This window comes from Solanum dulcamara, chromosome 6 (genome assembly GCF_947179165.1).
Source record: "Solanum dulcamara chromosome 6, daSolDulc1.2, whole genome shotgun sequence".
Lineage (NCBI taxonomy): Eukaryota > Viridiplantae > Streptophyta > Magnoliopsida > Solanales > Solanaceae > Solanum > Solanum dulcamara.
The window spans coordinates 21,026,143-21,098,231 of NC_077242.1; the positions used below are offsets into that span (position 1 = coordinate 21,026,143).

Sequence of the window (72,089 nt, forward strand, 5' to 3'; positions counted from 1 at the left end):
AATTCAATTCTTACTCGTGGGATTTAGATGTCTACAAAAAATTGCTTGATGATGTGAGGCACACGCTTAATTCAATCAATCAGTATAGATTAAATAGATTGCCTCTTACCCTTCAAATTTGGATTTTTGAGTGTTTTTCTAGAGTCGATGAAGATTTAGCTCTTCGAATTGCTGATTCTATTCCAAGAATTTTGAGGTGTAAAACAGTTGCTGAAAGTCTTTTTCACATTCAACCATGAGAGGGCAACTTGAGCAATCAAAGCTACGACCTTGGCAAAAGCATATTGAAAATGGCATCTTCATGCCTACGAAACACAAGGTATCTATACAAATTAATACAATATATGATACACACACACACACACACATATATATATATATATATATATATATATATATATATATATATATATTAGTTCAACTTAAGTTAATACATCTATTTGTTTCTGTATTTTAATTTCAGTTTGAGAATATAGTGGCAAGTGAAGTTGAGGTATCTAAATTTAGGCTTCCTGAACCTCGTGATTACCATTCTGAAATCTTGAAATTGGAGCCGAAGGGATCAAATCATAGTCTAGATATGTTGACCAAGGAGGTTATCGAGTTGAGAAAAGAACTTGTAAAGGTATAAGCTAACTTGGCTTTAAGCTTTATCTTTTTCAAAATTGTTATTCTAATATTTGTGTTATATTTGATTATATACTAGGCTAATGAAAATCACAAAGCTCTTGAAGAGAAAATAGACTTACAATCTATTCAAAGGAAAGAATTTATGATGAATTCCTGTCACGACCCAACCCCGTAGGCCGTTACTGGGGTCCGACCTAGACCCCCCGTATACCTAGCTATCAACTGTGGTCAAATTGAACTGTAAATAAAATAATATCAGGTAACAGAGACCCACTGGGCGATAACATTTTCATAAACCTGTAGCCCTTTTCGTTTGTATCACAACATGACAAGGCACGCAAGCCGACAAGACTGCCATAACATAATAACATATATCATATATCATGTAGACCCAGCTGAATCAAACTGATATACACAACCCACATATACATGTCTACAGACCTCTAAAAATATTAACGACAACATATGGCGGGACAGGGTCCCCGCCGTACCCCTGAATAGACACAATAATTTTACACATTAATGGTCCGTATAAATAACTAGGCTTCGATACAATGGAGCCTCTTCTAACTGAGCTGAATAGAATCCTAAGCTGACGGACTCCCAAAACCTGTACCTGTACCTGCGGGCATGAAATGCAGCCCCCCCGAAGAAAGGGGGGTCAATACGACATATGTACTGAGTATGTAAAACATAACATAATGCCACTGGAAGCATATCTGAAGTAGAGAAGCAGGGGCTAAAATATCAAAATTAGAAACCTATACCTGTACTCTGTGAACCATGAAAGCATGCAAGCTCAATTTATACAATATAGCCGGCCCTTTCAGGAATCCGGGGAATCATATCTGTAGGGCCATCATAGGCCCAGCGCCATCACCACCTTATTACAACACATCATCATATATATATATATATACATACGTATCTGGCCCTCTAGTGAGGGGCTCGGTGGACAATGTAGTGAGTTGTGCATGATAACGTATCCGGCCTGGGACTCAGTGAAAAAAGGGTTACAGTATACACGAGTAGAGTAGGGAGTAACTATATGCAATTTAAATCATTATAAGAGACTCGACAAAATAAGAAGTTAAGCTTTTGTTTGAGGACCCGAGCAACAGTGTAGTCATCTCGAGTATCCTCTAAATGCCATTATGGGATGCCTCAAAAGTAATTCTTGAGGACCCTAGACATGTATTAACATAGGTCCAAATCATTTATGGAATCAAAACACTTAGTATCGTATAGTCTTCAAGACTTGGAGCATGTACATTTGGTACTTCTTTAATATATACAAGTTTCCAGGGAATAGTTCAACTACTACCAGAGTTCGATATTCAAAAGTAAATAAGAGATATTTAAGAATGGAGTTACTCCGGAGCTCATGTCATATTCAACTTATAGCCAAGACAAAGACATGCCCAAAAGAAGAAAGAGAATAAGCTCTATATAGTCTGTACTTTCCTTCAAGTGATCTTCATATACATATTTCGTACCCGGCCCATAATGGGCTCGGTGAACCATTGTGGTATCATAATCTCATTTTCGTACCAAATACGTATCATGGGAAATGAGAGATAGCTTTCCACCCACTACTGTTTAACGCGTAGAAGCCTTACTAGGCAATACTCAATCTTTACAGAAACTCCAATACTAAGAAGTGGATAGGGGTTATGAGGCGTACTTGGAGTTCTGGGAATGGAATTATCCCCACATTCCACCCACAATTCACTTAAGGCTAAAACTTGACAAAAGGAAAGAAAGATAGTTGTACGAACTTATACCAAAACATGCCAAGAGAAAGCTTTACATACCTCTTGTGAGTTACTCTTTATCCCGTTCGCCTTATTGTTCTTTGAACCTATTCAACATGAAAGTAATACGAATATCAACCACTCTTAACTTTCCAGCATCTTAGGTTGTACCTTAGTATTAACGGAATCTATTTCCTTGTTCGTCTCCTCGGCTAGTTCTTTAATTGGTTAAGGCGTTAACGAAAATTGGGCAGCATCTCCCCTATAATGCGCCCTATCCAAATTTACAATTAGATACCTAAATACTACAGCCAACCAACAACAACAACTTGCAACATACGTTTAAGAAATTCACAACAACAATATACAACATAACCTCCAAACGACTCGCTCGAAATTACGATATCAAAATAGGGTTTCTAGTTTCTATTTTGTAAAACCTTTACCCGTAGAAAGCGGGGGGTCGTGTGGATGCAAACAGAAGCTCCCCCACCTCATTTAGAACATATTTAGACCCTGAAACATGCACCACACAACCATCAGCAGCCTCCACACACACAACGCCTCATTTCGACTACAATTTAATTACGACGACTTCAATTTCGATTGTTTCTACCGTCGATCATTTCCATGATTTTTTTTAAACTTCCAGAAGCCTAATAGGTGTGTAATACACCCAATAATAATACCATAAAGTCCAAATTTAAAGGAGAAGCCTTACCTTACCCGAAATTGGCCAAAACTAGCCAAAATTATGCCTCGAAACTTTTTCTAGCGCGACTTGAATGCCATGGCTGCTTGTTGTCCGATTTTTGCTGCACCAAACCATGATTTTATACTAATAATATCTCCATATCATCGTGGTATACGCTATATAATTACTTTACAGAACGAAATCGGAACTTACCTTATTTTTTCCTCCAAGTCATCACTATTTTCTCTCAACTTTAGGGTTTGCTTTCTTTTGTTTGCTGCTGCAGTTTTATGATTATAAACTAAAGATAATTCATGATATACATGTATATTGGTGGTCCTAGGAGGTGAAATGTGTCATCCCCTAAGGGGACACGTATCCAGCCATTATTGGGCCACCGTATCTATGCAAGCAAGGAGAGGCTGCCACGTGGAAGTGGGGCCCACCTCCCCCAAGAAGGTGGGTCACCTACTTGACCCCAAGCAGATGGGTCACCTACTTGCTTGAGGTGCTGCCACATGTCACTCCTCCATTAGCTGCCATGCGTCATCTTTCCCTTCTTCCTCGCGGGTTCATAATCTCATCTTATTTTAAGAGCCTATGTAATCCATGCTACGCAAACTTGGTACGTACTCCAATAGATTAAGATATAATACTTTCAAGTTAGTAGCTTACGTAGGTAAATCGAGTCCAACAACTCATTACTTAGCCTCCAATTCCTTTCGGAGTCTTATGACTCCATTTCCAACCTTCTCTACTATGGGGTATCACATTCTCCCTTTCTTAGAGTCATTTGATAGTGTCGTAGCGTATTCAGCTCAGATGATAATTTCTAAGGAACTTATGAGACATTTCGAGTTTAAAAGTGTGGGGTGTAACAATTCCAACAAACAATTATTGAAGGATATTTCTTTGTTATTTGCTAAGAGAGACATCAATAGTTCTTTTACTTAAAAAGCCAGGAAATCATCTAACAAAAAGGCTGGCAAGACATTTTAGGGTGGATGAGACTTCAATGGAGGTTCTTTTATGTTTTTAATACATCTATAATATCTTGTTTTGCTTGCTGGCAGGGAGTTAACTAGTAGTTTATTTACTGTTTAAATTTTTTACTTATCTAAGTTGTAGTTTAAGCTTGAATTTTTTATTCACATATTTTTCTTATAATATATTTTAATTACACACAAAATTTTCTCCTTGTGTTGATGCATCAATACATGTGTCAAGAGGGCATGACATTCAAGTTGTAGAATCAACTCAGCATGAAAAATCTCAAGTGTTTAAAACTTCCGTTAAATTTGCTACTGTTGGGAATTCTGAAAGTAAAATTGGTAATGAAGGGTGTAATAAAAATATAATACACATTTCATATACTTTCATTCAACTTTTTTAAAATTGTTCATATTATGTACAAATAAAGATGTTGCAGGAATTGCTATTGAACAAGTTTTATCTGAGGTTGTTGTTGATATAAATGGTATTAGTTTTATTTTGAAAGTTCAAATAAACTTCTTTAATATATAATTACTCTACCTTCTCCTCTCTTAGTGCATTACCAAAAGATTTATTTTGTATAAAGGAGAAGAGGCTGTTGATCTTAATTCAGTTGAGGCGCAATCTAATAGTAGTGCAACTAACAAATGTGAACTAGATTGTGGTGCGTCTACTGATGCCAATGCGGTAAAGGATTGTCAAAAAACTTCTCAAACGCTTGATGACTTCATGTTGTGTGCTGAAGATCTTTCCCAAATCCGTAAGGCAGAAGCATCATATCTAAGAAAGAAAATCACTGTTGAGGAAAATAAAAAGAAAAAGGCAGCCACTGTTGAGAAAAATAAAAAAAAGCCATTGTTGATGAAAATAAAAAGAAAGCGATACCGAAGAAGCGTGCAAGAAAAAAAAATCCAGAAAAGTCAATTAAATCTCCTTATATACAACATTTTGAATCTAGAGGGACTTTATGTGTAACACGTCAAATATTTGAGATAAAACATCCCTTTTCATTTGTAATCGGAGTAGATGATGAATCTAATTTGATAGATTCATTCACTTCGTGGCTTTATACAGGTACAAAAAAGAGGTAATTTATTTATGTTTGTTATTTTATATGTCAAAAATTTTCTTTAGTTTAAATGAGTTAACTGACTGAAAATTTTATTTTTTATGCTTTAAAGGGAAAAAAACCCGTACCCAGATGTTGTTGATGTTCTCAAGCCAACATTTGAATTAGGTGTTTGCAATGTACAAGAAAAAAAATGGTTTTTCAAATTGGCACATTCAGGTCAAGCATGGAATGATGAGGTTAGTTATGTAAACTCTAATTGAACACCATTATTTTTCTAAATCAACTTCTTCTCTAATTTTTCTGGACAAGCTTTAATGAGCTCACTGAATTGACACTTTTGCAGTATCTTGACGATATTGTTTTATTATATTAAAAAGAAGGAGAAGTATGAAACCAACAATAATGTTCGATTTACAACTATTGATTGTCTATTCAAGACAAAGATTGCTCAATCTTATTTTCAACTTTATGTAGCTCATGAAAATAAGAAGAAATTTGGAATCAAAGCTTCTGATGCTATTGCTAAGTATATATGCGGACACCGTTTGTTGGCAAGCACCCCATGGGACAAAGTTGATTATATTCTCTTTCCAGTAAACATTAAAGAGGGTTCTCATTGGATTTTTGTTGTGTTTGTTATTGTTGAAAGGCCTTTGAAGGTGTATGATTCATTTTTGGCTATAGGGGGGAGAATTTTCTGACTCAAAACATTGTTGGCATGATTTTATCACCATAACATAATAACATTTACAACACACCGTGTAGGCACAACTGAAACAAACTTATAAACAACCCACATACATATGTCTACAGACCTCTAAGAGTATCAACGGTAATATATGGTGGGACAGGGCCCCCATCATACCCCTAAATAAACAAATATATACATCAAAGGTTCAGTACCAAAAGCTAGGCTTCGATATAATGGAGCTCTTCCCAAACTTGCTGAGTGGAAGCCTAGCTTTTGGTACTGAACCTTTGATATATATATTTGTTTATTCAGGGGTACGGCGGGGGCCCTATCCTGCCCTATTTTACCGTTGATACTCTTAGAGGTCTGTAGACAAATGTATGTAGGTTGTTTATAAGTTTGTTTCAGCTGTGCCTATATGGCGTGTTATAAATGTTATTATGTTATGGCAGCCTTGCGTGCCCTTTCATAATATGATGCAAATGAAAGAGGCTACATGTATATGAAAATATTATCACCCACTGGAGTTCTTATGTATAGTTCTTATATCTGATAGTCATGTATACGGGGGTCCAGGTCAGACTCCAGTCATGGCCTACAGGGTTGGATCATGACAAAAGTGGTATCAGAGCAGTTCCAGCTTCTAAATCTACAACTAAGCATCCATAAAAATCATTTCCTCATTCACCTTTCTCGACTGTCTATTAGTTAGTTAAGAAGTTAATGGAAATTGGATAGCATCTCCCTTATAACTAGCCCTATCTGAACTTCCAATTACACCTCCGATTAGAACAGCCATGTCAACAACAACAACCAACAGCTATGTGTAATCAAATCACCTCAACATTACGCCATGTAATCTCCCAACAATTCGCCCAAAACTACGACACTAAAATAGGGTTTTCAATCTTTATTTTGCAAAATCTTAACTACATGAAATGGGATGTGATGTGGCTGAAACCAGCAGCACCCACACCCTTTTTGAACCATGTTTCCAGCCCCTTTAACTCACACAAACTAACTTCAACACAACATCATGTTAATAACAACACTACTCATCTTCAATTCAACTAGAACGACTTCAATTCCATTCATTTACAACGCCAATCATAATTATGCAATTTTCTTACTTCCAACTTCATTTAACACACGTAATCTTTCCATTACAGCATCATTAACTCCAATTCAAAAGGAAGAACCTTACTTTGTCAAAAATCAACCTCGAAAGCTCCTTAACGTGGCTAAAAATAGTGGCTGCTCGCTTCACTTCCTTGCTGCCCCAAACAATTAATTTGCGCTATTAAACACCGTTACTCAATTGAAGAATATCCTAGATAATTAATTTACGGAGCAAAATTGGAACCTTACCTTGGTAGAGCTTGTCCGTAGCTCTTTCTCCTTTTCGTCTTAGTTTTCTTTATTGTTTTCAAGCCAAAGATGAAGAAATGAGACTTATTCATCATAATACACATATATACCCCTCTTTAGAAGGTGACACATGTCATCCCCTAAGAGTGATATGTGTCCAGCCCTATTGGACCACCGCATCCATGTGGTCACTCCAAAGCTGCCACATGACAAGGTGGGGTCCACCCCAAGTAGGTGCATCACCTACTGCCACGTGGCCTCTCCTTATTCTGCCATGTGTCTTATCCTTATTCTACCACGTGTCCTCTTATTCTTTTCGTAGGTTTGTAATCATCTTACTTTAAGAACCTATGTAATTCTTGCTCCGTAAGCTCGGTATATACTCAAGTAGTTGAAGTATATAAGACATCCAAGTTAGTAGCTTATAAAAGTAGTTCGATGACCACGACTTGCTACTTGGACTCCAATTCTTTTCCAATCCTTCCAAACCTATTTCCAACCATTGTTACTCACATAGAACTTCATAGATAATATAGATCACATAGAAATCTTTTTTTAAAAAATAAATGTTCCAATGTACAATAGTGGGGGGTATAACATCCTTCCCCTCTTTAGAACATTCGTCCTCGAATGTTAATTAGTCCTATAAGGTCTTAAAAGGATTTTGGGAAATCTTTGTAATAGTTGCCATATAAGTCTCTTATTAGCCAATACAATCAATGTAGGGGTTTAGATTACCTGTAGACATAGGGAATAAGTATGGATATTTATTCTCCACATCTTCCTAGTCTTCCATGGTCACCTCTTCTCTACTCTCATTTGCCACAATACTTTGACGGAGGCCACGTCCTTGGTGTGCAACCTTCTGACTTGGCGATCAAGTATGGCTATAGGGCGTTCTTCATATGAGAGTTTCTCTATCACTGGACATCATCCACAGGGAATACTCTAGAAAGATTACCAATACACTTGCGAAGCATCTACACATGAAAGACTGGGTGTACTACTTCCATATCTGATGGTAAGCTCAATTCATAGGCAACTTTGCCTATTCTATGGATGATTTGATAAGGACTATTGTATCTTGAGCAAAGCTTCCCTTTCTTGCCAAATCTTATTACCCTTCTCCTTGGGTGATGCTTTTAAGAACACCTAATTATCAACCTCAACTTTAAGTGTCGATGTCGACTATCTGCGTATGACTTCTGTCGACTCTGAACTGCTAATAGGTTCTCCTGAATGATCTTCACTTTATTCACAGTTCGCTAAACTATGTCTAGGCCTATTAGGTTAGTCTTACTAACCTTAAACCAATTAATAGGTGCTCCGTACTTTCTACCATACGAAGCTTTCTATGGTGCCATTTGGATACTATTATAAGTAAACTCTATAAGTGACAAGTGACCACCCTAGCTACCTCTGAAGTCAATAATGCAGGACTGCAACATATCTTCTAGCGTCTGAATAGTGCACTCGGCGTGTCCATTAGTCTAAGGGAGAAATGTCGTACCAAGGCTCACCTGTATTCCCAATTTCTTCTGGAATAATCTCCAGCAGTTAGCTATAAATTGAACTTCCCTGTCTGAGATAATAGACGTGGGAACCTCATGAAATCTTACTGTTCCTTTAATATATAATCTCGCATAATCCTTAGATGAATACATCTTCCTAACTGGAAGAAAATGGGCTGATCCAGTCAGCATATCTACCATAACCCATATAAACTCCTATTTCCGTAGAATGCGAGGTAAGCTTGTACTATAAGTCATATTAACTGCTTTCCATTTCCAATTCGAGATTTCCATCTCCTGTAATAGGCTATTAGGCTTCTGATGCTCAATTTTGTTTAAGCTATTATACCATTTTTCTTCATCCAACTTGTAACACTATTGGCATATTCTACCATGCTTTTACTTAGATTTTCTTGCTGGTTCTCTCACCACACATCATATTGCACTCTTTACGCGAATTTGTGTAGGTGCTTAAATCAGCCTAGAAGATGCCTTAGTGTCGCCATATTAATCTTTATGTAAACCTGAATTGTCTCTTACCTCCTTCAGTTGATGTCAGGGCTCCACTATGGCTTTTGTCCTTAATATTAATTTTATCCCTATGGTTTTGCCTCAAACCATCTTATACTTTTCCTTAATGTATTCGAATATAGAAATTATATTATTGTTACCGACTTCTTTTTATCGAGTAATCACTTGGTCTTACTCTTAGCATACCATTATTCATAGGTTGAATAATTATTCTAGTATAATTTATACAGAGTGCGTTCAATTCGAATCATAGTCTTTCCTTCTCTTGGCTTATTCTGCTTTACATATTTCATTGTACTGACACACATTTGTGGTCTATGTTGTCACACTTGTTTCGCTTCCTTTACTTACCCTTAAGTCTTCTTACTTCTACCATAGGAGAGATTTCTTATCCTTTCTCTTTTGCTACTCATATATCACAACATTAGTAGCCAATAACACGATTGCTAACATCTTAACATTTACTCAAGTACAGTCTGGCTATCCCTTACAATATCTTTAAGTTACTCATTGTGATTCTCTTGTCTTATTCATCCCTTTTTGTACGCACTCATTCTTTGATGTCATACCATTCGAGGTCTTTACCAATAACCCTCAACACTGTCTCAGATATCATCTTGGCTTCTATCCATCTATTGCTAGCTTTTAAATCACGTTAGCTCGTTCCAGCATGGAATTTCACTTAAAGTTTAAGTGTTCACATTAACACCTTATAGTGTCGGTTGATTTCATCTCACACTTGTATTTCTCATATCCACTCCCCCCTTTAGGGTGTACTCTTGTCATTCTCTGTTTATTTTCAATTTGTCAAATGCATATGATTCTTTTCCAACACATTTGATATACTGCCCCATATCCATACTTTCCTTTATATCATCTATACGTTAGGTTACTCATGTATGAAATCTTAACACAATCATGAGGTTTTTAGAGTTCTCGATATATAGTACAAAATATAGTCTAATTATTGGCACTCGAGTCATATAATTAATGTAGCAATTTATTCAAAATCACTCTTCATTCATCCTAATCAGTAATTAGCTCGTGATCATAATCGTTAATCATTTTAAATTCTCCACTCGGGGGCACTTATACTCTGATGATCCCTGTTTCAAGCTTTGTCATAACACTAGCCTTATCATAGTGGATACCACTTGTCCCTCTAATAAATTCACAGTGCATCAGTTATTTTGCAAAGCTACATCCCCTATCCTCGAAGGATCTTACTATTTTCCACGGTGGAGTCATATATATACAATACTTCTTTATGTCTCATGAGATTTTATCCTTGTTGTGTACCCGATGTTAACTTCCAATCTTACTCAACATCATGTCAAATTCACTTTAATAGCGCGGTCTTGTCTTTTCACCTTTTTGTCGTACTACACCTTCAGTTCGTAGCTATCTATTCCGCTTTTTGTCTGATACTCATACTTAATTAATCACATCTATCTTGAGTGCTTCCTTTAGTAGTCCTTCCATTTCTCTAGTCCATGACCATTTTTTTATGCCTGAAGAGTTTCACGTTACTCCTATATCTTTTGGGAAAACACTATTTTTACATAACCCCCCTCTTTGTTTTCAGAACATGTTCTATTTACCTCTATTTGTTCTTATCATACCAGTCATTTCTGGCATTCATTCTGTCTCGGTGCTCACTTTCACTTTCGTTATCGCTTGACTTTTTTTGTTTGAACTTTCCCTATAAATCTGTGTAAATCTTTCTTATTTGTTCTCTATTTGCTTTTCTGTTTCTCACAAACTACATCATATCCTGTTTGCATTCAACCCCATAGTATAACATTTCTTAAACTTTTTTACGATTCCCACTTATGGGTTAATTGCATTCGGTGAAGTAAACGTACTTAACATTTGTTTAAACCCTTTCTTAGTATCACCGACCCTTCTAAATCATTTTAGTATTTTATCACCAACACATGAAACACATGACCTTGAATAGCTCACAAATTTATGTTTTCCATTCACAAGTTACATCTCCAACTAGTCGATTAAGAACTATTAAAATGTCATCATACAACATTTTCCAACCGCCACCAGGAGGAAACCAGAATCCAATATGCACCACAGTACTTTTAGTACTTGACTTACATGGTTTCCCTCTAGGTTTATTCTTGAGTCGCGAACAAAGTATCTACTTCACAACTAAGGGTTGATGGCTTTATACTTTTCAACAAAAGTGAAACCCCCTTCGCTGGGCTCTTTTCCTTCCAACAAGTGTTTTCTTCCGCAATAAAACTCCCCAAGTAATAGTAGTGTCCCTCACCGGTAACATGGAGGGTACCTATTTCAGCTTTAGTTCAACATAATGAGTTCACTCTATCGGTATCCACTTCCAAGGCATATTATGAACTTCTATCTTTTTTTCCTGAGAAAATTTGGGCAGAGTTTCCTCTGTATTTCTTACTATCTCGAACCTGCACGCAGAAAATGCCAACAATTCCTCACAGGGCCAACATATACATATATTTCTATCGTCTCAAGACTTGCTTGTAGGAAATATCAACAATGCCTCACAGGGCTAACACACACATATATAATATCATATCGTAGCCATACAGGGCTCCCTATATTAATCACAAGACGAAATGATGATATTGCCTTTTATACCCAATACACAACTATACCTATCACTTTTCTATACCTGGAGTCGATCAGTCCCTAGTCCAATCCAGTGATGTAGGAAGTGAAGTGTGCTCCCCGTCTTCGTCTGTCTGCCGTCTACTCGTCTGTCCTTTGTGATCTTCCTCACTTGAACCCAGGGAGCATGGATAACTAGGTAACTCCTGATTTACCGATGACCAAGACAGGGGACTTGAATATTCTGTGACACTTACTAGGGTAGCCAGCCTGACGTGGTATTTTGTTACAAGAGCTACTAGTATGGCTTCTGGGACCACTTCCCTGAATATCAAACACTCTGGGGGTATTGTCGTTGGGTTCTTCAAGGGATCGGTCTTAATAGAATAACTAGGCTCCTTCTTCTCGGTACTGGAGCTTGAGGTCTTGAATATACTATAGGGTCCTTCTCCGCACCCCTTCCATTCTTCATCTTTCACAATGATCTGTACCTCCCTACAAGAAAAGAGGTTAGGAACAATCTTCCCTTAGAGGCATCGCCGTACTCATAATAGTCCGTTAGGGAGGGAGTACCCTGATAATACAGCTTTATCGCACGATCTTAAATATGAAAGAAAGGTAACATCCTAAATATCCTGTAGCCTCTCATTTATAGATATGGTGTACAACACACTGATAAACAGGTCTCTACTAGCCACGATCTGTAGATACTCCAAGGATGAACTACTCTGATACCACTTTTGTCTCGACCTAACCCTGGAGGCCGTGACTGAGGTCCAAGCTGGACTCCCGTATACATAACTATCAGATATAAGAACTATACATAAAAACTCTAGGGGTGATAACATTTTTATATACATGTAGCCTCTTTCATTTGCATCATATCATGAAAGGGCACGCAAGGCTGCGATAACATAATAACATTTACAATACGTCGTATAGGCACAGTTGAAACAAACTTATAAATAACCCACATACATATGTCTATAGACCTTTAAGAGTATCAACGATAACATATGACGGGACAGATCCCCCGCTATACCCCTAAATAAACAAATATATACATCAAAGGTTCAGTACCAAAAGCTAGCTCTGATATAATGGAGCTCTTCCTAAACTTGCTGAGTGGAATCCTAAGTTAGAGGATCCCCAAAATGCATGTCTGTACCTACGGGCATGAAATGCAGCCCCCCCCAACAAAAAAAGGAGGTCAGTACGACATATGTACTGAGTATGTAAAGTATAAAACATCATAAGGAGATTACAGCTGACACAGGAATGCATGGGATAAGTATAACATTTAACAGAGTACTATACCTACATCTTAAAAAATAAAGTCATGTATACCATCGTCACATACCGTACCTGGCCCGCTCGTGGACTCGGTGTTACAAATACATCATTCTATTATCATAGGCATATATATATATTAGTAGCGTTGTGGAACATACAGTCCGATCCATGTATATAGCAGGTTAGTGCCGAGGAACATACGTCCCAATCCACATATAGTATAACAGTGTCGAGGAACGTACGGATCGATCCATACATAGTATAATAGTGTCGAGGAACATACGGCTCGATCCTTATATCACATAATAACATTGAGGAATGTACGGTCCGATCTCTATATTGTAAAATATGCCGAGGAACGTTTGGCCCGATCCATATAACTATATATCATACCTGACCCTTTAGTAAGGGTCTTAGTGCCATCATCATATCATCGTATACATATATCATATCCGGCCCGAGATTTGGTAAAATGTAGTAAAGTTGTGCATGATTAACATACCCGGCCCATTATGGGACTCGGTGGAAGATGTACTAACAACATGCACGAGAAGAGTAGTGAGTAACCATATACAAGTTAAATCATTATTTGAGACTCCATGAAATAGTCAAGTGAACCGTCACTTGAAGATCAGGGTAGTAATTGTCTTAGGTACCCTTTAACGGTCATTAGGAATCATCTCAAATGGAGCCTCACGAATATTAGATGTGCATCAAGATAATGTTATACAACTTATGCAATTAGAGACATTTATCATCATAGTGTCCTTAGGAATAGGAGCTTACGTACTCAATTATTACTCAACATATAAAAGGCTCGAGGGTAATGGTTCTACTACTTTAAGACTTCTAGCATTCAGAAGTGAATATGAGTCACAAGTTATATCTGGAACTTATGAATGAAACTACCTCCAAACTCATATCATGTATCAATTCACTTACATTTAAGACATTCCAAAAGAAAGAAAAGATAGGCTTTACGTATACTATTTTTCATCATATAGAAGCCATAAAAGGCAATAACTCAACTATTGCAGGAGTTCTAACATCAACAAGTAGATAAGAATTATGAATTATACTTGGAGTGCTATGAATGGAATTATCCCCACATTTCATATACCAACCACTTATGCCTAAGACATGCCAAGAGAAAAGAAAGATAACTTTACATACCTTTTATAGATTAACCATAACCACGCTCGCTTCGTCGCCCTCTAAACCTATTTAACATGAAAGTAATACTAATATTAATAACCTTCAACTTTCCAGCTTCTAAATCTATAACCAAGCATCCATAGGAATTATTTCCTCATTCGCCTTTCTCGACTAGTCTATTAGTTGGTTAAGAAGTTAATGGAAATCGGGCAACATCTTCCCTATAACTTGACCTATCCAAACTTCCAATTACACCTCCGATTAGAACAGCCATATCAATAACAACAACCAGCAGCTATGTAACACCCTGGATTTTTTTTTCCGCAAAGACACAAATATTTCTTCACGTGTGTGTAGCCTCGAACCGAAGGACTTGTAATTATATAGATGAGTTAGTATTAATTCCTAAGTATTTAGAGTGTGTTAGATGTATTTAGGGGTCATAAGGGATCTCTAATCCCAAAACAAGTCTAAAGAATTCCAATCGATTAAGTTTTCAGAGGAGTTAATATGAAGGTCAACTTCAAATGACCATATCTCCTAGCCTATAATAAACTCAGTGGACCACGACCAACCACATTAAAGGACTTTGAGTCTTCTTTCCAACGCCACCAAAATTGCAATTTTTGGAGTTTAGAGTCAAACGTTATGACCATTTTACTACAGACTAGTACTGTAAGAATTTCAGGCCTGGGCGACCACTGCAGGAAAGTTAGGCTTGGCGCTCCAAAGGCGCGACGCGCCACTATAGCGCCAGAAAACAGCCTCAGTAGTTTGGTCCTTGGTGCGATGCTCCACTATTAGATGTGCAGGGTTTTAAGCCTATTTTGTCTTGGCGCTGCAGTGGCGCGATGCGCTACTATAGCGCCAGCAAGATTTTTGCCCAGTTTTCCAGATTTTGAAGAGGGGCAACTTGGACATTTTCCCTAAACATATATATCCTAACATAGAACGTTTTAGGCTCATTTTTTTCAGCCTCCTCACCTCCAAAGAAACCCTAACCTTCACCCTCTTTTCTCAAATCATCTCCAACAAGATTTGCCCTAAAAAATTCAAGGATTCAAGCATTTCATTGAAGACCCAACAACAAGGTTTCTTCAAAATTTACTCTAAGGTATGTAAGGCTAACCTAAAATATGGATTTAGTTCTTCCATATGCACATAGATGTGTTGGATAGAAGTCGTGAAAGATTCAAACCTTTTATGAAGATTTTCCTTGAAATTTTCCTAAACTCTAGAGTATTTTTATGTACTAGAAAATGATTGGCAATTTTCATGACTTAAATTCTTGAATAGTTATATTTCATATCATTGACCATAAATGAAGTTTTGTATATAAATTCATAAGTATTGATGGCGTTCTTGAGTTGAGTTTTGTTGAGAGTATGGATTCATGTATTCATTCACATAAACCCAAGATGAGATTTCTTTTTGGTCATAATTTGTCTTGAGTTTGAGATGGATGATTTGGGTATATGTGTTGATTGAATGAGAAGAATGAATTGGAATAATTATGAATGTGAATGGCATAAAAAGAATTAAAAACATTAGTAGAGCTAGAATGTCACTTTTGTTTCTATAAATGGAATGTAGAATTAAATAAGAATTTTGGAGAAGATGTTTGATGATGATGTGAATGATGATATTTGACGACGATGTGAATGAAGAGGTTATGTTGATGAGGATATTGTGTGATTAAGTAGATTGGGGTCTAATGTGATTATGTGATATGTGATTTGCATAATTTGATTATTTGGAGTTTTATGAGCATTTTGAAAATAAATGATTTCTTGAGAAGGAGTTTTAAATAAATGATTGTGAGCATTTTTGCATAAACTATGTATACACTATTTTGAGTTTTAAGGAATGATTATTTTCATCTTTGATTTAAAAAGAGTTTAAGCATGAGTTGAGTTTGAAAAGTCTTTTAATTATTTTTGAACATGAGTATTTTGAGTATAAATGAGTTGAGCATTTTTACTTTAAAAATGTCAATTTTTGAGATTGAGTTGAGATTGTATAAATTTTAAAGAGAATAGTTTGATGATTCTAGATGAGTCGATTTGAAAGAGAGTCCAATGAGACCCGACTGATTGAGTTTTGAAAAGAATCCAATGAGACTAAATGAGTTGATTTGAAATTAAGTCCTAAGAGACTAAATAAGTATTTTAAATATTTTACTCACTTAATATCTATGTGCGTATTGAGTCTTGGGAGGAGTATTGAGCACCGAATTGGGTAAGAGTATAGTTCATACTCGAATTCCATAAACTACGTTGCCAATGTAGGAAGGGATTGTACCGTGTCGGATGTTTCCCTATTTCATTGTCCTAAAATGATAGGACTTGATTGATTGACGGTTTCATGAGTGGTTTGAGTCGTTCATACCCTGGCAAGTATGAACGGATGGAGAAATGGCGTGACTCATTGTGCATCACCTATATATAGGTGGTGGGATTATTGTCGGTTAGAGAAACTCCCAAATTGAGTGGATTATACATTGATTTGATTGGTTTGATTGAGCTTGTTGATAATTGAGTTGGATTATATCACATTACTAAGTTCTAATTTGCATATTTATTGAGTTGAGTTCTTTAACTTAATTGTTGAGTTGTTTGTTGAGTTGATTGTATATGATTGAATTAGATTGGATGATATATGATTGGATTGTGTATGATTGGATTGGAGTAGGTGATATATGGTGGATTGGATTGAATGATATGTGATCAGATAGTGTATGAGTGGATTGGATTGTATGAAATGTGATTGGTCTTTGTCTAAAAATGCAGTCTTACTTTAGACTTATGACACTTTGATTGAGTCTCTCTTATCTTTTTGAGTTGAGATATTTGAACCAATGTTACTCTTCCTTGAGGTATGTTTTCATTCTGCCATATTACATACTCGTACATTCCATGTACTGACGTCCATTTGGACCTGCATCGTTTAATGATGCAGAGACAGGTTTAAGAGATCGTCAGTAGGAGCACCATCGAGGATCTATACACACTCAGCATATTGGTGAGTCCTCCCCTACATTCGGAGGACACCGCTTATGTTATTCTTGCGTCGAGTTAGCCTTTTTCATTTTAATTTGAGGTAGCCATGAATATGTCATTGGCACCAATTAGATAGTAGTAATAGAGGTTTCATAGACTAGATAGTGATGGGTCGATTGAGTATTTTCTTTCCTTGAATTATTCTTGTCAAACTATTTTAATGACAAAGATCGGAGTTTGTTTTGTTGGCTCATGACCCTTCTTTCTTGAGTTAGATCGTTGATTTGGATTGCCCGTCAAATTATTTCTTTATTTTAAAATTTCCGCTGGTTGATTGATATTGAATAAATGTGGGATTGGACTAAGTGGTTCGCTTAGGGACCAGAAATGGTTTTCGAGTGCCGGTCACGTCTAGGGTACCCTCTTGGGGCGTGACAAGCTATGTGTAATCAAATCACCTCAACATTACATCATACAAGCTCCCAACAATTTGCCCAAAACAACGATACTTAAATAGGGTTTTCAATCTTTATTTCACAAAATCTTAACTACATGATATGGGCCGTGAGGTGGCTGCAACCAGCTTCATCCACACCTCTTTTGAACTATGCTTCCAGCCCTTTTAACTCACACAAACTAACTTCAATACAACATCATGTTAATAACAACACTACTCAACTTCAATTCAACTAGAACGACTTCAATTTCGTTCATTTACAATGCCAATCATATTTATGTAATTTTCTTACTTCCAACTTCATTTAACACACGTAATCTTTCCATTACAACATCATTAACTCCAATTTGAAAGAAAGAATCTTACCTTGCCGAAAATCGACCTCGAAAGCTCCTTAACATGGTTGAAAAATGATGGCTGCTCGCTTTACTTTCTTGCTGCCCCAAACAATTAATTTGTGCTACTAAACACCGTTACTCAATCGAAGAATATCCTAGATAACCGAAGGAATTCCTAGACAATAAGAAGATTCATTGTAAGTTTAATTGTTTATCAAATAAATACTATCTTTTGTATTGGTCTTATTAACTCAATAGTATTTTTATAATGATTTTATATTTTAAATTTTGTAAGGACTGTGGAGTTTTTGTGACTTCATTTACAGAGTTAGTGAGCAATGGCCAGGATATTGCAAATTAACAACTAAGTGCAGACAGTCTTCGAAAGAGGTTTGGGATCTACTATGGGAATATACAGTGAAGATCCAAAAGAGTAACCTTCAAAGTGAAGACGAAAGACCACATAAATAAAGAAATATAGTTATATTAGTTAAAATGTCTATGAAAACTATATTGTCTAAAAAAAGTTTATAGCTGATGTATTAGTTAGGTTTTGAAGATTATTTTGTCCTATTTTTTTAAAGATGATTTTTGTTCATGTAAAATACACTTTTAATATAGTTTTTTGTAGGGCTGTTCACAGTTTTGGTTAAAACCAAAACCAAATCGAAAATTTAACCAAATCGAATAAAAAAACCGACATTCAGTTTGGTTTGGTTTGGTTTTAAATTTGAATAACCGATAATATTTGGTTTGATTATGGTTATAGAAAAAAATAACCGAATAAATAACCGAACCAAACGATAATTATATACTTAAAATTTATAATTATTTATATGTATAATATTAGTTTTTCATAAATAATTAAAGATATTTTATACATTTTAATTATTAATTTAATATTAATATACTTATTTTTAAGGCCCAACAATCCAAATCCAACTCTCAAGCCCAATTATAAATTCTAATAAACACTAAATAGCGGTCCAAGTCCAACAATTCAAGCCCATTAGCCCAACTCTCAAGCCCATTTCTAAATCCTTAATTTCTAATAAGCACTAAGCACTTGAGCAGCAGGCAGCAACATAAAGTAAAAGTTAAAACTTTAAAATCCTAGTATCTGTTTTTCTTTTACATTTTTGTTCCTCTCACGTTGGTTTCTCACAAAGTCACAGACTCACAGTCATAGACTAACAGTGAAGGCTCAAGAGCAACCTCAACTCCTCAACCCCAAGTATAAGATTGTCAAATTTTGAGAAGGTTTGTAAGGAGTTTTTCAAATTTTAAATTGATTTTAAGTTATTTTCTTTTTTTTTCGAATGTTTAAGTTTTTTCCTTTTCTGTTTTGAACCTCTGTGGGTCGTGAGGAAAAAAGAGCTTCATAAGAATTTGAAAAATATATAGAGAGAATATTTGAATTATCTCGGCTAGTCATAAACCGAATAACCGAATCAAACCGAACCAAACCAACAATAACCAAACCCGTGGTTATTATTTTACTTGGTTTGGTTATGGTTTTAGACATTTAATAACCGATTAAATTGGTTTGGTTATGGTTTTAATCAATAACCGACCAAAACCGAACCATGAACACCCCTAGTTTTTTGTTCATGTAAAATATATCTTCTTTTTTTATAATGTAATACATAGCTACGTTAATGCTAAAGTGTTTCAGTAGTGTTATCAAACTGAAACCCGCATTATGAATTAATGTTGTATTGAGAACGCATTCAATGTTATATAGACCACAAAAATGAAACTTGAAGTAAAAATGAATTAAACTTGAATGAAAAATGAATTACATACATATTAAAGTTGAATTAGAAGAGAATTCGACACGAATGAAAAGTGTAGCTAATGAAAAAGCAATTAGTCTTGAACTAAAATTATTATATACATATTAAACTTGAATTAGAATAGAATTAGACACGGATGAAAAATGTAGCTATTGAAAAAGCCTTCAGTAATTCATAGAACATAAAAATGAATTAGATTTGAACTAAAAATGAATTACATACACACTAAAGTTGAATTAAAAGAGAACTAGACACGAATGAAAAATATAGATATTGAAAAAGCCTCCAGTAATCCATAGAACACAAAAATGAATTAGACTTGAACTAAAAATGAATTACATAGACACTAAAGTTGAATTAGAAGAGAATTAGACACGAATGAAAATTGTAGCCAATGAAAAAACCTTCAGTGATCTATAGACCACAAAAAATGAATTAAAATTGAACTAAAAAATAAATTTTTGTAGTAAACTAATGACCTAAAATAAACAAAGTTTACTCTTTATTTCAAATGTCATTCTTTATATTTAATCCAAAGGCTAACATTCTTGCAAGTCTTCCTGTTGTGACCTTGTTGTCCACAATTACTGCATGTTATTTTTGATTTTTTGAATCCATCTTCTCTCAATTGTGTGTGTCTTTTATATTTTGGCCTCCCAGGAGGTCTCTTTCCAAGTGGTGGAAGTACAACCTCTTCAAGAACGTGTGTTGGTATATTCCCGGTGCTTTCATCTGGGAGGAGATTCAAGTAAAACTGGTATGTCAACAATAAATTTCCTCTTGTGTAGTAATCAGAGCAATATTTTTCATAACCAGTGTGTTTTGTTGTTAAAACAACCAAAGCATGTGGACATGACAGCTCATCCAATTAAAATCTCCCACATGTGCATGTACGTTGTTGAAGACATACCGTGAATCGTGTAATACCATCAAGTACCGTATACACATATTCATTTGTCTCCCTAACCTATGAAAAATAAGAAGAAATATAGGCAAGAGAGATGTTACATCTTAATCAGAAGAAAAAATATTAGCAAAACGAAATTTATAAATACCATACTCTTAATTTCTCCTATGCAGTTTTGTTATATTGTAGAATTTTTTCATACTTTTTCCCAAGGTAAAATCCTAAAAATATTGTCTTTGACCTGTTATTGTTATTCCATTTTTGAACAAGTTATCTCATGAATTCTAGGAGGTGCAAGACTGTTAGAACTTTGGCATATCTTGTTCTTGAATTGATTGATTCTGCAATGTTTGATGTCATCATCCAAGTCCTATTTACCTGAGCATGAACACGTGACCATTTGTTGTATCTAATGTTCAGCAAGTAGTCTTTGATCCTCTTATCTATCTTCTCAACAATTGTCATGTGTTGATTAAACTCTACCGTGGTGTATGTTTTTGCCATAGAGTAGAACAATTATGTTACCTTTTGCTGATTCTTTCTGAAGTTTTTCATTATGTTTTGCAACAAGTGCCATATACACGTGAAATGAGGTATTTCATCATAGACAGTTGAGGTTGCCTTAATAATGTTTGCATGCCTATCTGAAATGATACACATCTCTGATCTTTGACCAAATGCCTCTCTGAATTGTTCAAAAAACCACCTCCAAGATGCATCATTCTCTGAATCAACAATGGCATAAGCAAGCGGCAGTATACTCCCTGCATCAGGTATAATGTTTAATACATTTTTAATACATTTTTGTTTCATGCATAATAACTTTTAATACATAGTGCAGACTTTTAACACAAATTAGAATTTTATTTATAAAAACATTAGTATTGTATTCGAAAGGTCTCACCTGCTGCATCTAAGGTATTAACTGTTAGCATTGTCCCTTTGTATGCTTCTTTTAAAAAAGTTCCATCAACAACTACAATTGGTCTACAATACTCCCATCCTTTTTATCGATGTAAACAGAGCTACAAATGCATATAGGAAATGGTCATTCTCTGATTTGTGCAAGCTTATATAAGAACCAGGGTAAGTTGCCTCTAGTATGTGAAAGTAACTTGGCAACTTTGCATATGATTGAGTTGGATCACCTCGGACTAATTCAAAAGCTTTTTCTTTAGCTCTCCAAGCTTGCATATATGTGAGTCGCACATCATATTCCTATAACATGTTATTTTGTATATCTCTTGGTGTGTAGTTGGCATCTGAATTAATACATTTGGCAATAATAATACTCCCAACAACTGTCTTTGTTGCTTGTCTTTCTGATAATGAATTATATAGCAACAAACACGTGTGTTTACTTTCAAAATCTCTAATAGCAAACATTTGAGATTTATTCACGCTTGAAGTGCGTAAATTCCAATTACAGTTTTCTCTGAGGCATTGTATTGAATAGCTGTTGAAAAAAATTATTAATAGACAATCAATAGTATAAACTAACTTGAATTTGAGTCTTACCATGTTGAGCTTGATCTCAATGTCTTGAATTCGAAGTGTTTAAGAATGGAATGTCTTTTTAGTGCACTGATAAGGACATATTTATTTTTGTAAACTTGATCTTTCTCAAAAAAAGATTGATTGGGGTTAATAATGATGCTTGGTTGTATTTTTTCTTGCTCATCAACTTCCTCACATGATCCAAAGCCAATTAACTCTAGCGCATCACTGATACCACTAAATGCATTAGAAAAATATAAATTGTGTGTAATCCTCATGTCTTTTGAAGTGTCTAAACATAATAGTGGAATTAAGGTGGAATTACTCTCCAAGTTGACCGATTCAGTTGTTGTGACACATAAAGGGTATTTTGACATATCTCTATGTTCCTTTTTGATTTCAATATACACTTTTACTCCCATATCGTTATGAATTTGAATTGGAGGAGATCTTTCATCAATCTTATATCTGATTTCAACTTTACTTGTTAATGTGTCTATTGACAATTGAGCAACAATCACAGAAACGAGGCTAGCAAATTTTGAATCGGTATTTATCAACACACCATCTGTCAAGTAATTAACATACTTATTGCTAGAATCCCATCGGCCATTGAAGTAAAGAAGCACAGTCAGATTGGCCGCGTTTTTCTCCTACATATTTTTTTTGTTGAATTAGAAGAGAATTAGAGAATTAGATACGAGTAAAACATGTACTAATGAAACCAGCCTTCAGTGATCTGTAGGCTACATAAATGAATTAAACTTGAACAACAAAGGTATTACACACACATTAAACTTGAATTAGAAGAGAATTAGACACGAATGAAACATGTAGCTAACAAAACCAACATTCAGTGATCTGTAGGCCACAATAATGAATTAAACTTGAACAACAAACGTATTACATACACATTAAACTTGAATTAGAAGAGAATTAGACATGAATGAAATTTGTATCTAATGAAACCAACCTTCAGTGATCTGTAGGCCACAAAAAATGAATTAAACTTGAACAAAAACTATATTACACACACATTAAACAAGAAAACAAGTAATTGTGATAAACGTAGAAACAAAAATAAACTTTCATATTGAATCACAACTGAATATAAATCGTGTATCGCTAATGAATTAGGTATGCCATCTAATTCAAACCTTTAAACAATTAAACATTCAACCATTCAAACCTTTAAGTAATCATAGATCTCTACTCAGAAATCACAATTCTTCAACTGATTTAAATCTGCATTCACTTAAATTTTGCCATTCTTCTCCAATAACCATTGAATACACATCACTTAATTTCAAAATTGGAGTACAAATATTGTAGAAAATCGAGGTTGAGAAGCTATGAAGCTAAGTATTGCCCTAATTTTGGAGAAAATTATGGGTGAGAAGATTGGAGAGAATATTGGTGTAGAAAATTTGGAGAGAAACAGGGGAAGAGAAAATAGCGGGCGAGAGTTTTAGAAGAATAAAGACCGTACTTAATTTAATTCAAATAATTTGCTATATATGGTTAAAATAATTATGTTGCTCTATGTGGTAAATATTTTTTGAATATTGTACATCTAGGTGATTTACCCTTAACCTTAATCCTAAACTTAAACCAGTCTCTTATTTTTGGAAGGATCACCAAATTCCATAGTGTTAAGACCCAATTACATAGTATCCTTATTTTATTCCAAATTTAAAAAATTCCTTAAATTTGGTGGAATCCGGATATATCCCAAAGCGTCTTGATACATCACGTAAAATGATGAATCTAATCGATACATTGCATAAAGTAATGTATCCACACCCCCATACATCACGTAAAGTGATATATCTGATCGATATATCACATAAAGTAATATATCAAATCAATACATCATGTAAAGTGATGTTTCCGACACCCCGATACATCACAGAAAGTGATGTATTCGAGAATATGAGAAAGTAAGAATTTTTGCAATTTTTTTAAATGGTAATTTTTTTTAGATAATATGATAAAATAAGTTATAAATTTAGGTAATTATCCACTTATTTTTTGCAAAGGCCCAAAATAATGTACTACTTATCTTTAGATTTAGCCCAAACAACCAACTATTTAGCTATAGATTTTAAAGTTAAAATCTGAAAATTTTGAGATTTTAAAATTTAAAATTTTATTTGGACATACGACATACATTTAAGTTGAATTTTTTTTGGTAGAAATCCTAAACACTAATTAAATTTGAAAATATTTAAATATCAGATTTTTAAAATCTAAGATGAAAATAAATTTAAAAAAATTAAATTTCAAAATCAGCTTAGACTCTGGCCCAAAAAGGTCCTACTTATAAAGAGAAAGGAGGTGTAGGAAGAGTGAAAAGAAACGGGTGTAGCAGATTTTGGTAATCAGCTAAAACTAAAGATCTATAGCAGTGTGGCAAAACATCATCTGTCTATTTCACTCTTCATCTTGTCTTTCTCTTAGACGAGGGTTTATTTATTTTTTTCTTTTTTCTTTTTTTTCTTTTTTCCTTCCTTAATTTTCCTTTCTTGAAAATCATCCCCCCCTTTTTTTTCCCTAAATATAATCTGTGTTTTATATCTCCTGTATATGTGCATTAAATTAATTTCATAGGAGATGATGCAACAGAGGCTGAAGCAGCAACAAGCATTGATGCAGCAATCCCTTTTTCATCCCGCTCTTCTTGCACCACCTCAGGTTTTTTTATTTCATTTCTTGTCTTTATTTGGGTTTTGACTTGTTATTATGCCCTTTTGGATTTTACCCAAGTTCAAGTTTTGGTAAAGCTGGAATCTTTTTTTTTTTTTTTCATCTCTTGATTGTGGTTTTCTTGAAAATTTAAAATTTGGATCTTTCTCCTTTTGTTTTTTCTAATTTGGATACCCATTTGAAAAAAATTAAGCTTTATTGTCAAAAATAAAAAAATGTATACGCGTCAATGATTAGAACATGGTGAAGGTTGAGTTTGTAGAGTTCTGATTGGCCAGTAGTTGAAATTACTGGACTTGAGTTCAGTTAACCCTTTATTTATCATTTTTAGTAACTTCGGGGATAGAGTTTTAAGTACGGGCATGAACAATAAAAGAATGTTTTTCTATCTGCACTTGCTTGTGTGGTTCTTTTTGCTTTTCTTGAGCCAGGAGTTTATCGGAAGCATCCTCTCTACTGCAAAGGTAGGGTAAGGTTTGCATAAGCTCTAACCTGGTATGTTGTTGTTGAGTTCATTTAGTATTAGAATTAAGAAGTTATAATAGGGAGTTGGTATGTAGCTTATAAAGTTCACTTCCACTATAGTGGTGTTTGGTTTTCAAACTGTTTTGGCCTTTATTTAGTTTTTCTGCTTAGCACTCCTATATAGTTAGAACATTTAGAATAAGGAATGACCAAATCTTGGTGTCTTCTCTGTGTAAGCATGGTTATATGGTTTTTGTAAAATTCCAAGTTATTGAATAAAAATTTCACAACTTTGGGTGAAGGAGAGATGAAGGGGCCGTGCAATTGGGGGCATGGTCACCACAATCCTTCATTCATTCACATTTGTAGCTTCTACGGGAAAAGTTTTCTTGAATTGGGTAGTGGCTGCGGGTACTCTTGTCATTAAAAAAAAGTTATCGTGAATTTTCACAATGTCATGGAATACTCCTGTGTTGACTTGAACTTGTGTCTATATACACGGGATTAAGGAAAACTTAAGGATCTTTTTTTTTTGTTTTATTGACCGTTTGTAGTATTTGGTTACAGATAGAGCCTATCTTGAGTGGAAATTTGCCTCGTGGATTTGATTCAAGTACTTGCCGCAGTGTGTGAGTGCCTCATGGCCATTCTTTTGATTTGAAAACCAGTTTCTTTTATTTTGCCTTTTTCTTTTTAAATTGTTGCCTTTTGCTTGAAAAATGATACTCTCTCCATTTCAATATATTTGTCCTACTTTCCTTTTAGTCTGTTTCAAAAGTAATGTCTTTTTTCTTTTTTGGCGACTCTTTAATTCCTACTTTCCACATGACATTTTTAAGACCACAAGATTAAAAGACATTTTGGTACATTTGACATATCTTTAGTTTAAGACGACTAGATTCAAAAGTCTTTTTTACTTTCTTAAACTCCGTGTCAAATTAAAACAGAGGGAGCATGAGGTTTTCTGTTGTGTTAGGGAAGAGTATTATTTCTGAACATTTAGTTTTTGCATGTATAAGGTTGTGTAAGAATGCTAGATTCATTTTGGACTTCACTTCATAAACTTATCTGTCCAACGAAGGATCTATTTGAAAGAAATGGTGTTTAAAGCTGTTGGGGGCAATGGTCTGCTGTCCCGCTCATAGATTTAGTATAATGTAATGAAAAGCTGCTTTCTAAGAAATAGAAATCTCCTTTTGAATGGAAACCCTTCTCTATAGTTGTATCTTGGTACAAAAGCTCATGTAAATATATACTTTTATATGCTTTCTTATCACTTGTTCGCTGCATGTTTAGCTGCATGAAACTGTGCTTGCTCAAACATGCTTGTCTATATACTTAAAGAGGACATAATTTTCTGAATTAATCATTGATAACCCTTCTGGTTTTTATGTTATCCGAACTAGGTACGTTGGAAACATCCACCCCCAAGTAACGGAACCACTTCTTCAAGAGGTCTTCTCAAGTATTGGCCCCCTTGAGGGATGCAAACTCATAAAAAAGGAAAAGGTCTGGACTCATTATTGTGGTTCATATTTAACATTTTCTTACCAGACAAGTCTTGAGAGTTAATTGAAACATGCCTATCTGAAGATGATTGATTTCTGTCATAGTTCTAACTAGTATAACATGTTAACACTTTAATGACTATGGAGTGTAGGAACCTTGGAGCAAGTGAAGAATGTAAATTAAAACCATGAATTTCTCTTGCGTTATGTTTTAGGAGAAGCTTTTCAGGTGAAGCTGGTTATGCTAATGATTCTGGCTCTTTGCTTTCAGATTTGTTTGTTAGGCCATATGCACATCTCGAGGGTGAGGGCATATTGCCTTTTGCTGAATGGAGGGTGGGTGTTAATTTATGAGGTGTATGCCTTCACAGTTGAGACGCGACTTTGGCTGAATTTCATTAATGCATTCACCTCACTGGTGCTTGTTTGTACTTTTGGAGGCAGAGAGAGAAGTGGCAAGCTAGCATGTTTAGGTTTAACTTGTTTAGGTTTATGGATAGTTGTGGTTGAAGTGGTTTCTCTTTGTGATTTTTCATGTAGGCAATATTTCTCTCACTCCCAATAATCAGCCATTAACTATTGAAATGAAACAAAAAAGTCACAATCTTCTATTTCTAATTTCTTCACTGTTCAGTCATTGCCCTATTTTTGTTGTTTTCTCCTTTATTTTTCTTTTCCAACTATATACTTGTTTGAAATCAATTGTGAAAACCTCCTTGAAAGACATTTTCTTTACTTCTTGAGGCATCGCTCTCACCTTGGAGCACCTCGGCTTCGCCTTTAGCCTTAGAAACATTGGCCTTATTAGTTCTTTAACTCATGAATCAGCCTTCATGAATTCAGAGTGTAGGTATTGTCTGTTTGCTTTCAGTATTTATAGCATTGACGCCAGTCAAAACTGCGAATCTTCAAAATTGATGAATCACCATTGAGCTTTTGTAGATTGAAGTATAACAAGGTTGTAATGGTGATTCCCACGTAAGTTCTTAACTTTTAACTTGTTCAGACCTTGCTGACTTTGGAGTTTATTGTGATTGCGACATTGCAGCAATTTAATGTGATGAGGTTCTATTCATGAATAACTTTTAAGCTTTTAAAGCAAAAATATTTCACATTTAAGTTAATCATGCACAATGATAGTCTTAACCTTCTGTTACTCCATGATTTCTACAAGTTGGGCTACACTTCTAGAACCTGAGAAAGTGGCAGGAAAGAGGGGTTGGTGTCTACCAAATGTTTGAATTCTTCATCTTCTTGTATACTGCAATGTTGATGTTAGTTCCATAAAATATTTTCTCTCTTAACAGATATAGTCCTGAAATCCTGGATACTTTCTAGATTGATGTTTATGTGTGAGTCTGTCGTTCATCGCAAGTCACATAACTTGTTTGAGATTTCTTGATACGTTGCAGTCATCCTATGGTTTTGTGGATTACTTTGATCGCCGATCAGCAGCCCTTGCTATTGTGACTCTTAATGGAAGACATTTGTAAGTAGATTTTCTTGCAATATTCTGGCTTAAGGGTTCAGTATTAGCTCTGTGGTAGACCTTACTGGTAAAATGCAGGTTTGGACAGCCTATAAAAGTTAACTGGGCATATACTAGTTCTCAGAGAGAGGATACCTCAAGTATGTATATCAGATATGTATATTTTCTACCTTCTTGTTAGTTTTGCATTACTTAGTTGAGAACTCAATACTGTCTTCTCTGGATTACAGGTAACTTTAACATTTTTGTGGGTGATCTCAGTCCAGAGGTTACAGATGCCACATTGTATGCATGCTTTTCAGTCTACCCTAGCTGCTCGTAAGTTCTATCATTTGTAGTCCTGCAAACCATGGCATTCATTTTCAAAAATATATTGTACTGTCAGATATGATTTTCAAGTTTTTCCACGCAGAGATGCAAAGGTTATGTGGGATCAAAAATCAGGCCGTTCAAGGGGATTTGGATTTGTTTCCTTCCGTAATCAGCAGGTACTAATATGCTTTGCTCAAACCTCTGATATTAAGCTTCTTTTCGTGTGCATTCCACCCAAAATAGGAAAAGAAGAAAACTAATTGTGCCTGCCTTGTGCTTTTGTATGAACCATGTCAACCTTTTTTTCTTTTGGGAATGTTTTGTGCAGGAGGCGCAAAGTGCAATTAATGACTTGAATGGTAAGAACGAGCTGTCTATTTTTTTTAATACTCTCATTCGACATGGTTTAATATACTGTCTTTAAAATTGCATAGTGAGAATTTGATTCTGAATAGAGCACTTTACCAACCAGTCTTCTATTGGGAAAAATCTTGGTTGCTTACTGTTTCTTGTTCTACTTATGATTCTATAGCATAAGACTAACATAAAATTATTTTCTTGTTTTCTCGTGTGGGTAGCTCATTGTTACACATTCTGTCACTCTCTATGTTGGTCTTTCACTCGCATAACTAAACAGATCATCACATCTCCTCAAGTCTTCGTCCCAATCTGGTTTCATTAGGTTCTCTTGCATGCTATAGTTCAATCTTTTTTTTACTGTTTTTGCGGAGTATTCATGTAAAGAATGGTGTGTACCAGCCAATTTATATAGTTCTCAATGTTTTAGAAATACAAGATTTGGCATTTCTTTTTCTCTTAAAATCATTTCAAATGGATGAGAACTTGGTTTCATGCCACATTACTGCATCATTTCTTGGTTGTTTTATCTCCTAGATTAGTAGGCTTGATCGAAGATGGGCCTGGTTTTCTATCTAAATAGAAATCTTTTTGGTTCAAAAAAAGGGAAATGGTTAGGAAGCAGACAAATCCGCTGCAACTGGGCAACAAAAGGTGCTGGAGGAATTGATGACAAGCAGAGTTCAGATGCGAAAAGTGTTGTTGAGTTGGCAAGTGGAACATCAGGTTGGTTTTCTTGAATTTTATGGTTGCTTCTATTTTCTGCTTCTTGAATCAGTTGTAGTAATATCAAGTACCTTTAACAGTCATGTACAATTCTTGCATATTGATCCAAGCACAATTCTTGCATATTGATCGCACATTCATATTCAGTGGTTTATCGTGTTATATGTTTAGATTCTTTTGCCCTCTGTAACTGACATGGAGTGCTTACTAGAGCTTTCTAGTTGGCTTGCTTTCACTGAATTAACCTACATGATGAAGAATCTTGATGCTATTTGTGTTATTGTCTAGATGATGGTCGTGACAAGGCCAATGAAGATGCTCCAGAAAATAGTCCTCAGTATACAACTGTTTATGTTGGCAACCTTTCTCCTGAAGTGAGTACAAGTAACACCTCGTAACTCCATTTTTGAATTTGCAACTAATTGTTGTGGGGATGTCTCCACCCTCCTTTAGGCCAGCTTACCAAGTTTTGCGTGCAATCATATTTGCACATGCTCTCTTGCAGACAAATATTATGATTCATGATAACATGAAATACCCAAAGTGGTTTAAATGTAACTGCTGTATCAGAAGTTCCACTGGGTGGAGATATAGTTCACATGCTTCTTAAATAGCTTCAATTTACATCTACATTCAAGCAATGGAACTATAGCCCTACTCCTGGACCTTAGGCATCTGCATAAGTATCAAGTAGCTGTTAGGATGCAAGAGATTTACTTTCCCTGCTTGAATGCCGTAGAGGAGTAATATACAGTGGAAGTAGGAAGGAGTTTATTTGCAGTTTATTATTATTGTCTTTAAATACTGTAATTATGTGTGAGGTTCTCATGTCCATGTGGTTTTCAGGTTACTTTAGTTGACCTCCATCGTCATTTTCATGCTCTTGGAGCTGGCGTTATTGAGGATGTCCGTATTCAACGAGACAAAGGTTTTGGTTTTGTAAGATACAGCACCCATGCTGAAGCTGCTCAAGCTATTCAGTTGGGAAATGCCCAATTCCTTTTTGGTAAACCTATTAAGGTAGTGTGTGAAAATGAGAATTCAGCTGTTTTCACTTTGTGTATACCTAGATTTTCTGTAACACTACCTGGTTCTAATAATCTAAACAAAGTTATAAAACTATAAAGAACATTTTAGAGTTCTCTCTTTCCTCAGACTTATGACTTATCAATTTGTGACGTCTTTAGGCCTGATTGGAGGCAAATTATGTAAAGTGGGTTCTTGAAGCACTTTGTTATTTCTTTTGCAGTTTACGAAAATGAAAGTTCAACATTTTAGAAGCACCGAAGAGAGGGGGGGGGGGGTATAAATTTCTAGTGCACCTTGTGTGGTCCTATTCCATAGAAGAATATTCATATTTTATCCGTTGTGAGTTTTGATGATTCTGCAGATGGTGTTTTGCTTTGGAATGAAACATAACCTAATGTTTGGCATGTGGAGTTGCTGGATGTGTAATATCGTTTTCTTAGGGTCGGATGGGCTTGGCCGAGGTTACTTGTATTCTATTACAACAACAACAACAACAATATAGCCAGTGAAATCCCACAAGTGATGTCTGAGGAGGGTAGAATGTACGCAGACCTTACCACTACCTCATGGAGACAGAGAGACTGTTTCCGAAAGACCCTCGGTTCACAAGTATCATCCCCAAATAAGAAAGAGAGAGAAGAATGAATATATATAGCATAACGGCTAAGTTGCTCGGACTCGGGTGCGGGTGTTCGAGACGAATGCGAATCCGAGAGTCGAATTCAGCAAAATTTAAATTTTAAGATTCGAGGATACGAATCCGAGTATGGATACGGGTGCGGGGATTTGGCTAAAAATATTCAATATTATAAAAATATAGTTATAAAGATAAAGATATACTTCTCCTCAGAAAAGAAAAGAAAGTCATTCAAGATCTTCCACCAGCTCTCCTTACAGATTATTGTTATTGTCTACCATAAGTTGGAACACAACCGCTTGAATTTAGCATTTCTCTGTTTGGCTTGAAACATGAAGTAACGAATATTGACCAAGAGGAAAAGTATCTTGGTCAAAGTATCTGATGTGGATTGATCGAATCTCAGACGTATCCCGCACCCGCACTTGCACCCGCACCAGTCTGATGTATCTGATGTGGATTGATCGAATCTCACACATATCCCGCACCCGCACCTGCACCCGCACCAGTCTGATGTATCTGATGTGGGTTGTCCATGGACTCTTGGTCAAAGTATCTGATGTGGGTTGACCGAATCCCACGTATTCCGCACCCGCATCCATCTCGTGTCGATACGGGTGCGACAACAAAAATGAAGAGTCCGCGCAACTTAGCATAATGACAAAAACGACTAACACAATATAATAACAATAACAATAGCAAAGTAATGAGATAATCAAAAGGCCCTAACAACACAACTATAGTAGCATTCCTAGACCTACGACCAATCCTAAACAGTCACAAGACAATACACCATACTATCCCTACTAGTCTTCTACCCTAATCCGCGACCTCCACTCCTTTCTATCTAAGGTCATGTCTTCAGTAATATGGAGTAGCGCCATATCCTGTCTAATCACATCTCCCTAATACTTCTTTGGTCTACCCATACCCCTCCGCATAACTCCCAAATCCAACCGCTCACACCTCCTAACTGGTGTGTTGACACCCCTCATCTACTCATGCCCAAACTATCTCAGTCTCGCTTTTCTCATCTTGTCTGCCACAGAGGCCACTCCCACCTTCTCCCGAATATCCTCATTCCTAATCTTATCTCTCCTAGTGTGTCCGTCCACACATCCATCTCAACATCCTCATCTCTGCAACATGTACCTTCTGAACATGGGAGTTCTTGACTAGCCAGCACTCCACTCCATATGCCGGTCTAACCACCATTATTTAGAACTTACCTTTAAGTTTAAGTGGTACCTTCTTATCACACAGTACTCCAGAAGAAAGCCTCTATTTCATCCATGCTGCTCCAATGCAATGCATGATATCATCGTCGATGTCCCCACTACTCTGGATGATGGATCCAAGATATTTAAAGCTTTCTCTCTTGGAGATTGGTTGAGTGGCACGCCTCACTTCCCTGCCCTCTTCCTCCATCGCAACACTGAATTTGCACTTCATGCATTCTGTTTGCCCTCTTCCTCCATCGCAACACTGAATTTGCACTTCATGCATTCTGTTTTGGTCCTGCTCAATTTGAACCCTTTGGACTACAGTGTTTGTCTCCAAACCTCCAACCTATCATTAACTCTGTTCCGAGCCTCATCAATCAAGACTATGTCATCCGCAAATTGCATACATCATGGAGCCTCTTCCTAAATAGACTGTGTCAGCTCATCCATCACCAAGGCAAAAAGAAACGGACTAAGCACAGATCCCTGATGTAGTCCTATCTCCATAGGAAAATGCTTTGAGTCATCTCCCACCGTTCTAATCCGAGTCTTGGCCCCAGCATACATGTCTTTTATCGCTCTAATATACACCAGTGGGACCCCTTTAGCCTCCAGACACCTCCAGAGAACATCCCTCGAAACTGTCATAAGCCTTTTCAAGATCAATGAATACCATATGAAGATTCCTTTTTCTTTCTCTAAATTTCTCCACCAATCTCTGCATAAGATGGATTGCTTCAGTAGTCGATCGCCCCGGCATGAATCCAAACTGATTCTCTGAGATTGACACTCCTCTCCTCATCCGCATCTCCACCACTCTCTCCCATATCTTTATGGTGTGGTTTAGCAATTTGATACCCCTATAATTATCACAATTTTGAATATCACCCTTGTTCTTGTACAATGGAACCATAGCACTCCACCTCTATTCATCGGGCATCTTAGCTGTCTTCAAAATAACATTAAACAACCTAGTCAACCACTCCAAACCTGCCTTGTCAGTGCACTTCCAAAAGTCCATCGGAATCTCATCAGGACCCTCCTCATTCTGCTAATCGCACGTCTAACCTCCTCCACCTTGAAACACCTGCAGTATCCAAAATCCCGAAGACTATGGGAGTGCGCCAAATCACCTAGTACAATGTCTCTGCCTCTTTTTTCATTTAAGAGTCCATGGAAGTATTCGAATAATTTCTTAATTTACTTGGTAGATATTGGTACCACCTGCTCTGGAAGATAGTTTTTCTCTGTGAGAGCTCCTTTTTCAGCAGATAAAGGCATAGTGTATGTACTGATATGCTCAATAGAAAGAGGAAGAGAGGGGCCAGAAAGAGGATAGAGTAACTTAACTCCGGTACAGGGTAAGCTGTTGATAATAGTATTGGTGATATTAGGTTGAAGACAAAAGTGGAAACTTCGGGAGAAGGATTTGACTTGGTCATTATGTAACTTCATAAGTGCAAAAGACTGTGAAGGGATAGCTTACGGTGACACAATTGGCCCTTGTTCTTAAGCATGTTAGTAAATTGTAGTAGTTGTCGTCTCCAAATATTTTCGTTGGTTGACAAGTAGTTTCTGAAATTTAAATCTAGTCAAAACTGAATCTTCTGCTGAGTTGATAATTTTGTGTTTTCATTACAGTGCTCATGGGGAAGCAAGCCTACTCTGCCAGGAGCCAGTTCTACCCCTCTTCCTCCTCCATCTGTGGGACACGTCCCTGGTATTTCAGTGACTGATCTTGCAGCCTATGAGCGGCAGCTTGCTTTGGCTAGGATGGGTGGTTCACAGGCTCTCATGCATTCTCAGGCTCTAATGCATTCCCAAGGTCAGCAAATTGGTGCTGCTAGTCAAGCAATTTACGATGGTGGTTATGGAAGCATTGCTGCTACAACTCAACCACCAATGTTCTACTAGTGCATAACAACACCTGCAGCTGCTTCGCCAGCTTTGTTTTATAGGATGCTTTTTTTTTCCGCGTTAGTATTGTGTCCCAAGTATGTATGAATATGTAGCTTGTATTTTGTCTGACAGCTAATCCAATAGCAGTTCATTGGATGAGCAGCTTCTCTTTTTTTCCCCAAGGAGATCTGGAAAGTTCTATGAAATGTTTTAAAGGATATCTTCCACTCTGAATCATGCTGATTATATGCATTTTTGCTTCCTTTTTTCTTTCTTTATTTCCTAGCAATTGTGAAATGAATCCGAGTTCTAGACCTTATGGTTTTGTTCGAGTATAAAGGTTAGAGGGACTTGTGACTTGGTTCGAACCTGGTGTCATTCGAACCAAGCGTGGTATTAAAGTGAAGAGTTGATCTCATTATCCCCAAGTTTCAAAACTTGTGGTGGGTTGGTGATTTTGTGGTCATAAAAGAAAGAGGAAAATTTTTCAAAACAACAACATTTTATCATTTAATAAGACATTCTAGCTACATTTTCACTATTTATTGAAAATAGATATATTTTGGTTTGCTATGTGATTTATATATGTATTTTTTAATTTGATTTAACTTGAAGAGTACAATTTAGAATTAACAAATTAGAGAAATTCAAGAGAGAAAATCTGTAGTTGTGTAGAAAAATATAACTACTTACGTTAGAAACTAGGAAAGAGAAATAGTCGATCTTCTTTTTGATTACAAAGTTTATTTCTCTCTTCTTCTCCCTGCATCAAAAGCATCTAAATCTATATTGATTATCACGCTTGATCAAGAATTTTGCTATAGAAAACGAGACCCAGATCAGTGAAGAATATTTCGAATACAAAATTTGATCAGGTATGATGATTCATGAATTATATTACAATTACAATTTTTTTTTTTGAGAAGCTAATCATTATTATAAATATGTATGTTTTGAATGTTTGGAATACATATTTATTTGAAAATACAAAACAAATACATAAGTGCATTACCGGTCATACTATACAAATGTGGTTGTAACATCTTTTTTTTTTTCAATCTTAATTTGATTGTAATTTTGTATTCTTTAGATTATTAAAATATATATTTTATTTGGATAACCTGTAAAACAAACAACATGTTGTATTATTTTTATTTAACAGGATGTAGCAACAAGTTATGTGCACAGTGTGATTGATGAAGGTACAACATTTATAGGATGCCTCGAAAATAAAACTTGTACATGTAAGAGATTTCAAATGGATGAAATAAAATGTTCGCATGCTTGGACTATTTTAAAGAAGAAACATTTTTTTCATGATTAATATTGTTCGGACCTGCACAAGGCACAAACATTGCTGGTTACATACAACACTCCAATACCTCCCTTACCTGATCGAAGCGAGTGGAATGTACCTTTTTACATTGAAAATGACATATTACGACCACCAAAATTCAAACGACTTTCTGATAGGCCACCAAAAAAGTTTCATGACAAATCATACAATGAGCAATATGGAAAGAAGATGAAGAATTCATGTAGTACATGTAGTTATAAGGGTGACAAACTGACAATAGGTGGTCATGTAGGAATAGAGCATGATTCACTTAGTTATTGATCTTTGTATTCTTTTAGAAATAAAATTGATCTTTGAGTCTTTTTGGGTAATTTGAATTCCTTTAATGTTAGTTCCTTCCTTGAACATCTATAGCGATGAATTTGGCTACAATGTTTAGTTTTCTGTATATCGCATAGTTATTTTTTGATAACACTTAAGTCTTTCCTTTTATATATGATGCTTATGATTCTAATTGTTTTATGTATTTTTATATCATTATTTTCTATGTTGATTGTTTTTGAAAGAATTGTATTTTAACTTGCATAACTTTGCAGTGAATACAAACTAAAATGACCTAATCTAACTTGCATAACTTTGGAATGAATATATATACTAAAAAAAACTAGTCTATCTTGCATAAATTTGGAATGAATAAAATTAAAAAGAACTATTCTAGCATGCATAAGTTTGGAATGAATACAAACTTAAAATAAATACATTGTAAATGAAAAATGCCTCATTAAAATTTGAAAGGATACAAATTCAAAAAGCATACAAATTTGAATGCATAGAATTTGAGAACGGATACAATATTCTGACAGACAATAATTATTACACAGTTTTCAACCATTTAAATATAAAAATATAATTATTTAGATAACTTTGGAATAATACAAACTAAAGAAAAAAAATAAAATATTCATCAAAAAAAATTAAAATTGATTCAAAATATAATAAAACATAATTATTCGAATGAATACAAAATAGATGTAGGGGAAAATCTGAAAAATTATATCTAATCTGTGAAAAAGTAAATGGATACAAATTTGCTTAACAATATAAAATTCAATAAAAAATATAAATGAGAAGAACTGAAAAGGAAGTAGAGATACTAAATTCTTTACATAGCTACTTAGCAGACTTAACTGCTAGAAAAAAAAACTACATTACGTGTCTTTAGAAAGTAATCTAAATTATATAAATTTCAATATACGAAATAAAATTATAAAAATATGAAAAACATCGAAAAAGATACATATTAAAAATTGGATACCTGAATCAATGAAACTGTTGAATAAATTTTTTGAGATATTCTTTCAATTTATGGAAAAAAAATAAGAGGGAAAGGATGAAAGAGAAGCGGGAAGAACATAAGAAAAGGGAGAAATAGAGAGAGAAAAAATATTTTAGCTTTGAATTAATTTGAAATTGGAGAAAGAAAGTTTGAGAGAATTGAAAGAAAGAGAAAAAAATCAGATTATGCATAAAATATGGGATAAAAATCAGTTAATTTAGAAACTGACTTAGGATACCATTAATTTATTATTTGACTAAAATATTGTTCTTTTAAATAATATTTTTAAAATATAATTGTTTTCAATGAATAAGTTACAAATTTGTTAGTTAGATAATTTTCCCGTTAATTTATAGAAAATCTCAAGCAAAAAAAACACATTTAACATCACAAAGTTGTTTTGATTTGAACAATCTATAAGATTTTCACACTTTAGGCTTCAGATTTAGTTTCCATTATTATGAATAGAAAAATGTATGATCTTTGTTGAGGATCCAAAAAGAAAAAAAATGCAATTCTAATTTTAAGAATTAACTAAGCTATATTTTATTAAATAAAAATTTATTTTTAAATAATAAAAAAGTCAATCAACATTTTATATTAAATCAAAGAAGTCCAAAAATGCCTTTTATTTTGAATCAAAGAAATCAAAGCTCTAAATATACTTTTTATTAAAAATTGAACATTTATGATTAATTTTATAAGAAAATGAGTGAAAAAAATAAATTTGATATCAAAATAATATATTTAAATTAGCTATTAAATCAAAGATGTCAAAAAACTTTCACGGGTGGGAATCAAATATATACATGAATTTTGCTAAAAAGTTCAAATATATCTCTTTAATAAAAAAATTAAAATTTATTTATTTATTTTCGTATGATATATCTGAGACATTTGTATAGCGGTAGAGATATATGTGAGCTAATTTTGATATAACAAAGTCTTTTGCCTTAAAAACATCCTTTTGATAATATTTTTGACTCACTTGTGCATTTGACTTGTAGTCAACTGTAACACCCCCAAAGTCCTTATCCTAAACTAACACTGAATGATCTGAAAATTTCAACAGAGGCTGGCCACGAGACCCTTCACGGGCTGTATTGATCTTCACGATCCATGAAGAGTGCCCATGAAGAGGCCTGACAAGTGGGAGATAGGGTAAGGGAGAGACCACAGAAGGCTCTACGACTCGTGGTGCTTATCACGATCCGTGAAGCCCAACCTCCCTAGACCCTTGAGACATGCGAGGACCACGGGAGAGGACCACACCCCGTGGTGACCACCACGAGCCGTGGTGGCCACCTCTCCCCAAGCCAGCCTGAGTCCCTGACCACGACACCCACCATGGACCGTCGTGGCCTCAATAAAGGTAAGCCCCTCATGAACCATGCTCAAGTCCAGGATCATGGACACCACCATGGACCATGGTGGCCGTGGTGGCCTTCCGTGAAGTGTGCCCGCCCAGTTTTAATGAAGGGTATTTTGGTTCTTTCTCACCTTTTTCCAACTGAACCCTGCATGTTCAGAGACTAAAAATCAGTCCCTTATCATACCCAATAAGGTTTTTTCTCTCATTCACACTTGTACTTTGTTGAGAGAAGCGATTGAAGAAAAGAAAGAAAGTTAGGGTTCAAGGTCTTCGAGCAATCCCTTCTAGTTTCGATCGTTCCCTCTAACTTCCAGGTATTTAATGTTGAACATGGACTTTGTTCCTCCATGTGCCTATGATTGTGATAGATTGATTGTGAATGGATTGAGTTTCCATGATTGTGTTTCTTGGGAATTCCTTTCTTAAATTTAACATGTTTTACTGGTTATTGAAAATTTAATGCTTTTCTACGAACTAGTTTCTTGAACAAATGATTTGAACTACTTGTTTCATAAATCCTAATAACATATTGATGGATATTGAATGTATATGTGTCACGACCCTATTTCTCAAGTCATGATGTCATTACTACCAACCCACAAGTAGGTAAGCCTAACCCCACAGTCCGGAACTATAGGCAACGGACCATCACAAACGGAAGGAAAAAAGAGAATAATAGTAATAATAATAAGAAGAAAAGAAGAATAATAAAAATACAACAAGATAATACCCAAGACCTGGTATAAGTTGGTAGTCGAGCTACTAAATTAAATAAGGAAGTACAAGGTTTATACATATAAAATAATAGTAATAATAATACAAATTGTCTCCGAATATCAATTAAAGACTAATCCAAGCCAAAATAGAAGGAGATAGGCAACTCTGAAAGCCAAGAGCTCACCCAGGTCTCTAAAATCCAAGATCTTCTCCGCATGATATTCAAATCAATAGTGAAAAGCCGTACTATGATCTTCAGGGTGCAGAAGTGTAGTATAAATACCAACAAGTGACACCCAGTAGGCATCGGTCGACTGAGCTCCAAAGATAAAGAAAGTATAAAGAACATGTAAGCAAGGAGTATATATCACAAGCAACTAACAAGAATAATACGGAAACCTGCAATAAGCAACATCATGTCATGACCCAACCCCATAGGCCGTGACTGGTGTCCAAGCTGGACACTCGCGTGTACCCCTGTTAATCATAAGTAAACCACGCTTAATTTATAACTTAAGGAGATAGAATGTTATCTCAAATTATCCCATGTTCATACATTGGCATGACCCGTCTCTTGAGGGGTCACAACTTATCAATAGGTAACATAGTGCATAAGGCGACGAGACTATCATAGCATGTGGGGTCATCCCATTATATACATATACGCGAGCAGACAGGGCTATCACTACGAAAGGAAATGTCTCAAAACATAAGTCATATGGACACAACTGAACACATATACACTGTAATATCCCCTAAAAACGTTGTATACGATATTTCAATTTTTGCCTAAACATGATACAGCCTCTGTAATTTGGTCATAACTTTTCATAGAAATATCCAAATTGAGTGATTCAAATTTCTGAGTAACCACAAGATCATTACCTACAACTTTTATGAAGACCATATTTTAAGATTCGGAGGTTACGTAGGTCAAATAAATTAATCTTTGTAAGGTAGGATGCTGTTACGGAAATGAGTGTTTATAGAAGAAAAATCATATCTAACTGTAGGTTTATCCAAATTGGTTGATTCTTGAACGATATGAAACTAGACTTCCATATCTACAATTCTTATGAAGACACCAAATCCTAATAAGGAATTTATCTTAGTCAAATGCAGCTCCCAAAAAGAGTATTCTGTCAAAGATAACTCATTTCACCTACCATAGAAAGATCTAGATACATTTGACATCACTCATGACATAAATTGTCCTCCATTTAACATCATCCATGACATCAATATATTCCACTAAATTTTCAGATTTTTATTTATAATTATTTTATTTATTGTTAGGTCATCTTTCCCACCTATAAATACCCACCTTATTTCCTCATTTTATTCATCAAGCTTTCTCAAGCAAATCTTCTCTCTATACACATTCTCAAATATAGTTTTAGTTCTTAGTAGTGAAGAAATACTATTCCGGTGATTCATATATTCCGGGTAGTACACAAAACGTTCCGGCAAGGAGAGAAGCTAGGACTCAAGAGTGTTCATTAAGTCTTCCGGTACCAACTAAAGCTTCGGTTTCCAGGTATGTAAGACTTCAATGAGAGTATTCCTTCCACTCTCATGCCTAAATTATTTTGAGTATATGATAAATTATATTTATTTTCTTTAAGATTTACTCTAAGTTATGTGAGTATTTATCCATGGGTTCTTCCACCCATGTAGTCCAAAAACTCTTTCAATTAAATATCTTGATTTTAAGTAATATTTTCTTATGTTAATTCTTATTTTTACTTAATAGTATGAATCATGGTTAAACTAATGATTATTGCTCTATTTTGATACAACGTAATTTTATATATATGAATTTATAGTTTGCAAGTAATTCCTCTATTTATCTATTTAAAGGTTCTTGAAATTCATGGTGGGTTGTTTAAAGCATGATTTTTAATTAATGATTTTTAAAGTATTTATGTATATTTAATTACATACATATTTGCAAGTTGAAGTGATTTGAACCCACCTAGTTTTACTATATTTTTAATAAAGTTTGACTTGAAAGCTTTGACTCCAAATAAATGTTTATGAAAGAAATATCTATGATAAAAAAGGGAGTCTTATGAAATGAAAGAATGATGAAATAATATGAATGATGAATTCTTTATGCAATAAGGACAATTCTTGCATATTTGAATTATCAAATGTTTTAATGAGCTATTCTACCGAATATGATGTTTGAATTCTCAAGTTATATACTATGAATATTTTGAAGTATTAAACTATTCCGTGGGATTGACTTAGCACCGAATGAGGCATTGAGGTGGGATTCGGTAAGGGAATCCTAGTAGCAACCCCTTGTCTCATTAACTATGTGCCAACATAGGAGCCCTTGTAGGCTTAGGCTAATGGATCCATAAATAGCCCTTAAAGTTAAAGTTAAAGAAATGAATGAAGTTGACGGAGTTCTACCTGGCAAGTAGTCTCCCCGGCCAACGTAGGGGGTTATGTTGGATTCCATGTAATAGCTCGCATGGTCTTAAATGTCGGTTATGGTTAGCTTCCCACAAAATGAATGTTTTAAAGGATATCCATATGATTTATTATGTATGTATTACATTATGTTCCATATTACATAAATGTTATAATATTTTCTCAATGTTCATGCATCCTTACATACTTAGTACATTCAAAGTACTAACGCATACTCTTTTGCCTACATGATATCACCATGTAGGGATCGGTGCTCCTCCTCGTTCTCCTCCACGTGGCTAGTTGATATTCCATCGAAGACTACTTTTGGTGAGTTCCCATGTTCCGGGAACAATACTCCTTTGTCTTTCTAGCTTATGATATGTTAAGATATTTTATTATGGCATTTCTTCTATTATGATTGAGGGTGAGCTAGGAACTTGTCTTAGCCCCATTAAATCTAATAGTTAGAGGTATTGTTGGACATATGTAAGTTGAATATTTATTATTATGATTTCCGCTTGTCTATTTATCATCATTATCTATGAAAGGCTAAAAGAATGCTAAGAGGCTTGTTTGAGGTACTTTCGGGTTCCTCATTCGCTATGTCACGTCTAGGCCCTAGGCTTGGGTCGTGACAAACACAACCCACACATATGTCTACAGACCTCTAAGAGTGTCAACGATATCATATGGCGCGATAGGGTCCCCGCCGTACCCCTGAATAAATAGATATATACATTAGAAGATCAGTATCAAAAAGCTAGGCTCTGACATAATGGAGCTCTTTCTAAAATTGCTGAGGAGAAATCCTAAGCTAGCGGATCCCCAAAATATGTGTCTGTACCCGCGGACATGAAATGCAGCCCCCCGAAGAAAGGGGGTCAGTACGATATATGTATTGAGTATATAAAGCATAAGAACATTAAGTGTAGATGAATTATGAAAATAGTTGTAATAATTGAATGCATCTGTGGCCAACATGTGATAATATCTACGTCACTCTATATAACTGAATTTGACTTTACAACGTATGGCATGCATAGATTATAGTATAACTGTTAGTGTTGTGGAATGTACAGCCCGATCCATACATAATATAATAGTATCGAAGAACGTCCGGCCCTATCCATATATATAACATGTTAGTGCCGAGGAACGTACGACCCGATCCATAAATAATATAATAGTACCAAAGAACGTACGACCCAATCCATATATATAATATAACACATCAAATATAAGAGAGAGAGAAAATAAAAAACTAGCAAGAACGTACCTGGTGGCACCAGCCCAAGATCTAAACACGACGACAAACTACAAAAGGGAAAACAACTACATGACACCCTACTAACATAAGTAAACACAGATATCACATAAAGGCCCAAAAGACTGTATCAACTAAATCTCTGCACAAAAGTTAGATAAATAAGAACAAGGGCAATAACTACGTTCAAATAAGAGACCACCCTTTATATCACCACAAGTTCACAAATAGTAAGACAATATTTTCCGAGCCCCTGTGTGCCTCGAAAGTTCACTCACAAATAGGTAATCCCGTATGGCATCTCATACTATCGAAAGGTACAAACAACTATGCTGATGATAGGCAATGCATATATGAATGAGAGTAATGCAATAAAACTTGTAGTACCATTAGTGCCAAGTGCCTCATACCAAGATATATACACCTATTTTTAGTTCCGGCCAGGAAGTAGGACCCATGCGCCTCTCTAGAATCACCATGGGGGGCTCAGGAATACCCCTATAGACCTGGATTGTCCCAACCCAGGTCTTATATCAATATAGATATCAATCTGTATATCTGAACATCAAAGTCTTCTCCGTCGCGTTGATCGGAGATAAAAAGTTTAATCTGTATATAAAGGATCGAAAATCTCTATGAATGGGCCAATATCATAAAATGAGCACATCCTTGATGCCTCGAATCAATATCATAAAATGAGAGCATCCTCCATGCCTCCAGTCCACTGAAAATAGTAGTAATAAAGGTAGTATGAACCCCATTCGAAAATCAGTATAAAATATTTTGGGTTACAACCCAACTTTCTCAAATTAATGCCAAGAACCAATGCATGCACCGAGTTTGACTACATTTGTGAGAAATCAATGATCTAATGCAATGCATATCATCACTAATACCTAAACAACACGCAAAATCACATACAATAATGAAGCCACAAGCACCTTACCCTCTAGAGCATGAAAACTAGGCTAACAAATGCAACTGATCTCAAATCAAGCCTAAAGCTCAAATCTACTCCTCTAACTCAATCACAAGGCCCAAAAGGGAACTCAACTCTTACTGGGTAACAAGGAGGAGGAAATGAGGAAACAGGTGCTCAGCTAGTCAATCAATACCTTAAAGATCCAACTGAGAATACATACTCGAGATTTCAACCACATCTAGCCCCGCCAAACGATAAAAAGAAAGCACTGGGGATTCTAGCTCTAAATCCAAAAATGGAATCCAACAATAGTTCACAAGCCTAACCGGGTGGAAATCACTACACAAGGCTTCAAGATAGGTGCTACAATAGTGAAAGACACTAAGTCTAAGAGGCTCCTACCAACAATGGCTACATCAACTAAGTTTCGTCCCAAAATCAATCCTAAGGTGCAAATCTTCCAATCACCATAAATATTAAACAAGCCACCTAAAATAGAATAATCACGACCAAACTAAGGTCAATAGTCTTAACCACTGGACTAGAAGTCTCAAAAACAACCTACACTAAGGATCACACCGGGACAAAGAAACAAGAAACTGAGAATTGAGCCTAACCCATCGCATACAATCCAAACTACAAGCTATTTATACTAAACAACACCTTATGAAGCTCAATCAAAAGAAAGGAGACCGTAGCCTACCTCTAAGCCGAACACAGGAGCTTTAAGTCTACTTTACAGTAGCTTTTTACTCTAAAAATGACTCCAAATGCCTACACGCTATCAAAATATTGATCACCTCGTCAATATGAATGTTTTGATACTAAAATCGTATTTTTTGGAGACGGGCCCAAAATTGGGTCAAAAATAGAATTATAGGACCCACGATGGGAATCCCAAAAATGACTCCGTAAAAAGGTTTTAAATACATTATTGAGCTTGTACCCCAAAATGGGGTACACATCGATGCTCAAAACGACCTCAATCAGGCCAATAATTAAAATCACCATTAAAGCTTAAAGTTAAGCTAGGAAGGCCCCTTTGGGGAAACAATTACCTCAAACTAATGCCTTTCACGCTTCCCCAAATATACCAACACGTACTTGCAATCAATACAAACCTATCGGCTTAGAGTCACTCAAATTGGAACTCCGTAGCTCCCAAAATTACCAAAAGAGGGAATGGGGTAGTTGCGTCTGTCTTTCAGCTTAAAGACCAGAGAAAATTAGTCTTCGCGATCTCGAAAGGTTGGTTCGCGATTGCGACACCCATATTAAATGACCATCATGATCGTGGGAGGCACATTACGAATGCGAAGGGTAAGCAGACTTGACCATCGCAATCGCGGACAAGACCTTGGGATCTCGTAGGATGGCTGGACTTTGCGAACGCGATCACTAGGGCTCGCGAATGCAGAGGGAAATGGTGCTTGCACCAACTCAAATTTAAGCTTTGGAAAGCTCTGACGGGGCGCTAAGGATTTATTCGGAATCTCGTGTGCGCAAACGGGCTATTTTACCCCACCAAATTCGACGTTCCAGACTTAACAACGTAGTCAAAATTGCCATCCGAGGTAGTCTCGACAAAATGTCAGTCCCACACCCAAGCACAATTTTTTCCAATTCTATAAAGAGGCTCAAAATAAGACCGGAAGCCTCAAAACATGAACAAAAGGTCGTTCTAGGCCAAAATTAATATTTTGAAGTTAACCGCGCTGATAGAATTTCATTCCGAGAGTGTTTACCTAAAATGTTGACCAAAGTCAACCTTAGGCTAAAGGTTGAAGGCTAAAACGCCTAATGGCTCAAACTCACACTGAAAGGCTCGGGTGTCACAATACGAAATTGGGTGTGATGCACTCACCTAATCCACTAAGGCGAGTCAGCCTAAGAGTCCAAACACTTCAAAATAATAAAAAAATAAAATAAAATGTAAAGTCTAACATGATATAGATAAGGATAAGCGGAAAATAGGTTCTAAACCACCCAAAACTTGGTGTTACATGTACAAGCCACTATTTCAATAGAAATGAAAAAAGGTACAAGTCTATATGTCTCAGTCCTCAAGTAGAACAAAGCATAAAATAAATAGGCGATGAGAGTCTGCCGAAAAAGCCAAGCTGCTACCTCTCACGCGTCCAGAAGCTCGGCTCAATCAACTTATGTACTAAGAGCAGGAGGTTCAAGGCTCAAATCCTACATAGATGTACAAGCAAGTGGTGAGCACCAACAACATGGTAATTAACAAAATGGAAGTTAAACCCTAAGTGAAGCAATACGGAACTCAGGTATTCCTGACATCCCAACCACAATCTTCCACAACTACACACCTGCATTCAGAAAACCCAATCTATACAGTTTATGTCACAACTATACCAGGATACTAGATAGTCTACAAGAAGGAAGTACATAAACGTTCTCACCACCATACTCAGACTTACACAGGGAATGTCAATCATAATCAATCACATAATGAAATAAATGCAAATGCAACGAAAAATAATCGTGATGCATGTCTGTCCTACGATACACATCCACTTGCCTTAGCCAACAAGCATGAATAATCCAAACTCAAAGTTTTCCCCCTCCGACGATACTCTAAATTACCATAATTTAATCAAATATAGATTCACAATCACATTTTGAAGCTATTGACACTAAAATCAAGCAATTTGGGTTAGAAGGGTAAAATGGTATAAAATCTCATATTGAAAATCGAACTCAAAATCTAATTATTTTTAGATGAGAATGATCCTCATGTTATCCGGAATCTAATGGTGAAAAACCATTTAAAAATGAGGTTAAAATGGGTTCAAAATCCTCATTTCTCCTTCAAAAGTTCATGTTCAAGAAAATCCAAAATCTCCAACTTGAAATCCATAATTTGAAGTTAAATTTCAAAATTATTCAATGGAAATTAAGGGAGAGTGTTAGAAATACATTACCTAAGAGTTTTATCATGAAAAACCTCAAAGAAATCACCCAACCTGATCTTGGAAATATTAAAAATGGTGAAAACACCCTAAACCTCGTCTAAACCCTCTCAAATGTCGCTTAAGCGACTGGACCTTCGGTTTAGCGGAGGTTCTCTTTCGCTAACCTGGTTCGCTTTCAAGAAATCCGCCTAAGTGAGTCCCTTCTCTTAAGTGAAGGTTCTCTCTAGCGAACTTGGTCCTCTTAAGCGTACCCTGCATCATCCCCAACAAAAAAATGGGTTTAAGTCATAACCCAAACCTCCGGTCGATCCCTTAGGATTTGTTCAGAATCCTGTATGCACAAACCATATATACAACCCTACTAAATTCGATGTTTCAGACTCAATTGAACCATCGGAATTGATATTCGAGGTCTCCTTGACTCAGAATTTTGATAAGTCACAACTAAACATGTTTCGGTGCTTGAAATACCCAAAATACCCTCGAGACCTCTAAAAATTATAACGAAGCCATTTCTAACATTAGAGTCACCTCCCAAAACCATTGGAATTATCAAAAATCCAATTTGAGCACACAAACCCCAAATGTTGACCAAAGTCAAATTTAGACAAACTTTAACTTAACTCCCAAATTCGGACCTAAAATCCACGTTTCAACTCCAAATATGATTCTGAAATCTCTGCTATACCAATTTCCATATTTTGAAACTAATGGAATCGACAAAATTCTATTTCGAGATCCAAAACTCCAAATGACTCTGAAACTCAAAATTTGGCAACTTAATACTTTAAAACCCATTTCTCAAGCAAAACCTCAACTTTTTATAAGATTTCCAAAAACTAACTTTCAGACTCAACTAAAAGTGACTCGGGAAAATTAATGAGAGAGGTAAAATGGTAATTTTATTAAAAATGTCAAAAATGACCCTCATGGTGATTACATCATCCACTACTAAAAACCATGTTCGTCCTCGAACATAAAGTAAGAGGCATACCTGGAGTGTCAAAAAGATGGGGGTAACGGGCTCGCATGTATGACTCCTACTCCCAAGTAGCCTCTCCCACCGGCCGATGCTGCCACTGGACCTTCATTGAAGCTATCTTCTTAGTCCTCAATTTCCTGATCTGTCTTTCTAAAATAGCTATCGGCTCCTTCTCATTTGTCAAATCTGGCTCAACTCAACCGAATCATGAGAAATCATATTAGACTCATCTGGAATGTAGTGTCGTAGCATCGAGACATGAAATACAGGATGTGCAGGGATAGACTAGGTGGCAAGGCAAGTCTGTAGGCCACCTCCCCTACTCGATCTAGGATATCAAAAGGATCAATAAACCTAAAGCTGAACATGCCCTTCTTCCCGAACCTTATGACACCCTTCAAGGGCGAGCCCCTCAACCATACTTGATCACCAACCATGGATACCAAAGGTCAAACCCGCTTGTCAGCATAATTTTTCTGGCCAGATGTTGATGGCCTAAGGAATTTGATCTTGATGGAGGCCCATAATTCTAGATACTACACTCATCCCGGTTCAACGAAAATGTACTGAGACTTAAATGAGTTGTATTGGTGGGGTGGCATGAAGAAGGACATAGCAAGGTTTGTGTTCGAATGTACAAATTGCCAACAAGTGAAGGCAGAACATCAAAGGCCGGGTGGCCTAGCCCAAGACATTAAAATCCCTACTTGAAAATGGGAAGATGTGAATATGGATTTTGTAGTAGGTTTGCCTCATACCCGGAAGCGTCATGACTCAATTTGGGTAATTATTGATAAAATGACTAAGTCAGCTCACTTCCTACCGATTAAAACCTCCTATAGTGCCGAAGACTATACAAGTTATATATTTAGGAGTTGGTGAGGTTGCATAGTGTGCCGTTATTCATTATTTCGGATCATGGTACCCAATTCACTTCTCACTTCTGGAGATCATTTCAAAAAGGCCTCGGTACTAAGGTAAAGTTGAGCACAATATTCCATCCTCAAACGGATGGGCAAGCCAAAAGAACGATTCAAACACTAGATGATATGTTAAGGGCTTGTGTGTTGGAGTTTAAAGGGAATTGGGATGATCATCTACCTCTTATTGAGTTTGCCTATAATAATAGTTACCACTCAAGTATTGAGATGGCGCCGTTTGAGGCTTTGTATGGAAGACGATGTAGATCACCAGTTGGTTGGTTCGAAGTAGGCGAGATGACCTTGTTGGGCCCTGATTTGGTACTTGATACTTTAGAAAAGGTGAAGATCATTAAAGAAAGGTTGAAGATGGCTCAAAGTCGTCAAAAGTCCTATTCTGACACTAGAAGAAGGGATATTGAGTTTAATGTGGACGATTGGGTGTATCTAAAGGTTTCACCCATGAAAGGTGTGGTTCGATTTGGTAAGAAAGGGAAATTGAGCCCTAGATATGTAGGGCCTTATAGAATCGTGAGACGTGTTGGTAAGGTTGCATATGAGTTGGAATTACCATTGGAAATGGCCATGGTTCATCCGGTGTTTCACGTGTCTATGTTTAAAAAATGTGTAGGTGATCCTAGTTCCATTGTACCTATGGGAGTAGTGAATATTGAAGAAAACTTGACCTATGAAAAAGTTCCTATGGAAATTTTGGACCGGCAAGTTAAGAGATTAAGGAACAAAGAAGTTGCATCTGTTAAAGTCCTTTGGAGGAATCAAGAAATAGAAAGTGCAACATGGGAAGCGGAAGCGGATATGATTAAGAGATACCCTCATCTTTTCCCCTCTACCCAAACCAAAGGTATTAAGTTGTCCTTGCTTAATTACTTGAAATCTTTACATCTCAACTTTTCTTGTCATATGCTTTCAAAATTATGAAATATATTTTAAACAATGTTTTAAATTACACTGTTGCATTAATAATAGGTTATTTGTTTACACTCTACTCTACTCAAGCTAAGTCTTTTATCATTCGAAGACGAATGTTCCCAAGGGGAAGATAATGTAACATCCCCTAAAAACGTTGTATATGATGTTTCAATTTTTGCCTAAACATGATACAACCTCTGTATTTTAGGCATAACTTTCATAGGAATATCCAAATTGGGTGATTCAAATTTCTGAGTAACCACAATATCATTACCTACAACTTTTGTGAAGACCATATTTTAGGTTTCGGAGGTTAAGTAGGTCAAATAAATTAATTTTTGTAAGGTAGGATGCTGTGACGGAAAGGAGTATTTATAGAAGAAAAATCATATCTCACTATAGGTTTATCCAAATTGGTTGATTTTTGAACTATATGAAACTATACTTCCATATCTACAATTCTTATGAAGACACTAAATCCTAATAAGAAATTTATCTTATTCAAACGCAGCTCTGAAAAAGAGTATTCTGTTAAAAAGAACTCATCTCACCTACAATGGAAAGATCTAAATACATTTGACATCACTCATGACATAAATTGTCCTCCATTTAACATCATTAATGACATCAATATATTCCATTAAATTTTTAGATTTTTCTTTATAATTATTTTATTTATTGTTAGGTCCCTCTTTCCCACCTATAAATACCCACCTTATTTCCTCATTTTATTCATCAAGCTTTCTCAAGCAGGTCTTCTCTCTATACAATTCTTTACTCATTCTCAAATATAGTTTTAGCTCTTAGTAGTAAAGAAATACTATTTTGGTGATTTATATACTCTGGATAGTACACAAAATATTCCGGCGAGGAGAAAAGCTAGGACTCAAGAGTATTCATTAAGTCTTTCGGTTTCGACAAAAGCTTCGGATTCCAGGTATGTAAGGCTTCAATGTGATTATTCCTTCCACTCTCATGTCTAAATTATTTTGATTATATGATAAATTATGTTTATTTTATTTAAGCTTTACTCTAAGTTATGTGGGTGTTTATCCATGGGTTCTTCCACTCATGTAGTTCAAAAACTCTTTCAATTAAGTCTTTTGGTTTCAAGTAATATTTTCTTATGGGAAATTCTTATTTTTACTTAATAGTATGAATCATGGTTAAACTAATGATAATTGGTCTATTTTGATGCAACATAATTTCATATGTATGAATTGATGGTTTGCAAGTAATTCCTCTATTTATCTATTTAAAGGTTCTTGAAATTCATGGTGGGTTGTTTAAAGCATGGTATTTAATTAATGAATTTCAAAGTATTTATGCATATTATTTACATACATGTTTGCAAGTTTAAATGATTTGAACCCACCTAGTTTTACTATATCTTCAAAGAAGTTTGACTTGAAAGCCTTGACTCCAACTGAATGTTTATGAAAGCAATATCTATGATAAAAAAGGAGTCTTATGAAATGAAAGAATGATGAAATGATATGAATAATGGATTCTTTATGCAATAAGGAAAATTCTTGCATATTTGAATTACCAAATGTTTTAATGAGTTATTCTACCGAATATGATGTTTGAATTCTCAAGTTATATGCTATGAATATTTTGAAGTACTAAACTATTCCGTGGGATTGACTTAGCACCGAATGAGGCATTGAGGTGGGATTCGGTAAGGGAATCCTAGTAGCAACCCCTTGTCTCATTAACTATGTGCCAACATAGGAGCCCTTGTAGGCTTAGGCTAATGGATCCATGAAAGCCCTTAAAGTTAAAGCTAAAGAAATGAATGAAATTGACGGAGTTCTACCTGACAAGTAGTCTACCTGGCCAACGTAGGGGGTTATGTTGGATTCTATGTAATAGCTCGCATGGTCTTAAATGTCGGTTATGGTTATTTCACCACAAAATGAATATTTTAAAGGATATCCATGATTTATTATGCATGTATTACATTATGTTCCATATTACATAAATGTTATAATGTTTCCTCAATGTTCATGCATTCTTACATACTTATTACATTCAAAGTACTAACGCATACTCTTTTGCCTACATGATATCACCATGTAGGGATCGGTTCTCCTCCTCGTTCTCCTCCACGTGGCTAGTTGAGACTTCGTTTGAAGACTACTTTTGGTGAGTTCCCATGTTCTGGGAATAATACCTTTTATATTTCTAGCTTATGATATGTTGAGATATTTTACTATGGTATTTCTTCTATTATAATTAAGGGTGAGCTAGGGACTTGTCTTAGCCCTGTTAAATCTAATAGTTAGAGGTATTGTTGGACATATATAAGTTGAATATTTACTCTTATGATTTCCGCTTCTTCATTTATCGTCATTACCTATAAAAGGCTAAAAGAATGCTAAGAGGCTTGTTTGAGGTACTTTCGGGTTTCTCATTCGCCATGTCACGTCTAGGCTCTAAGCTTGGATCGTGACAAACTTAGTATCAGAGCCCGAGGTTTTGAATGATCCTTGGAGTCCAACATACCGCGTCGAATAGGGTCTTGTTCATGGTTGTGAAGCATGCCATAATTATGAATAAGAGACTATGAGGCGTTTAGGAAAAAAATCATTTCTTTTAAATTCATGTCGTGCCTTAGAGTTTCCTAAGCTTTCCTTTAACTAACTACCTATTTTGTGTTCTCTAGATAATGACTCGGGGAAGAGCACCTCGAAGAGCAAGGGTTGATGATGAGGACCAAACTCCAACGATTCCCAATGCCCAACATCATGAGGATGGGGTAACCCATGCTAAGTTTCGCAGTGTTATTACTTTGTTATCTCAAGTCGTAGCCAACCAAGGGAATCTAGGTGTTCCTCCTCCCCAAATGCAAAATCTAGCCTCTAGGATTTAGGATCTCCAAAGGATGAATCTGCCCGAGTTCGATGGTTCTAAACTAGATGAGGACCCTATGGAGTTCATTAATGAGGTGTACCGGATTATGGCTATCATGGGTGTGCCACCAAATGAGAAGGCCGAGCTAGTGGCCTATTAACTCAAAGGTGTGGCTCGAGTGTGGTACGAATAATGGGTTGTCGAGAGGGATGAAGAAATAGGGTCGATAGGATGGGAAGAGTTCAAAGGTGACTTCCTAGATGGCTTCTTCCCATTGGAGCTAAGGGAGGCCAAAATCCAAGAGTTCATCAACCTCCGTCAAGGGAGTATGAGCGTGAGGGAGTATTCTCTCAAATTCACTAAGTTGTCAAAGTATGCTCCGTTCATGGTCTCCGACCCAAGAGCTAGGATGAGCAAGTTTATTTCCGGTGTCTCAAGTTTGGTATCTAAGGAGTGCAAAACGGCCATGTTGGTCAAGGAGATGGACATCTCTCGATTAATGACTTACACAGAACAAATTGAAGAAGAGAAGCTTAGAGAGAGATCAATGGGGTTCAAAAAGGCTAGAGTGGGTTGTGGAGGGTTTAACCCTCAAAGGTTCGATCATGGTAACAATAGCAAAGGCCAAGGTGGGCAACGATTTATGGGACAAGGTTCCACCAATACTCTTCCTCCAAAGTTCAACAAGGAAAAGAGTGGTAAACCAATGATTCCAAGAGAGAATATTGCTACTCAAACTTTCCCTGCTTGCAAGAAGTGTGGAAGGACTCACAAAGGGGAATGCTTAGCCGGCTCCAATGCATGCTTTAAGTGTGGCAAGCTGGGCCACCTTGCTAAGGATTGTAGAGATGGTGGTGGTAGGACTCAAGGACAAATTGCTCATGATCAACAAGTCCAAGGAGGTGTCCAACGCACCAATCACTTTTATGCCTTGAATGGGAGGCAAGAGGTTGATGATGCACCCAATGTCATTACCGGTATGTTAAAGGTCTTTTCTTTTGATGTGTATGCACTATTAGATCCGAGTGCAAATTTATCTTTTGTTACTCCATTCCTTGCTAATAGATTTGATGTTTTACCTGAAATGTTATTAGAGCCTTATTTGGTGTCTACCCCTGTTGGTGAGTCAGTTATTGCTAGAAAGGTCTATAGGGGTTGCCTTATATCTATCTTGCATAAAGTTATTCCTTGTGATCTCATTGAGCTTGACATGATAGATTTCGATGTCATTCTTGGGATGGATTGGTTACATGCATCTTATGCTTCCATAGATTATAGGAATCGTCGAGTCAAGTTCCAATTTCCAAATGAGCCTGTTATTGAATGGCAGGGTCATGATTCGGTGATGAAGGGTCAGTTTATTTCTTATCTTAAGGCCTGCAAAATGATTTCTAAGGGATGTATTTACCACATTGTGAGGGTTAGGAATGTCAACTCCAAAAGTCCTTCTCTTGAGTCAGTTCCTATAGTCAATGAATTCTCCGATGTCTTTTCCGATGACCTTCCTGGTGTCCCTCCTAAAAGGGAAGTTGATTTTGATATCGATCTCCTCCCTGATACCCAACCTATCTCTATTCCTTCTTACCGTATGGCCCCAACAGAATTAAAAGAGTTGAAGGAATAATTAAAGGACTTGTTAGAGAAGGGGTTCATAAGACTGAGTATTTCTCCATGGGGTGCTCCCGTGTTATTTGTGAGAAAGAAGGATGGGTTGCTTCGAATGTGCATAGACTACCGATAATTAAATAAGATGACCATTAAAAACAAGTACCTACTCCCTAGAATAGATGACTTATTTGATCAACTGCAAGGGGCAAGTCACTTCTCCAAGATTGACCTTCAGTCAGGTTATCACCAACTACGGGTGAGGGAGTGTGACATTCCCAAAACGGCCTTCCGAACAAGGTATAGTCACTATGAGTTTGTGGTGATGAGTTTTGGGTTAACGAATGCACTAGCAGTGTTTATGGACTTGATGAATAGGGTGTTCAAACCTTACCTTGATACCTTTGTGGTGTTCTTCATTGATGATATTTTAATTTACTCTCGGGGTGAGGAAGAACATAAAAATTACTTGAGAGTTGTGCTTCAAACATTGAGGGATAGGCAATTATTTACAAAATTTAGTAAGTGTGAATTTTGGTTAAAGGAGGTAGCATTTCTTGGTCACGTAGTGTCCGGTGATGGGATCAAGGTTGATCCTAAGAAAATAGAGGCAGTCAAAAATTGGCCTAGACCATTATCTGCTTCAGACATTAGGAGCTTCTTAGGTCTAGCCAGGTACTATAGAAGATTCTTCAAAGGCTTTTCTTCTATCTCATCTCCTATGACAAAATTAACCCAAAAGAAATCCAAATTCATATGGACAGATGAGTGTGAGGAGAGTTTTCAGACCTTAAAAGATCGACTTACCTCTGCTTCTATTTTGACTCACCCAGAAGGATTAGAAGGGTTTGTAGTTTATTGTGATGCTTCAAAGATTGGTTTAGGTTGTGTCTTAATGCAAAATGGCAAGGTCATAGCCTATGCTTCTAGGCAATCAAAGGTGCATGAGCGCAACTACCCTACCCATGACCTTGAATTGGCGGCTGTTGTTTTTGCTCTGAAGATTTGGAGGCATTACCTCTATGGGGTGCATGTGGATGTGTATACTGATCATAAGAGTCTTCAATATGTGTTCACCCAAAAGGACCTTAATCTAAGGCAAAGAAGGTGGCTAGAACTCCTTAAGGACTATGACATGAGTGTGCACTATCATTCGGGTAAAGCCAATGTGGTTGCTGATGTACTTAGTAGAGTGTCTATGGGGAGTGTGGCCCATGAGGATGAAAGGAAGAGGGAGTTGGTAAGAGATGTTCACCGATTGACTAGATTAGGGGTAAAGTTGGGTAGTACTAATGATGGGGGTATGGTTGTTCAAAATAGGTCTGAATCCTCATTGGTGGTGGATGTTAAATCAAAGCAAGATCTTGACCCAAAGTTTATTGAGTTAAAGAAGTTGGTAAATGAAAAGAAGATAGAGGTCTTTTCCCAAGGGGGAGATGGGGTTCTATACTACCAAGGTCGGATATGTGTTCCAGATGTTGATGGCCTAAGGAGTTTGATCTTGATGGAGGCCCATAATTCTAGATATTCCATTCATCCCGGTTCAACGAAAATGTACCGAGACTTAAATGAGTTGTATTGGTGGGGTGGCATGAAGAAGGACATAGCAAGGTTTGTGTTCAAATGTACAAATTGCCAACAAGTGAAGGCAGAACATCAAAGGCCGGGTGGCCTAGCCCAAGATATTGAAATCCTTACTTGGAAATGGGAAGATGTGAATATGGATTTTATAGTAGGTTTGCCTCATACTCGGAAGCGTCATGACTCAATTTGGGTAATTATTGATAGAATGACTAAGTCAGCTCACTTCCTACCGATTAAAACCTCCTATAGTGCTGAAGACTATGCCAAGTTATATATTCAGGAGTTGGTGAGGTTGGATGGTGTGCCGTTATCCATTATTTCGGATCGTGGTAACCAATTCACATTTCACTTCTGGAGATCATTTCAAAAAGGCTTCGGTACTAAGGTAAAGTTGAGCACAACATTCCATCCTCAAACGGATGGGCAAGCCGAAAGAATGATTCAAACACTAAAAGATATGTTAAGGGCTTGTGTGTTGGAGTTTAAAGGGAATTGGGATAATCATCTACCTCTCATCGAGTTTGCCTATAATAATAGTTACCACTCAAGTATTGAGATGGCGCCGTTTGAGGCTTTGTATGGGAGATGATGTAGATCACCGGTTGGTTGGTTCGAAGTAGGCGAGATGACCTTGTTGGGCCCTGATTTGGTACTTGATACTTTAGAGAAGGTGAAGATCATTAGAGAAAGGTTGAAAATGGCTCAAAGTCGTCAAAAGTCCTATTCTGACACTAGAAGAAGGGATATTGAGTTTAATGTGGACGATTGGGTGTATCTAAAGGTTTCACCCATGAAAGGTGTGGTTCGATTTGGTAAGAAAGGGAAATTAAGCACTAGATATGTAGGGCCTTATAGAATCGTGAGACGTGTTGGTAAGGTTGCATATGAATTGGAATTACCATTGGAAATGGCCATGGTTCATCCGGTGTTTCACGTGTCTATGTTGAAAAAATGTGTGGGTGATCCTAGTTCCATTGTACCTATGGGAGTAGTGAATATTGAAGAAAACTTGACATATGAAAAAGTTCCTGTGGAAATTTTGGACCGGCAAGTTAAGAGATTAAGGAACAAAGAAGTTGCATCTGTTAAAGTCCTTTGGAGGAATCAACAAATAGAAAGTACAACATGGGAAGCGGAAGCGGATATGATTAAGAGATACCCTCATCTTTTCCCCTCTACCCAAACCAAAGGAATTAAGTTGTCCTTGCTCAATTACTTGAAATCTTTACATCTCAACTTTTCTTGTCATATGCTTTCAAAATTATAAAATATGTTTTAAACAATGTTTTAAATTACACTGTTGCATTAATAATAGGTTGTTTGTTTACACTCTACTCTACTCAAGCTAAGTCTTTTCTCATTCGAGGACGAGTGTTCCCAAGGGGGAGATAATGTAACATCTCCTAAAAGCGTTGTATATGATATTTCAATTTTTGCCTAAACATGATACAACCTCTGTATTTTAGGCATAACTTTCATAGGAATATCCAAATTGGGTGATTCAAATTTCTGAGTAACCACAATATCATTACCTACAACTTTTGTGAAGACCATATTTTAGGTTTCGGAGGTTAAGTAGGTCAAATAAATTAATTTTTGTAAGGTAGGATGCTGTGACGGAAAGGAGTATTTATAGAAGAAAAATCATATCTCACTATAGGTTTATCCAAATTGGTTGATTTTTGAACTATATGAAACTATACTTCCATATCTACAATTCTTATGAAGACACTAAATCCTAATAAGAAATTTATCTTATTCAAACGCAGCTCTGAAAAAGAGTATTCTGTTAAAAAGAACTCATCTCACCTACAATGGAAAGATCTAAATACATTTGACATCACTCATGACATAAATTGTCCTTCATTTAACATCATCCATGACATCAATATATTCCATTAAATTTTTAGATTTTTCTTTATAATTATTTTATTTATTGTTAGGTCCTTCTTTCCCACCTATAAATACCCACCTTATTTCCTTATTTTATTCATCAAGCTTTCTCAAGCAAGTCTTCTCTCTATACAATTCTTTCGGTTTTGACTAAAGCTTCGGATTCCAGATATGTAAGGCTTCAATGAGATTATTTCTTCCACTCTCATGTCTAAATTATTTTGATTATATGATAAATTATGTTTATTTTCTTTAAGCTTTACTCTAAGTTATGTAGGTGTTTATCCATGGGTTCTTTCACTCATGTAGTCCAAAAACTCTTTCAATTAAGTCTTTTGGTTTCAAGTAATATTTTCTTATGGGAAATTCTTATTTTTACTTAATAGTATGAATCATGGTTAAACTAATGATAATTGGTCTATTTTGATGCAACATAATTTCATATGTATGAATTGATGGTTTGCAAGTAATTCCTCTATTTATCTATTTAAAGGTTCTTAAAATTCATGGTGGGTTGTTTAAAGCATGGTATTTAATTAATGAATTTCAAAGTATTTATGCATATTATTTACATACATGTTTGCAAGTTTAAATGATTTGAACCCACCTAGTATTACTATATCTTCAAAGAAGTTTGACTTGAAAGCCTTGACTCCAAATGAATGTTTATGAAAGTCACACAAATTATGAGTGGCACTCTAGTTGAGAGTGCAAAACTAGCTTCTTACCAATTGAAAGAAGTGGCTCAGACTTGGTATAAGTAGTGGAAGTAATATAGGGGAGTAAATATGGGTCCAATATCATAGGATGAGTTTGACACTACATTTCTAGATAGATTCTTTCCACTTTAGTTAAGGAAAGCTAAAATTCAGGAATTTAAAAATCTAAAACAGGGTAAGAAGACCGTGAATGAGTATTCTATTAAGTTTAGTCAGATTTATAAGTATGCTCCGATGATGGTGGGTGATTCAAGGGCATGAATGAGTAAGTTTGTCTCAAGGTGTTTCTAGGACCGTGGTTAAAGAATATAGAACTTCCATTTTATTATGGAGATGGACATCTCTAGGTTGATGACCCATGCTCAATATATCAAGGAAGAAAAGGTCTATGTGAATAAAAGGGAGACTAGTCAAAAAAATTAGGAGGTGACAATCATTCTCGGTTCCAGCCCCATCATCCCCTAGTTCCCAATACCCAAGTTCAAGCTAAATCTTAGGGATAGAACAATAGGCTCTAAGTCCCATGACAACATCACAAGTGGTTATGCCCATCCAATTTGTAAGAGGTATCATAAGAACCACCCAGAGAAGTGTATGGTCGGCAGTAGCGGTTGTTTTGGATATGGAAAGTTAGGTCATAGATGAAGGATTGCCTAGGGGCCTCTGAGAAGAGCAGAGATGTACGTCAACAGACTCAGTCCAACTCTTCACAACTCTAGTAGGTCACCCGACTCAATAGGGTGACACATCTAGTGTTAGTGGTGGATATAACCAAAATAGGTTCTGTGCCTTACAAACTCGGCAAGACTAGAAAGATTCTCCTGATGTAGTTATTGGTATGTTGCATGTATTTTAGATTAATGTATATGCATTATTGAATCCAGGAACCTCACTTTACTTTATGACCCTTTATATTGTAGTAAATTTTGATGTCAACCAAAATTTTTATCAAAACCCTTCTGAATCTCTACTCATATTAGTGAGTCAATCGTAGCTAAATGAGTATGTAGAAATTGTGTAGTCTCAGTTTTTTAGAAAGTCACCACAATTGATTTAGTAGAGTTAGATATGTTTGACTTCTATATCATTCTAGGCATAGACTGGTTGTACTTTTGTTATGCCTTAGTAGACTACACTGTTAAGTTACAATTAGCTAATAAACTAGTCATAAAATGAAAGAGTAGTACTTTAGTACCCATATGCCATTTGTATCTTACCTTAAGGCTAGAAAAATTATATCTAAGGATTGCATTTTTCATCTAGTCTGTGTTAAGGATTCTAGGTCAGAAGCCCCATCCTCTACGTCTGTTTTAGTGGTGAATGAATTTCCAAAATTGTTTCTAGAAGATCTTCCCTGAGTCCCTCCCGAATGGAAAATTGACTTTAGAATAGACCTTCTTATAGAAACCTATTCGATCTCTATTCCTCTATATTGAATGTGTCACGACCCAAGCTAGGCCCTAGGTATGACACGATGATCAAAATCCCAAAGAAATCCAATCAAGCCTCTTAGCATATCATTCATGAGCATATATAAGGTAATTAAAGCAATAAGACTTAAGCATAGGAGTGGAAATAAATTTCAACAAGAATAGTCTCAATAAAAGAAAATAAATCTCAAAATCGAAAGAAAAGACGACATAGACTCTATGACGTCCAACATGCCTATACTAGTCTGGATGGGGGGCATAAGACAAGCTCCTATCTCATCCAATATTTGTAAGAGAAATCATAAGAACATAAAGAAAAATAGACCATCACGTCCTCAAAACATAAGGACTCACCGACAATGGATGTTAGAAGCTCAACTCTACTTACGAATGGGAGGTGCACGATAATCGTCTGGCCCTACATTATGATACAATGTAGGCAAAAGTATGCATTCATACGTAGATGTACTAAGTATATGAGAAGTATGCATGAATAATGAAAGTAGGACATAATCAATATGAACATGGGATGCATGACCAATTTCTTGAAAATATGAGTAAAACCTTGAAAATATTTAAACATCATAATCGTGTGGTCAATGCATTAAAACATCATTATGAGAATTTATACCTTTATTGTAACATTCCTCAAAATGATCACAAGTTCCTTAAGAATGCCTTGGAAATAGGACGCTCACGTAATGCATTATCCTTAATCGTTTTGGCAAATCATCCGAAATATCAATCAGGGGGTCAAAACCTGCGAGAAAATGGTCTCAGTAGATTTTTAGGACCTGTTTATCGAAAGAGAGATTTTTTAAGAAACCGCACAAAATAGTGAAGTGTGCGGCATCTTCGCGTCGCGGACTTTCTTCCATTCAGTGACGTTTTCCGGAGTCAAAATCTGGCCAAAAATCTCATTCGCTCAAAATTGGCCTAAAAGAGAACACCTTTGCGTCGCGGACTTGGGCCATGGTTTTTGTCTGAATTTAGTTTTTAATCAAGGAAACTTTAGACTTTTTCCAAATTACTTGTTAATGAACCTGGGCATGTTAAGGACCTAATTCTACTCTATAAATTCCCTAAACCTCAAATTCTATTCATTTTTCTACAATTCACCTACTCAAATATTTCTCTCCCTATAAAAGACTCTCAAGGACTCTATTGAAGATTTCAAAGAAATTCACTCAAGCACTCCATCAAAACTCTCAAGTTCTTCTAAATTATTTGATTTTCTCACTCAAGGTATGTGGGTATTGATTCATGGATTCTTTTATCCATGAAGCCCAATCAAATTCTCAAGTTTTCTATCAAATTAAAGTATGAAACTTTATGAGTTTTATGATCTCTATTCCAATTGCATAAATTATGATTTGAATTATGACTATGAATCTATTTTAATATAGATTGATGGTTACTGTATTGAATTGAAGAGTTTTTCCATAAATTCTCCTACATTGATCTCTAGGGTCCATGATATTAATAATGAGTATTTTCAATTATACTTCCGAATGATATTAACTTTATAAATTATATATGGGCTGATAGAAAGTATATGTTCATGCATGTTTTGAAGTCAATTTCATGATTTTCAAGTCAATTGATCATGCATTCATGTTTTACCCTAATTTCCAAGTATGAATTATGATTATGTATTTCAATTATGATAATAGACTATAAGCATGTTTCAAATTATGATTTTCATGCAAATTATGAAAAAGGTGACTTAGGGCCCAATGTGGAGCCTTAAGGCCTAATGATATGAACTATGTATGTATGATTTGTAATCTGGAAGGACAATGCCCGCATTGCACTTATGTTATGAAAATGAGCTACTCTATGGTTTCAAACCTATGATCATGAATATGATATATGTCATTATGATTTCTATGCTATGCTATGTATGTATTCTGTGGGATTTGACTTAACATTGAGTGGACTTGAGGTGGGGCCCTACCAAAAGCTCTAGTACCAACCTCATGTCTCTTAAACTATGTGCTACCATAGGTTGCCTTCATGGCCTAGCAAGTAGATCCATATATAGCGTATGTATGACCTGTCTAGTAGGGTAGAGTATACTTTGGCAAGTAGATTCCTCTTTTTTCATTATACGGGGAGATAATGGAATCCCATTTTATAGCTCGCATGGTCTTATTATCGGTTATGGTTTCTATCCCATAAATGTATTATCTCTTATGTATGTCATGATTTAAATTATGCTTTTTAAATTCTTTGATCATTATGAATTTCTACTGACTTTACTTATCTCATCTTATTATGTGTTTTACTTGACTATTGCATCCCATGATTTACATTGCATGTCATACCATCATACTTAGTACATTCCAACTTACTAATGCATACTTTTTGCCTATGTTTGAGGTTGAAGATCATATTCATCTACGTGGCTAGTTAAGCTTTTCTATCCAGCGACGTTTGAGGTGAGTCCTTATTTATCGGAGACTAGTCATTGAGTTGGTTATTATTTTCAAAGACTTGTTATATTGTATATTGAGGGTGAGCTAGGGATATGTTTTACCCCCGCCCATGTTCATGAGTAGAGGCATCTAGTTGGATAAATATTTCAAGTGTATGTTGTCAGGTGACATTCTTCCTTTACTATTCATAGTTTAGACTCTCTTATGCTGTTTCACTTTTACTTATTTATGCTTATGATATGTATAAGAGGCTGGGTTGGAGACCTTATGGTATTATATGTATATGATATGGTCGTGACATTTATATATACCTTTTGTGTGGGATAGGACCTCAAACGATACTTAAGACCATGCGGGTTATAACATAGAAAGAGGAGACTACTTACCAAGGTAGACTCCGTGATGGGACATTTCTTTAATATTGAGCTATTTGTGGATCTACTAGCCACACCAATTAGCTCTTTAAACCTACGCAGGCAACATAGTTAGAGACTTAAGGTGGCTAGTTCACTTGAGTAGCTACTTTGGTTACTGGACCAAAACCCACCTTAAAGTCCTCTTGGTGCTTAATAATTATCCCAACGGAAAGTCATATATCATAGTCATTAATCATCATTAGGAAAGTCTATAATAAATACCAATCCAACATTATAAAATAATTATAAGAGTAGCTCATTCATCATCTTTATCATGAGTATGTGAGGAAAACCCATCACAACCTTCATAGTTTATTTGAAAAATCATTGAAACATCATAGTTCACCATCATTCATTACTTTTTTATGAGTCATTCATAAGCCTTGATAATCATTCATAAAATATTCATTGAAATCCTTCATAGTTCATAATCATAATCCTTGAAAATATACTTGAAAATAGCATATAGCATGGATCATTGAAATTTAACTTGATATCATGCAATGTATTGAAATTTATGCATAGTCTAATCAATTACCATAAGATAAATCATAAATAAGAAGATCCAATACAATTTCATGGAAACTAGGGCTTTAGAAGAAGAATTTATAAAAGAGAATTTGAGAAAAACCTTGGGACTTTGTGGGTGAAAAGACCCATGGATGAATTCCCACATACCTTAGACTTTAGAATCCCTAAAATTTAATGAATTGGAGACTTGACCTTGATTTCTCTTGAAATTTACTCGAGGAAGAAGAAGACATTGAGAGAGAACTTTAGATAGAAGATTTTAGGATTTGAGTGTTACGGTGAGAATGGGAGAGTTAGGAGGGCTTAGGGTAGTCAATAGGATACAATAAACCCTAAAAATCATCCACATTTATTAATGACTTAATAAGAAAAAGACAAAAACACCCCTTAACTTAACTGAAATAAGGTCGCCTGGATGGAGGGTCACCACGACCTGTGAAACTCACCATGATTCGTGGTGATGGAGGTAAGCTTGACTTAGGAGAGGTTGCCACCATGGTGGGAACCACATCTATCACAGGCACCACGGACTGTGGTTCCTGTTGTGGTCTTCAAAGGAAATTAGGGTCCTGGGGCCTAGGTTCATGGTTGGCTTCATGGTTCATGGTGAGCACCACGAGCCTTGGAACCCTCCGTGGTCTTTGCCTACCAATTTCCCATTCACCAGTGCACCTTCACGGTTGCTCTTCATGGTCTGTAAAGAACACCGCGGCTTGTGAAGGACCACCTGGTGCCAAAAGCTATGATTTTCATCTTAAATCCTATTTTTTGCATTTTCAACATCTGGGGTCTTATAATATCTTCTCCTTGGGAACATTTATCCTCAAATGAGACTCAAGGTAGCATGAATGGAATAGAAAAGAGACATAGCAACCCAGCATGAATATAAACATATAAAAAATGCATGAAAAAATGTTCAATTCCTAGCTAAAACATGACTTTAAAACTCATTTTATTTACATGAATGCATATGAAAACATGAGAATAACTGAAACACATGGATTTGAAAGAGTGGGGTGAAGGAACTCAATGCCTCAATTAGGAACAAAAGAAAAGAGATGAGGATATCATGACATCATAACAGCTTCAGCTTCCCATGTAGCACCTTTAACCTCTTGGTTCCTCCATAACACCTTAACGAAAGGTATTTCCTCATTCCTCAATGTTCAAAATTGCCAGTCTAGGATCTTAACCGGAACCCCCTTATAGGATAGACTCTCTTTCATGCCAATGCTGACCAAAGGCACAATGGAGGTAGGATCACCAAAAAACTTCCTCAACAAAGACACATGGAATACTAGATGCACTGATACTAACTTAGAAGGCAAATCCAACTCATATGCAACTTTTCTAATTCATCTCAAAATCTGATATAGACCCACATAGCAGGGACTAAGCTTTCCTTTCTTTCCAAAATACATCACACTCTTCATGGGTGAAATTTTCAAGTAGACCTTATCATTAACTTCAAATTCAAGTTCTCTCCTCCTCACATTTGAATAGGACTTTTGTCGGCTCTAGGCAGTCTTCAATCTTTCTTTAATCATTTTGATCTTTTCCATGGCCTCATGCACCAACTCGGGTCTTATCAGGGTAACTTTACCAACTTCGAACCAACCAACAGGACACCTACAATTCCTGCTATATAAGGAATCAAATGAAGCAATCTGAATGCTGGAATGGTAATTATTATTATAAGCAAACTCTATCAATGGTAAATAATCATCCTAGATACCTTTGAAATCTATGACATAGGTTCTCAACATATCCTCCAAGGTCTGAATGGTACGCTCGTTTGACCATTTCTTTGAAGGTAAAAAGTTGTATTAAGCTTAACTTGAGTACCAAGACTCTTTTGAAAAGATCTCCAAAACTGAGATGTGAGCTGAGTACGTTGGTCTAAAATTATAGATAGTGGGACACCATGAAGCTTAACCAACTCTCGAACATACAATCTAGCATAGTCCTCAACTAAGTAGGAAGTTTTAATGGGAAAAAATGAATTGACTTAGCCATTCGATCAACGACCACCCAAATCGAATCATGTTACCTTTGGGTCTGAGGCAAACCTATAATGAAGTCCATATTCAAGGCTTCCCACTTCTAAGTAGGAATCTTATTATCTTGAGCCAAACTTCCCAATTTTTGATGCTCAACCTTTACTTATTGACAATTAGGACATTTTGCTACAAACTCTGTAATATCCCTCATCATGCCATTCCACCAATACACTTCCCTCAAATCATGATATATCTTTGTGGAACTCAGATGAATAGAGTACCATAAACTATAAGCTTCAGAAAATATGATTTTTCTCATGCCATCATCATCGGGAACACACAATTGATCTTGATATCTTAATATACCATCTCTCTCTTCGGAGAAAGCCTCAATGACATTTTTGGCAACCGCTTTCTTCAACTCAACCAAGGTAGGATCATTATCTTGCTTTGCCTTAATATCTGCCATAAGGGACTATTCGAACTATTTTGGAGAACAACACCACCATCCGCTGAATCAACTAATCGAACACCCAACCGAGCGAGTCTATGAATATCATGAGCTAACTTCTTTTTTGCTTCCTCAACATAGGAAAGACTATTCATGGACAATATACTAAAGGAGTCAACAACCATATTTGCTTTTTCGGGGATGGTATAACACACTCATGTCATAGTCTTTCAATAACTCAGGCCATTTTCTTAAAGATTCAAATACTTTTGATTGAGAACATATTGAAAACTCTTATGATTGGTGAACACATCAACATGGACACCATAACGATACTATCTCTAAATATTCAAAGTAAAACCCACCGCTTCTAACTCCAATTCATTAGTTAGATAATTTCTTTCATGTATCTTTAGTTGCCTAGAATCATAGGGTATCACCTTATTATTATGCATCAAAATATAGCCAAGACCAACTCTTGAAGTATCATAATAAAAAACGAACCCATTGGGACTTTTTGGTAAAGTCAACATCAGATTAAAAGTAAGCCTACTTTTCAAATATTGGAAACTTTTCTTGTATGCCTCTGACCATTGGAATTTTACCTTATTTTGAGTCAAAGTAGTCAAGGGAATGCAATAAGAAGAAACCTTCTACAAACCCTATATAATAATCGGCTAATCTCAAGAAACTCCAAATATTGGAAGGAGACAAAGGTCTAGGACAATTCTTAACCACTTTAGTCTTCTTAGGGTCAACCATAATATCTTCACCGGAGACAATGTGGCCAAGGAAAGAAAATGAACTTAACCAAAACTCACACTTTCTAAACGTAGAAAATAATTGGTGGTCTTTGAGAATTTACAAGACAATCCTCAAGTGATCGGCATGCTCCTCCTCACTTCGAGAGTAGATCAAAATACCATCAATGAACACAATTACTAACATATCTAAATATTTCTTGAAAACCCTATTCATCAAATCCATAAAAGCTGCAGGACCATTCATTAGTCCAAAAGAAATTACTAAAAATTCAAAGTGAACATATCCAATTCTAAAAACCGTCTTTAGAATGTCACATTCTCTTACTCAGAGTTAACGATAACCCAATCGAAGATCAATCTTTGAAAAATAGCTTGTTCCTTCATGTTGATCGAACAAGTCACCAATTATTGGAATAAAATACTTAATCTTTATTGTGACCTCTTTTAATTGTAGATAGTCAATATACATACGAAGAGAACCATCCATCTTTTTGACGTAGTGAACTAGAGCACCCCACAGAGAGATACTCGGTCTAATGAAAACCTTATCCAAGAAATCTTTCAACTAATCCTTTAACTCTTTCAATTCTGTCGGGGCCATTTGATAAGGATGAATAGAGATATGTTGGGTATCGGGGAGAAGATCGATACCAAAATCTATTTCCCTTTTGGGAGGGACACTTGGAAGATCATCGGGAATGATTTCTAGAAACTCGTTAACAACCAAAACTAACTCAAGAGTAGGAGCTTCAGAATTTTTATCCCTAACCCGGAGTAGATGATATATGCAGCCTTAGAAATCATTTTCTGAGCTTTAAAGCACAAGATGAATTGACCTTTAAACACGTAACTACTATCTTTCCATTCTAGGACTGACTCATTAGGAAACTGAAACTTAACTACAAGGGTTTTATAACACATAGAAGCATAACATGCATGACGCCAATCCAGACCAAGAATAACATTAAAATCGGTCATCTCAAGCTCTATAAGATCAAATGAGGTAATTTTATAAAAAACTAAAATTGGGAAATCACCATACAGGAGTATAGACCAAAAAGGCTCTAACAAGATCTCGGGACTATGAATGAATTTCATAGCAAGATAAGGAGTAACAAATAATAGAGTAGCTCCCAGATCTAATAATTCATAAACGTAAAAGTCAAAGACTTTCAATATACCAATCACAACATCGAGTGAATCCTCTAACTCCTGATGAGTCTGAAGGGCATAGAACTTGTTTTGGTGCTGACCGCCACCTGAAGTAATATCATGCTGATCTGGATGGCCTATGGCCTAAGTTTGAGCCTAGGGTCTAGCACCACTCTTAAATTCTTCGTTTCATGACCATCTTTCCACACCTATAGTATGCATCCGATCTTGCTAAGCATTCTCTCTTATGATTCCTTCCATATTTCTTGCATTGAGGGATGACTTGACCACTTGAAGCTCCTCCTTGAACCTAAGAGTTAGGTACTATATCTTTATTGAACTTTGGAGACAGAGTGTTTGATGAATTTTGGCTAGAATACTTTTGATGAAATTGAGTACGACCACCATTTTTGAACTTACTATAAGAGAAATTACCACCATCTATTTGAGCCCTCTTGGACTCTCTTCTAGACCTCTTCTTTAGCTTTTCTTCCTCTATTTGTTGTAAATGTGTCATGAGGCTCAAAATATCCATCTCCTTGATGAGCATGAAAGTTCTACACTCTTTTACCACCAAATTGAACACACCCAAAACAAATTTTCTCATACGATCCATTGGATCGAAGACCATAAAAGGAGAATATTTTGACAACTTAGTGAACTTGGGGGCATACTCCTTCACACTCATATTAAATTGACACAAATTGATGAAATCTTGTACCTTAGCTTCCCTCAACTCCAAAGGAAAGAATCGGTTAAGGAAAGCACTATTGAATTCTTCCCAATAAATGGGAATATCATATGTACCTCTTTCATCCTTCCATTTCTTATACCAAATATAGGAAACTCCCTTAAGTTGATAAGCCTCTAAGTACGCCTTCTCCACCAGACTAATACCCATGATCCTAACAATCTTAGCAATGCCCTCAATAAATTATTATGGATCCTCGTCCATCTTAGAGCCATAGAATTTGAGAGGGTTCATCCTAGTGAACTCAAGAGCTCGACTAGCTGTCATATCCATATTTGGGTTCATGGGAGCTACTATCTTTCTAGTTTCTTGAGATGCTACGACTTGGGCAGGAACCTGAAATATGACCATAAAGTCTTCAGGAGAGACTTACTCATTCAAAGGGTTATTTAAAGCTTGATGCTCCTTCTCAGCATTCCTTTGGATGGGGTTTCTTTATGGAGGCATATTTTTGTAATCGTTAAGAGAAAATATTAGAGAAAGAAATCTTAGATTTCAACTCTATCGCACAATGAGAACATAAAAGAAGTGATGATTTTCCTAAGATACCTCATAGCCTCCTATTCATAGATGTGGTTCGCTTCACACTAATGGAGAAGAATCTACTGGATACGACATGTTAGACTCCCTAGGACACCTTCAACCTCATTCTCTAATACGAAGTTTGTCATGACCCAAGCTAGGCCATAGGTATGACACAATAATTAGAATCCCAAAGGACTCTAACCAAGCCTCGTAGCATATCATTCATGAGCATACATAAGTTAATTAAAGCAATAAGACTTAAGCATATGAATGGAAATAAAGTCTCAACAAGAATAGTCTCATTAAAAGAAAATAAATCTCAAACTCGAAAGAAAAGACGACATAGACTCTATGAAGTCTAACATGCCTATACTAGCCTGGATGGGGGCATAAGACAAGGTCCTATCTCACCCAATATTTATAAGAGAATTCATAAGAACATAAGGAAAAATAGACCATCACATCCTCAAAACATGAGGACTCACAACAATGGAAGTAACATGCTCAATTCTACTCACAAATAGGAGGTGCGCGATGATCGTACGACCCTATATTATGATATAATATAGGCAAAGGTTTATGTGAGTACATGAAATACAATAAGTATGTGAGGAGTATGTATGAATAATAAAAATAGTACATAATAAATATGAACATGGAATGCATGACCAACATCTTGAAAACATGAGTAAAACCTTTGAAACATCATAATTGTGTGGTCAATGCTTCAAAAAGTCATCATGATAACTTATACCTTTACATATACCTTTTGTGTGGGATACGACCTTAACCTATACTTAAGATCATGCGAGCTATAACATGGAAGCCAATGCACTCCCACACTGAGAAGGAAGAGGTTACTTGCCAAGATAGACTCCGTGATAGGACCTTTCTTTAACATTGAGATATTTGTGGATCCACTAGCCACGCCATATTAACACTTTAAACCTACACTGGCAACATAGTTAGTGACTAAAGGTTGCGATGCTACTAGGATTTCCTAGGGTAGCTACTTTTGCTATCGGACTAAACCAAACCTTAAATCCTGTCAATGCTTAGTCATTATCCTAATGGAAAGTCATAAATTATTATCATTAATCATCATTAGGAAAGGATATAATAGATACCAATCCAATATTATAAAATAATCATAAGAGTAGATCACTCATCATCTTTATCATGAATGTGTAAGAAAAACCAACCACAACCTTCATACTTTGCTTGAAACATTATAGTTCATCATCATTCATTACTATTCACGAGTCATTCATAACTCTTTATAATCATTCATAAAACATTCATTGAAATCCTTCATAGTTCATGATCATAAATCCTTGAAAATATACTTGAAAATAGCATATAACATGAGTCATTGAAATTCAATTTAAAATCATGAAATATAATGAAATCTATGCACAGTCTAATCAATAAAAATAAGATAAATTATAATTAAGAAGACCCAATGCAATTCCATGGAAACTAGGGCTTTAGAAAAAGAATTCATAAAAGAGAATTTGAGAAAAACCTTGGGACTCCGTGGGTGAAAGGACCCATGTATGAATTCCCACATACCTTAAGACTTGGAAGTCATAAATTTCAATGAATTGGAGACTTCACCATGATTTCTCATGAAGTTTACTTGCGGAATAAGAAAACCCTTGAGAGAGTACTTTAGAGAGAAGATTTTGGGATTTGGATTTTAGGGTGAGAATGGGAGAGTTAGGAGAGCTTAGTATAGTTAATAGGATAGAATAAGTACCAAAATACCATCCACATTCATTAATGATTTAATAGGGAATAGACCAAAAGATAAATCATAATTAAGAAGACCCAATGCAATTCCATGAAAACTGGAGCTTTAGAAAAAGAATTCATAAAAGAAAATTTGAGAAAAACCTTGGTACTCCGTGGGTGAAAGGACCCATGGATGAATTACAACATACCTTAAGACTTTGGAAGTCCTAAATTGCAATGAATTGGAGACTTGACCTTGATTTCTCTTGAAATTTACTTGCGGAAGAAGAAAACCATTGAGAGAGTACGTTAGAGGGAATATTTTGGGATTTGGATTTTAGGGTGAGAATGAGAGAGTTAGGAGAGATTAGGATAGTTAATAGGAATGAATAAACCCCCCAAAACTATCCACATTCATTAATGATTTAATAGGTAAAAGACCAAAATACCCCTTAACTCAACTCAAATGAGGTCGCCTGGACAGAGGGTCACCACAGTCCGTGAAAATTACCACGGGTCATGATGATGGTTATGGTAATGGAGGTGAGCTTGATTTGGGTGAGGTTGCCACCATGGGGGGCACCACGATCCGTCATAGGCACCATGGATCTTGGTCCCTGTCATGGTCTTCAAAGGAACTTAGGATCCTGGGGTTTAGGTCCATGGTTAGCCTATAGTCTGTGGTGAGCACCATAAGCCGTGGAGCCCTCCTTTGTCATTGCCTTCCAATTTTCCATTCACCAGTGTACCTTCACGGTTCTTTCCATGTCCTATGAAGAGAACCACAGCTCGTGATGGGCTTTGTGAAGGACCACCTTATACCTAAAGCTGTGATTTTCATCCTAAACCCTATTTCCCGACTTTCCAATTTTTGGAGTCTTACAAAATGGTTTCATCGGAGTGAAAAGTCCTTCTAGATAAGGGATTCATCGAATGTAGTATTTCCCTATGGGGTGCTCAAATTATTTTCTTCCGTAAGAAATATGGTTCTCTCAGAATGTGTATCAACTCCTGCTAGTTGAACAAGGTCACAATTAAGAATTAACATCCCATTCCCAAAATTGATGCCCTTTTCAACCAGCTTCAGAGTGCCACTTGTTTCTATAATATTGATCTTAGATATGGGTACCATCAATTGAAGGTTAGCGAGTGTGACATTTTAAAGATATCTTTCCAAACTCGATATGGTCACTGAGTTTCTTGTTATGTCATTTGGACTAACCAATGCTCCTACAGCTGTTATGGGCCTTATGAACGGAGTGTTTAAGCAGTACCTCCATATGTTCATAATTATTTTTATAGATGCTATATTTATTTACTCTGATAATGAGGAAAGCATATGGGTCATCATAGAATTTTTTTCGGATCCTCAAGGATAGGCCATTGTTTCCTAAGTCGCAATTGTTTGTTAAGTTCTTTATGGGAAAATTTTGGTTAAGATTAGTTGAATTCCTCGGGAATATTAATTTCTAGTAAGGGAATTCATGTTATACCCCACATTTTTG

At 36.0% G+C, this 72,089-nt stretch overlaps 1 protein-coding gene and 1 pseudogene across 3 annotated transcripts; both read left to right on the forward strand.

Moving 5' to 3' along the window:
• Positions 1 to 301: 301 nt before the first annotated feature.
• LOC129892770 (uncharacterized) lies at positions 302 to 5,844 on the forward strand (annotated as a pseudogene).
• An 18,739-nt stretch (positions 5,845 to 24,583) lies between these two features.
• On the forward strand, positions 24,584 to 34,887 carry LOC129893035 (oligouridylate-binding protein 1-like). Of its 3 annotated transcripts, XM_055968525.1 has the most exons (13): positions 24,584 to 24,661; positions 24,895 to 24,978; positions 26,023 to 26,084; positions 26,862 to 26,964; positions 28,376 to 28,452; positions 28,531 to 28,592; positions 28,683 to 28,770; positions 28,865 to 28,940; positions 29,093 to 29,123; positions 29,728 to 29,847; positions 30,136 to 30,221; positions 30,694 to 30,867; positions 34,378 to 34,887. In XM_055968525.1, the coding sequence occupies exons 2-13, from the start codon at positions 24,898 to 24,900 to the stop codon at positions 34,648 to 34,650; spliced, it is 1,233 nt and encodes a 410-aa protein (XP_055824500.1). In that variant the 5' UTR covers positions 24,584 to 24,661; positions 24,895 to 24,897; the 3' UTR covers positions 34,651 to 34,887. The 3 variants fall into 3 exon arrangements, with proteins under 3 accessions (XP_055824500.1, XP_055824499.1, XP_055824498.1); XM_055968524.1 differs by lacking the exon at positions 24,584 to 24,661 and having other exon boundaries at positions 24,668 to 24,978; XM_055968523.1 differs by lacking the exons at positions 24,584 to 24,661; positions 24,895 to 24,978 and adding an exon at positions 25,227 to 25,454.
• The last annotated feature ends 37,202 nt before the right edge of the window (positions 34,888 to 72,089 follow it).

Excerpts from the sequence above, each read along its gene's own strand:
- LOC129893035 (XM_055968523.1), top strand. The coding sequence starts at position 25,353 with ATGAACAATAAAAGAATGTTTTTCTATCTGCACTTGCTTGTGTGGTTC. Across the intron at positions 28,593-28,682 it reads TCAGAGAGAGGATACCTCAA|GTAACTTTAACATTTTTGTG; the intron begins GTATGTATATCA and ends TCTGGATTACAG. Across the intron at positions 30,222-30,693 it reads TTGGCAACCTTTCTCCTGAA|GTTACTTTAGTTGACCTCCA; the intron begins GTGAGTACAAGT and ends TGTGGTTTTCAG.